The sequence below is a fragment of the Castanea sativa genome, chromosome 1 (assembly GCF_040712315.1).
Source record: "Castanea sativa cultivar Marrone di Chiusa Pesio chromosome 1, ASM4071231v1".
NCBI classification, from domain to species: Eukaryota; Viridiplantae; Streptophyta; class Magnoliopsida; order Fagales; family Fagaceae; genus Castanea; species Castanea sativa.
In genome coordinates this window covers 81,710,242-81,782,330 of record NC_134013.1, presented here as the reverse complement: position 1 = coordinate 81,782,330, position 72,089 = coordinate 81,710,242, and the positions used below count along the sequence as shown (strand labels likewise).

Sequence of the window (72,089 nt, the reverse complement as noted above, 5' to 3'; positions counted from 1 at the left end):
CCTGAGTGGATTGTTCATTTTTTAAACTGCTAAAATTTCCTGTGCAAATCTTCTTCGTATCATTGTAATTTTTTTTGGTCACCTTTAAATAGATACCATTAGCAATGCAAATCGTAATTAACTACATTGGTCCATTTTCAATAGGGATTAATTACACATTATCTGTTCACTATTGACCAGAGTCTACACTGCAGTCTGGATTTTCCAAAGGTTTTGCGAGTGTGTTAAGTACTAGATTATCATACTGTCTGTCATTAATGGAAAATGGCTACAATATTTTTTTTTTTTCTATTCAAACAGGATGCATAAATCATAATATCTCACTTTGTAAAACTTGGGGTATCGTCAATTCTTTGAACACTGGGGGTATCCTTGGAAGGAGGGAGATAGAAGATAAGAAGAGGAGATTAGAGAGAAAACTTGCTGAAATATACTAAAATTATTATACTAACATTTTGGTCACCTACTCACCTTCCTTTTCTCCTCCTCTCTCTCCCCATCTTCCTTCATTCAAACACTTACTATTAGGATAGGTATACGTGTAATCCTTCCTCTTCTACACATATCAAACAACTGGATAAAATCCTTGCAATGACGTACCAATATGGTAAGTGCATTCTATCGACTAAAGTATTTATCTTTTTGTTTGACTAATTTTTTAAAGGAGAAACGTTGGGACATTGACAAACCAACCTATCATTAGTATTTATTGTGCCTCACTCACTTTCAGTCACGTTTAATGAATAGAGATAATGCAAATTTCAGTTATGAGATGTTTAAAATCTATCAATCATATTCATTGTCACGTTAGTTTATAAACTTGATATACTAAAACTTGTAGTACATTTAACATTTTTCTTAATGAGATTGAACATGTACTTCGAGGAATGTCATTTGGCCAACCAAATGAGCCCATTTCCTGCAATCAAAAAGCCTGATCTAAAGGGTAGGATTTATGCCAAAAAGAATGATTAATATCCTTTTTAAAATCATTTTCATCCACTATAACATAGTAAGCACTTTCACAACTGATGGACTACATATTGCCTAGAAAACTAAAGAAATCCGATTTTATGACTTAACCTTTAAACTGTGTCTGGTCAAGTCCCCCCAAGTCTACCCAAGCTACTAACAAGGTGGTTATTTTCATGTCTTTTGGTACAATAACAAGTGGTTCATCTGTCGGGATCTTATCTAGTTTATGCTATAATCTTTTCCTCGTGTGGTTGGTTCCATATATCTTTCATTCAATCATCACCCATTGCACCTTACTCTTTGTTAAGGGCTTATCAAAATAATAAGGTAAGTACTAAACCATGACTTAATCCCTATGTGAGATTCATTGTACTTTGTTAGTTTATTTGGTAACACATCCTATTAAATCTTCGAAACAATTATAAAATAAAAGTCAAACGCTCAAGAAAAAATGGGGAAAAATGATAAATTATTAATTTAATCTTAAAATTATTGAGTAAAGTACGATTTAATCCCTCAATTATCAATGATTTAATCAAATATGCTCTATTTGTTTCAATAAGAATTTTTAGAGGAGACAAAAAAATGAAGTTGACTTAATTAAATAATTACAAAATTAGTGATAAGTGACTAGTGGGTTATTTATTTATTTATTATTATAAATAATTTAATAGTTGATGGAGGGGGGATTTAAACCCGCAAATCTTTGTTAGACACACCATGAGATACTAGTTGAATTACAAGTATGGTTTTAAAAATTGAATTGGACCGACCAGTTCAAATGAGAGCTAAACCCTTAACATGTTCGGTAAAAACCGTAGAAACTAGTAGTTCAACATTTACCATCGATTCAACCAGTAAAAATGAGAAACCGAACATTTTTTTTTGGTTCTTTGACCATTCTTGTTTTTTAGAATCATGATTGCAACTTATAAGACTCTTAGCTAATAAAATGAGTAGCTAAAATGCAAAAGGATTGGTCGTAACCTCCATGGCAGAAAAAATCCATCTCCCAAACTTGGTGGTAGTTGTGGAAGCTGTTGCAGTTGTCCAAGCCCTTCACTTTGCTCTCAACATTGGTGCTTCTTCCATATTTTTAGAGGGTGATTCAGAATGTATTATCAATGCTCTAAATTTTGAACTAGTTTCTTTTGTTGCTTATGGTTAGTTGGTTGAAGATGCTAAGGGCCTGTTTGGTAATGTTGTTCTAGTAACATTGTTTGTATTTTTTGAAAATACGTGTGGGTAAAAAAATATGTGAAAATACTGTGGCGTTTGGTACGGAGAATCCACATTACTCCTGGCATCTAGATTCCCAGGAATGTGATTCCTAAGAATCACATTCCTAGGAATGTAGCTATTCCTATGTTTGGTTTTATTGGGAGATTCCTAGGAATGTGAGATGATAATGTTTGGTGTATTCCTAGGAATCTTAAATGAATTATTTGTTTTTCCCATTTTGTCCTTAGATTTGAATGTGAAGTACCAAGCCCATTAAAAAAAAAAAAATCTTCCTTTAAATAAATAATGAAAAAATATATATAAACTATTAATTAGTCCTTTAAAAAAATATCTTACTCTAAATAGATAGATAAAAAATATTATATAAACTATCAATTAGCAACACATTCATTAAAACTGTGATCTAACATTTCAAAATAACAAGAATAATACAAAAATAACTATTAGCAGAATTATTTATCCTGTTTATATTGTTTTGGCGGGAAAAGATAAAGACAAGAGAGAAGATATTGATAATTTGTTTTATAGTTTATCTTAATTGCTTAAATGATAAGGAAATATGGTTAAAATTGTCAATTTATAAAAAATACAATTTCTTTTAAGTTTGGGAATCTGGATTCCCACCTGTTTTAAAGGGAATCCACATTCCTACTGAGAGGGATTTAAGGATTCCCCTGACATCTGATTCCCTAGCGTAATTTGCAACCAAACATGGGAATCTTTAAACATTTCTGAGAATCCTAAAACATTACACTGTACCAAATGCCACCTACGTGTAATATTGTTTAAACACTAAAAATTATTGTTTAAAATACACTAACAAACAACCCCTAAGTTTCTTGATAGGAATTTTTTGATGTTTTATGTCATATTCAGAGACAAGGCAACTCACTCGTTAATTGATAAAGTCTTTTTGTTATCTAATTAGAAAGATAACATTAATAATTAAACCTAAAGAAAAGAAAAGAAAATAAATTCCAAGTTCAAAACGTACCTGACATAGCCGGTAAAACACTGCTTTCAATACCAGCTCTCCCGGTGGCCCTCCAATAAACAAAGCCATCCCAATCCTTACACACACACACACTCTCTCTCTCTCTCTCTCTCTCTCTCTCTCTCTCTGTCTGACACTCGTTCGCTCTTTTAACTCTCTCTCTCTCTCTCTCTCTAAAAACTCACAGAAATTTTCCTATTTCCACTGTTATAGATCGAACCCACCAATTCTCTCAAGCAAGCAACTTGCTTCAAACCCCACTTTCCCGCATTTTCTCTCCGACTTTCCCTTCCATTTTCTCGGGAAAAAAAGAGAGAAGAAGATACAAAGTGGGACCTGCTCTGTGCACACCAAAATGTGTCAGCTTTTTCTTTTCCAGGTGAATGTGAGTAGCGCCTGAAAAAAACGACTCAGTTTCAGAACGAACGAGGCTCTCGTTTTCCCCACAATGCGCAATGGAATCTTAGCCTCTCGAGGCTCTTATACATTATAGAGCTTTTTTTAAAGCTCCATGTTTGTATAAAAACCCTAGCTTTGGTCCAAAAAGCTGAACCCATTTCCCTGATTTTGATGAAGTTCATGATTCTGTTTGTGAAATCCTAAGAGGGTCTTGTGTTTTCTAGGGTTTTGGGCTGATTTGAAATCTGGGTTTCAGAGGAAAAAAAAATGTGGGTTTTGGTGGTTTCAGGGTTGTGGGTTTGGGATGGGTTTGAGGTTTTAGTACTTTAGTTCAGTCATTTTGAGTTAAGCCTACTGTGAATTTGTGAAATTTGAGGGTGAAAAGTTGAGATCTGGGGTTAGAGCTTGAGGTGCAAAGTCAATGGATGTGTCTAGTGGAAGTGAAAATTTTTGTATGAGAACTTGTTCCTAGGGTTTCTGAAGTGATTTGAGCCTCAAAATGGGGGTGTCAGTGGATTTTGTTGGTGGGTTTTGGATGATTTTGAAGGATGGTTTGGTAATCTTGAGGATTTGAAGAAACCCACAAGGTTGTGCAATTGGGAAATTTGGGTGATCTTGAGGTCAAAAAGTTGGGATCTTTAGATTAAACCAAAGGGGTTTTGTCAATGTCAGGAGCTCCAAGAGTGAGGTCTATGAATGTGGCTGATTCAGAGGCTAGGCCGGTGCTTGGTCCGGCTGGGAACAAGGCGGGGTCATTGAGTGCACGAAAACCTGGTTCGAAGCCATTGAGAAAGGTTGAGAAATCAACCGAGGATGCTACATTGGCTGAAGATAAGAAAGCCCGGAAACTGTCTACAGTTACAACTTCCTCTCCTCAGTTGCATTCTGTCAATGTGCCTTCTGTGCTTCGACGACATGAACAGTTGTTGCAATCCAATTTGTCTTTAAATGCTTCGTGTTCATCTGATGCCTCTACGGATTCATTTCGTAGTCGGGCATCTACTGGCAGGTTGACTCGGTCGAATAGTATGGGTACTAGGCGGAAGCCGTATGCTTCAAAGCCAAGAAGTGTTGCTTCTGATAGTGGTTTGGAGTCTCCACCTGATGGTCTGCAAACCAAGAAGAGGTGTGCATGGGTGACACCAAATACTGGTATGTTCTTTCTTCTTGATTTTGGAGCAATTTATTGATTTCTACAAATAATTAAAGTTTTGTGGAATAAATATGTACCTTTTTGTTACATGTGTTTATTCAAAAAAAATATTTTCTTCACTGTTAATTTTATGAAGAATATTAGAGATTTGTTGAATAGAGCTATGATAGTTAATATTAGTAGTGTCATAGGCTCATAGCTTGTTTAGGAATTTTTACATTGAAATGATTATTTATGCAAGGAAGTATTTGTGTTAAAGTATGTTATCATTAGGAAAGACGGATTTGGATTGCTTTTGCTCAATGATTGAATTGAAGTGACTAGGTTTATAGCTGTCATTCTAAAGAACTACAAACTGAACCAAGCCATTTTTTCAGCCTAGGAGTTTGATCGATGGAGGACATAGCCCTTGATAAAATTCAGTGGGAAATAGATTTAGCTGACTGAAGTAGTCAGATGTAAGGCTTTCTTAAAATGACTTCGCTCTGTTCATGTTGAATTTGGTTCAGACAACATTTAGACATAGAATCGAGTTGTTCATTGACCAGTGTCTACTATGGTTTCATATCTAGGTTCTTACAAAAACCTAGCTAAATGAGTACTTATAACATAAAACCCCTACTTTCTACAGTTTTATGATGCAACTGATAACTCATCATGATTGTTTGATTTTAGTCTATGGAATATGTTCCCAGCCTAGTCTGTTAAGAATTTAAGCTTGTGATGTAATAATAGGTGATTCGGCCCCAAATCATCTAATTATTCTTACTTCCTGCTTGCATTTTAATTAAATTGGATCAATTTCCTTAAGGCTTTGTCTTTTGCATTTTGTAACAACTATGTAGGAGGTACTATATTATGAAAAGTTGGGAAATGAGCATAAATATGCTGTTTTTCTGATGTTGGAGGCAGTTCTATTGAAAGAACTACTTTAGAAACCAGCTGTTGGCTTTTCCTTGGATTTTGTGTTTTACGACTATGATTACTTTGAGTGAATTAAAACACCATGTTGCTTGTTTATGTAGTCAGTCTTTGTTTCTTCATTTAGTGTGTTGCTCTTATTTGGTGCAAAAACTGGAGATATATAGCTCTAAGTGCATCCACATCCACAATAAGTTGTCATTCTTTTCCCATTTAACTAGAAAAGATTATATTACCACCCAGAGAAATGGCCTAGTGGAGGTAGGTTTTGAGTTTGAACCTTTAGGGATGATGGTGGTGTGATGCTGGTTTAGACTGTTACTTTCTACAACTTAAAACTACTGGTGCTCTGGGTGGAGCTGAAGTCAGGTTATGATTCAACCTCACCTGAGGGAGTGCCAACAAAATGTTACTGTCTAGGACCCCAGGCATTGACTCCTTAGCACATAGAGAAGCTACATGGTTGGACGCTCCCTCTCACCCTTTTTATTCAGCAAAAAAATAGCATGCATCAGTATGTTGTATTTGAAGTGAGATACATGTGTTACCGAGTCACTAGCAGGCTATGGATTGATTTGGAAAGCCAGTGCTTCTATGTTGCCTAGGTCTATGTGTTTGTTTTGATAAGTATGTTGCCTATCAGTTTGATTATGTTTCTTTTAGATCTTACATTCTGACAGTTTTGTTTGTTGAAACCAGATCCATGTTATGCTGCTTTCCATGATGAAGAATGGGGAGTTCCAGTTCACAATGACAGGTATGGGATCTCAACATTGCTTGAATCCATATTGATTGAGACGGGAATCCTGTTTTGATATATAATTTATTTACCTGTGGTTTTTAAAACTCCCCTCACCTTGTACAGGAAATTGTTTGAGCTGCTTGTTCTTTCTAGTGCTTTGGCTGAACTTCCATGGCCTACCATTTTAAGCAAAAGGCATATCTTTAGGTATTCCTCCTATGAATTTCCAATCTTATTTTCATCTATCACCTTATCCACCTCCAAACTATTTGCTATAAGATAACTTGGTCCCTTGAAGTCATGGTTTCATCCCGCTTCTTGGGCGTGTCACTGTATCCTATTTTCTGACAATCTTCTTTCTGCAGGGAAGTATTTGCTGACTTCGATCCAGTCACTGTCTCAAAATTGAATGAAAAGAAAATGGTAGCACCAGGAAGCACTGCAAGCTCCCTTTTATCAGAACTAAAGCTACGTTCTATCATTGAGAATGCACGTCAAATATCTAAGGTAGATTCTCATTTTGTTTTTGCATTTTAAAGATGCATGCACATAGGAGTGTTTGTTTTGATTATCAAGATGCTTAGCACGCACCATAATAAAAAGTTCAAGTGACATGTATACACTCTAGTGTATTTACCAAAAGTAAATTGGACAATTACAATTTTTTTTTTTGACAATTGACAGCTGCAAAATATATGGCTATCAAGAAGATAGAAATAGAATTCAACCTAGTTGCTCAGTCTCTAGGAATTCCTAAGCATTATCGAAGAAAGAAGCCTACTTGGAGATGCCAAGAGGAGCAAGTGCCTAAAAGTTTGTTCAAATTGTGTCTCAGTTTAGTATTCCAAGGGGATTAGTTTATGCAGTCTTGTTTAGAATCGGAAAACCTGGTATTGGCTAGTATATGTGTTTAGGTCAAGGACCATTCATGATCTCTCATCTTCTTATGATCAACCAAATGACAAATAATGGGCGCTTAGTGAGCATTTGATCATGTTGGTTAGGTGAACAAAGTAGTTGAAATGTGGTCCTGATCAGTGTGCAATTTGTGTGACCCATATAAGACAAGCCTATATATTATGATTTAAACAGCCTGACATTATTATATTTTTTTATTTCAAGAGTTACTCATGCACCTAATTATTCCTTGTTTTCTACGTGCCAGCTTTCTTAGTTGGCAAGACCCAAGACATTTATTTGCTTTGATAATTCCAGCCATTAACTACTAACCACTAACCTTTTTTTTTACTGAAGTGCCATAATTGGTCATTCTTTGGTTGCTATAATTATCATTGCAACTAACTTTTTGCAGGTTTTGCTGATGCCAGGTCATAGATGAGTTTGGGTCATTTGACAAGTACATTTGGAGCTTTGTGAACCACAAACCTATAGTTAGCAGATTCCGATATCCTCGCCAAGTTCCGGCGAAAACTCCAAAGGCGGATGTGATAAGCAAAGACCTGGTGAGACGGGGATTCCGGTGTGTGAGCCCCACTGTCATCTACTCATTCATGCAGGTAGCAGGATTAACAAATGACCATCTCATTGGTTGCTTCAGATTCCAGGAGTGTATAGCTGCAGCAGAAGGGAAGGAAGAGAATGGCATCAAGGATAAGACCGAAGAGACAAACCCTGATAGTGTGATGGAATCAGAACTATCGATTGCTATTGAAGAAATGAATTTCTCTTCAGAATGATGAAAACCAAATGATCTCAGGTGGTGGCAGGTGGAGCTCCAGGCTCAATCATCTCCTTGTTGACATATTCACAGCCACTCTTACACTGGGTAGTAATGGAATTGATGTTGTGTATAAAAATTTCATAAATTTGTAGTCATCATGGATTCCTAGATTGTAGATTACTAAAAGTGAATTAATTCAACTGGTGATTGTGCTGTCAGTGGGAGGGGGGGAGGGTGGGGAAGCTTTGTGAAACTAGCCTTGAGAATTCAATGTACAATTTTTTGTACAGTTTAAATGGTTAGTAATTAGAATTTTCATTTTAAAACCAAATTACAGGAAATGAAGTTCCTGTTGAGTAAAAGTCACCTTCTGATCAATGACTATGAATAATGGATATTACGGGCAGAGAGAGGTGACACTGTTTATTGGTCCAGTGGGCTATCTTGAAAATGTGGTGGACAGCTAAAAACTTAAAATTGAGCAGTCAATTTTGCTTTTAATGTGTGACAATAATATGATAGTAGCACGATGTTTCCCTGTCCCCTAGGACGAGGGAGTACTTTCTTTAGATAAACATGTTTGTACTGATTTTGGTCCAAGATCACCCAAAAATGTGGGGTATTCCTGTTCCAGAATTGATTTGAGATGATGACTGTTGGATGCACCTGCTCCGTAACGATTTTCATTTTTCAGCCTCTAAATCACTGTTACATATTTACCCTATGGGCAAAACTTAGATACAATTACTCATAAACTTAGATACAATTACTCATATATAGTTCTTTAGGTCCTCCTCCTAAAAATCTGCCACTTGTCTAGATGAATAACTAAACAAATACCGTCTAAGTACCGTAACTTTCTCCTTTTGTATTATTTTTCCCTTGTCTGTGAGAAAAGAAAACTCATTGGCTTCAGATTTGATTTCTCACACACAATCACTTGGGTCTAACTAGGGGAGAACGATGACACAAAGGAGATTATAGAGGTGGTTGCAGCATGTAGAGGATTGGGTTTGGGTAGAGTTGTAGCAGAGTAGGTTTTGATGGGAACTGGGAAGGGTAGTTCCCCCCTCCTCTATTTTTCTCTAATTTGTGTTTATGGGGAATGAATGGATGGATCTGCTTTTACTGTATAAATGGCTATTTGTTCCAAACTTATGAGAATTAGATTTATCCAAGCAGTGCGTTGCTATGGCGGTCTTCATCTTCTTTTTTTTTCTTTCTTTTTTTTTTCATTATTTAAAAAGCCATCAGTCTAGCTTTGTACAAATAAAAAATCTTCTAATGAAAATAATGGGATTAATGGAGAATATCATTCCAGGCCAGTCCTTCTGAAGCCAGATTTTATTTTCTGATTGTTTGGGAGAAGTTTGAGAAATTTGCAGTCGGGTTCTCTCACACGCGCAAGTGATAAAAGAAAAGAAAAGAGAGAGAGAACGGCATTAAAACTGTGTTAGTTTAGTTATTCAATTAGACAGGTGGCAGATTTTTAAAAGGGGAACCTAAGGAACTGTATCTAAGTTTTGCCCTTATCCTATCAAACATGGATAAATTGAGATAATGACCGGCACCGCTGATGGATATTTCGAGACTCATAGTTGTCTGAATTGTATGATATATATATATATATATATATATATCATACAATTTAGCTGAAGAGACTTGTCTTTTGGTTCCATCTGGATTGGTTCTAACAGGGTTTTTGATGTTTCAAACATGTTTAACATTGACTTGTGGATGGTCAAAACTTTCAAGAGGAGGAAAATTTTGTGAATAGGAGGGTGAAGCATGGTCAAACATATAACAAGGTAAGGTCTTTTGTGTATAGGTTTGACTGGGAGGTTTGGGTTGACATTTTGGTATTTGGGGGAGGACTTTCTGGTAATATGGAATTAGTGGTGGTTTCTGGTTTTGTTGGTTTTGATCATGACTTTTTCTGCATGGGGAAAGGGATGGAGTTTTTTGTTTTCTAGTTCTAGGATAGAGAACATAGTAATCAAACTTTCCAGAGAGTTCTCCAAGGAGGTCAACTTCTGGATCTCCTGCTTCATATCTTTCTTTAAGAAGCTACTGGGAAGATTTTTTCTTTCGTCTTTTCTGCTTTTCTTCAAATACTTCTTCTTCTTGACAATTAGTACAGTCACAAACATCCCGCCATATATGGCCGAATGATGATTTTCCTTCATAGCAAGGTTTTCCATCTTCTCGAAATGCTTTGATTTGAAGACCTTCAAGACCTTCATATGAGATTGGTTGGATCATAGCCATTGGAGTAGGAAAGACTGTCACTTCTTCTTTTTCTGGTGTGGCTGCCATAAATCTAACTTCAACTTCACAATTTTGTTTTTTGATGAAGAAAGGAGTGTTGTTCTGGATGGGCTGGGCTGCCTGATGAAGATTCTCATATTTTGTGATCCATGATTCTGGAAAGAGTTTTATCATCTGCTCTTTATTCAACTGTCTTGGGACAAATGTGCACATAGGCGTCATGCTTGGGTCAACTTGGATTAAAAGAGCATCATTAGACTGGGCTATCTTTGGTATAGCTATGTCAAAAGCATGATTTTGGAGTTTGTAGGCAAGCTGATAATGGAGTGTGGCTGCAAAAGTATCATGCACTTGTGAGGCTCCTGTTATCTGAACTTGGACTTTAAGAGCATTACAAAGGTGAGGGTCTTTAAGAGACATGTTAAAATTGGGGAAAAGGGTGACAAAGACTGTTCCCACATTGAGGGTGGTTTGGACAGTTCTTATAACTGCATTATGGTATTCCAAAAATCTAGAATCAAGAAGAGAAATTCTATAAGCTATAGGGAGTCCTTTTCTGCCATGAAAGGTGAGTGCTAGTCTTACTGCACCAAAATGAAGGTGAGTGTAACCTTGTTTTTGCCATGGAATTACAAACTCTCGAGGAAGGGCAAGGGTGATAAAATTTTCTTTTTCACTAGCGGGAATGTTAAACTGGTCAAACTTAGAAGCTTGTACATATTCTTTTACACTAGAAGGATAAGAAGGACCTAAAAACTTTTTTATGGATTTTTTGAAGGTATTTTGAGGTTTATCAAAAACAGTGTAAGGATTTACAATAGGAAAATCAGTAATAGGAATTTTACTATCTTCAGGTACATGGGAGATTTCATACAAGTAGTCTAGTCTATTTGTAGTGGGTTTACGAAGGGAAAGATCACACGTAGTTGTAATGGTATCTGTAACTGCTGAGGATGAACTAGCCATGATAGTTTCTAAAAAGAAGAACTGTTTTCCTAAGGTCTGAAAGACTAAAATGCCACTTCTAGGCTCACGTCCACAAGATAACTCAGGAAAAATAGGTTCTTTGATACTTTGAGAATAACCCCTTAGTGTTCTACTTGATTATCAAATCCAGTGTTCTGATGTGATAAATATAGAGGATCCACTTATTGTGGCAACTGTAAATCACAGAGCATACTAATCAGGACAATAATCAAAGTATACTAATCAAAGGAGAGTGAAATTGATTACAAGGCACAAGCACAGGCTCTAATACCAATTATGTGTAAAAGACGGACAAACTTAAGGACGAACAAGGAAGCTACAAGTAAAGGACGAGGACACTAGTAAAATACAGGGACAGGATGACAATGGGAGTGTAAGAAGATCATGGAAGCTTATTAATGGCATATATTACTAGGATACTATAGAAAATAAACTGAAAGCATGGAATAGTGCATAGAACAAGATACAACAAACTGAGGGATATTATTAGATTCAACAAGCTTTTTACAGGACTGGAAGACATAAACTGAGAAATATTACACAAGCTACTAACTCTTTCTAACTCTCTTTTTTCTCTCTAATTCTCCGACTCTGCTCAACTAAGAAAACAAGACGCCTATTTATAGGCAATAATATACAAAAAGACAAAAATATTTTACATTCAGATGATAAACTTTGAGTTGTAAAAGCCGACTTGTTCTTGACATTTGTCCAAAAGAGTGGGGGTCCTGGAACTGGAGTGACAATTGTCTTCCGGATGTAAGGATGCTAGTGCAGAAAATATTCGATTCCAGATATATTGCTGACAATAGATAATTGCGTTGTGAAAAAAAGGAGAATCATCATGCAATAGGAGTAAGTGTAGTCTGACAGCAAGAGCTACGGCAATAGAGAAAGGAAAAAACCAAAATAGGAGTTTTGTTGAAAAGTCAACAAAAGTGGCTCTTGACAACTTTTTTTTTTTTTAAGTATATCTTTTATATATCTATTTTTGGTCATCCCACCCATCTCTACCTTGGAACCATTCTTCATCAACATCTGCATCGGGATCATGGTTATGGTAGTAAGGGTCATCATAGCCAAATAAAGGATTAGGCATTTCTCAATGGTCTTCATGTGGCCATTGTTGTTTGCAAACATCTGGGTTAGCTGGTGCTATGTTTGGAAAAATTTCCTAATTGAGAGATTCTGCCATTGTGAGGGAATAGTGACAAGATATCCAAGACACGTCCACATGTGTGTGAAGAGTACCATCAGCATTAGTTACCCAATGTATATCTGAAGAGTGGAAAATTCTTTCTGCGTGAACATTATTTTTGGAGTTTAGCTTGGCTACTATGCATGCAGAGGTAATTTTGCGACCAAAACAGGGGTGATCAATTCTAGGATACTTGAACCATTGGCCATCATGAGTATCATTTTTCAAAATTTCAAACTAGAATTTGTGAAAATATTTATTTTCTCAAGGGAAAATGTATGAATAGAATTCTGGTTCAAAATGGAGGCACAAATAGTACTCATTGAGTAAGTACCACATGTAAAAGTAGTGTACAACAGTCTAGTTTGTTAGCCAAAATGCAAATGGAGTTTTCCATGGTTGCTCAATGTCTGGGAAAAGGGCAAGGAAATGACGTTGGTGTTCTTTGAGGTAATCATGAAGGACTCTAATGATTCTTTTGGATCTGGCTTGAAGGGTCAAGGTTTTTATTTGGTCTTTTATTTATGGGGGAAGCGTTTCTATCATATTAAGGATATCATTAGGGGCTGAAGTAGAAGGGCCTGAGGATGAGGATGGATCTGTTATTGGATATACACATAAGGGTGGAGGAATTATTGTGGTATGAAGGACTGGAGGTTTTCTAGAAAGGTAATCAGTGATAAGGTTATTTGTACCTTTGATGTGTTTGACTTGAAAAGACCATTGTGAAAACCAATTTGACTATCTGAGTAACTGAGGATGTTGGAGCATTTTTCTTTTGAATTGGAGCATTTTGGAAAAGAGGACATGTCCATTTCTACAAGAAAGTTGTGGCCAAGGAGGTGAAACTGGAACTTTTCAATACCATGTTTGACTGCCAGGATTTCTTTGAAAGTAGAATGGTAATGAAGCTCTGAAAGCTTGAATGCACCACTTTTATATCCACAAATATTTCTTTTGCCATCAATTTCTTCAAAGAGAGCTACTGCCCAATACTTATCACTTGCATCTGTCTGTAGAACTCGTTTGCCTGTTCCCGGAATCTGCAAAAGGGGAAGTTTTTCTGCTAGTTTTTTCAAGTGTTGGATTGCTTCTGTATGAACTGGATTCCATTCTGGGGGAGATTTTTTCAACAATTTAGACAAACAATCCCTGTGTCTGGAGATCTTTGGGATGAAATCTGACATGTAGTTAACAATTCTAAGAAACCGCTGGATCTGTTTGGTGCTGGTGAGCATGTCTGGAAATTCACTAAGAGAAACTGCTATGTGAGGCTGCAAAGTGTACTTTCTATCTGAAATGTTTACGCCCAAAAAGTCAATAGAAGATACTCCTATGACCATTTTTTTTTTCTGAAAGCATTATCCCTTGAGCTTTTACCAAATTGTAGAATTCAGTAAGCAATTTTTCATGGGATGCTGTATCTTTTGAAAATAGGAGAATATCATCTACATAGATCAATGCATTTGACAAAAGTGGTTGGAACAACGTTACCATTGCTTTTTGGAATTGAGATGGAGCATTTTTTAGGCCAAAAGGCATTACAGTCCATTGATAATGGTGGTTTGGGATGCAAAATGCTGTCTTGTATCTTTCTTCTGGATGGATTCCTAATTGCTAGAATCTTGCTTTGAGATCAAACTTTGAAAACACTTTGGCATGAGAAAGATGTTGGAAAATGGCACTTTTGTTTGGCAAAGGGAGCTTGTCATCAGCAAGAAAATGATTAAGATCTTGGTAATTGATTACCCATCTAAGCTTTCCTCGAACTTGTTCTGCATGCTTGTTAATATAGAAAGATTCACACGCCCATGGAGAAGTTGTGGGTTCAATAAGGTTTTCTGAAAGAAGGATGGATAACTCCTGTTTAGCTAAGGACAAATGTTCTGGGTTCATTCCTCTATGACTAGCTTTTGTGGGGTTAACATCTTCATTCTTTTTGAAGGGAAGGGTTATTAAAAAAGACGGATTTTTCCACAAAGGATTTGGATTTTTAAGGAGGAATTCAAAGTGAGTGGTTGCACAACATTCATTGATAATTTGGAATCTCAAAGAGTCAAAGGAATTTATTGAGAACAAATGAGGTACCTAGGTCTAGGTGAGAAGGTGTTGTTTACGCAAAAGTCCTTTTGAGGACCATCTGAGACAGGGTATCTGGTGAAGGAGATCAAAGCCTATGAGAAGGTCTCTGCCTGTGAGTGGGGATCCAAGGACTTGGTGTCTAATGGTAAGGGTTGGAAAAATTCGAATGCTACTGGGCTTACTTTTCTGGGTAATCAGAAATGTTTCGCCATTGGCTGCTCTGAACATCTGATGATGGGGTAACCAAAAGTTTTCGGGTAATATCTTAGGATGAAGAATTGTTGCTGCTGCTCCCGTATCAAACAAAGCTATTACCGGGATGGGTCTGGAATAAGTATCAAGGAGGATGTGAACTTGAGCTATTGGTGTGGGGCTAGTTATTGGAGCTATAAAAGGCTGAGATGTGTATATGGTTTGGATTTCTGGGTCTGAATCATCAGTATTGTTTGAATCGGACTCATCTTCTGAGGTAGAATAAGCCATGATTGCCAAGGCTTGGGGAGAGTAATCATCATCCAGTGAGAAGAGTGATTCAACATCTGAAAATGGGGTGTCGTCTGCATGAATTTGGGCTTGCTCTAAAAGCTTTGCTGCTTTTTCTCTTTTTGGACAATTATTTTGCAAAATGACCGGGCCGTCTACATACAAAACAAACTTTTAAAATTTTTCCTTTGAACTACTTTCTTCTAAGGAACTTCCATTTCTTTTTCCTGAAAAACTTCTTCTTCTGTTGAGGATGTTTATTCTTCCAAGAGCACTTTTTGAAATGATCTCTTCTCTTGGTTGGACAAGCACAATTTTTGTCATAACACTTGATCTGCAAATTTTTCCTTTTACAATTGTCTTTAAGCTTGCTGTGGACCTTGTCAATTTCTGAAAGAAACTTTCTTTGATTGCAGAGTTTTTCAAGAGCAATGAGCACATGCTGATAGATTTCTCCTAAGAAGGCTTGCTGTAGGGTGATTTTTTGAAGGTTCATCATGCGGAAAGTTTCATCTCCTAATGGTTCTGGGAAAGAGTTAAGGAAAGTGTGCTTAGAATTGACATCATCCATTCCATTAAAGGAGTAGTACCTGTTTGACATTCGGTCAAAATGTTTTTCCAGATTTTTTCTTTCAAAAGAGCAACATTTCATCAATAAGAATTCTTCTCTTGCTACTTCAGTGTAATGAGCCAGTGAACCAAGGAATTCATTATGAATGATTGTGAAAAAATCTTCTAGGGTGTTACACTGGGCTGCTTGTTTTTGCCTGTATTCTCCAAGATTAATCCACCATTATCTCAATCTTCCTGTAAGTCTTGCGACAAACTTGGCAATGATCTGTGCAACAGTATTGTTTGGGGCTTGGAGTTCAGCTATACACCATGAATACATGTTAAAAATCTCATCATGCCATTTTGACGGAGGACTGTTATCAATGGTAAACAAGTGTTTTGAATCTGTGGTTGATGAGTAGGTTAATCTTGTGTGGTGATCAGGGATGAAAGGTGGTGTAGGGAATATTGGTGGTGGTGGTAGAGGTTGTTTAGGGCAAAAGATATCATCTTCTTCTTCTACCTTTGGATCTGTCATGAATACTTCGTCTAATTCAAGGCCAGACAAGTCTAAATCTGTGTCATCAATGACTGGGAGAACAAAATGTTCTGTTGGTTCTTGAAGAGTTAAAGTTTTAAGAAATGATGAAATCGGGTTTGGGGGATCAGAGTTTATGGCCAACATATTCATATCTGGGGGTCTGGAAGAAGCACCAATAGTTGGATCTGGTGGTTGGTATAATGGCTCTTTGTCTTTTTTGATGAGAGGAGGTTCATTTTGTGGTTTGGTTTGAGGTTCTAGTTGGAGTGGTGGTGTCGGGCTTATTATGCTGGGAAAAATTTCACTTGGTTTAGAAGGATTATGAGCAAGATGTGTCATGGTTAGTGGTTGAAGGTTCTGGTAGGGAGAGACTAGGGAGAATGGTGAGGTTAAAGGTCTGGACAAATCTTTATACAATGATTGACGCGGTTGGTAAGACATGTAAACTTGCATTGGAAGAGCTTGGGTAGCCACCTTTTGTGAATTCTCCATAGACTGGAGTTGCATCAACAACTGTTTTCTTTCTTTTTCTTTTTGCCCAATGAGGGGAAAGGAGACAGACAAATCTTTTACTGTGGAGGCAATCGTTGCCAATTTTTGTTCAACTGATTGTATTTTTTTCTTCAAGTCTTCAATGAGAGAATTTGAAGATGAGAATGTATGAGTTACTGCTTCAGTTATCTTCTGTTGATTATCAAGGATCTTTGAAAGGACCTGGTTTTGTGCAACAGCATTTTCTGCAAATGGTTTAAAATGGGTTTCTTACAAAAGGATTTAGGCTTTGACTTAAGCCCAAATGCTTTTCTACTTGATTTTAGGTAAAATTATTAGACTACTACTTTAGCCCAATACAAATCTTTCTCTCTCGTGGAAAATGGGTTTTACCTTAGGAGTTATCAGCCTGCCACCTACTTAGATCTCTCTCTTTTCTATATCCATTCTTTTATTTCAGTTAATATTGAAAATAATTTTTCTTTCTTATTTGGTGTGCTCTCACGAGTGATACATGCTAAATAATCAAACAGCTTCCGGCAGATGATATCATTCCTAATGGATAAGAGAATTCATACCATTTTTATGTCGCCATGGATTCAAATCATGTCATTTCTACCTATTACTCATCTTGTCAGCAATTCAATTCCTATGGATGCTTGAGAATTCATAAACCCTCCAACTAAGTCAATTAGGACTAAATAGATCCCAAGCTGAAACAGAAGAAATAAGAGGAAGAGGACCTAGGAAAATATCCTTTAAAAATCATTTATGTACAAGTTGAATGAAGCCAATGCCATCTAAACTTTATAGCATCAAAACCGGAACAAGAGAAGAGTGGCACCAATCCAGCATAAACTACCGAATGCACTTGTAATTTTCGATCCTTTATGCTATGTTTGGAAGTTTTGAAAGAGAGGAGAGTAGAGGGAAGGGAAGGAGTGTAGTGAAAAAGAAAGTAGAAGGGAATGGTTATCCCCTATTTTGTTTGGATGTTTTTAAAATTAAGTAAAGGGAAGGGAATAATTAGTTTTTTCATTTGTAATTTTGTTAATATAGTAAGGACAAATTTGGTAATTCATTGGGTTAAACATTTTTATGCTCCACTCTCCCTCCAAACCTCTCCAATTTGGGGGAATTAAAAATGAGGGGTTAGAAGTAGTTCAAACCCCTCCAAATCCCTCTAAATCTCTCTCCCTCATTCCTTAAAAAATATCTAAACAAAGTAATTTAATTACTCTCCCTCCCTTTACTCTACTCCCCCTCCTTCTCCCAACATCCAAACATAGCATTAGAATCCTTAGAATGACTTCAGCGTAAAGTTCTTATAACCTTATCATGCATCATTCATCTAAGTGGTTTAAATCTCTGTCACATTCTCAACAGCTTAACAGTGATAATAAATATTTATGAGGTAACAAAATCTAACTACTCATTAATAATTGTCAAAATTTAATAACTTTAAACATGGAGTTACCTTAAGAACTTGAGAGGATGTTGATCCATTTTACCCGTGAACTAACTTTGCTATTTTCATGTGAGAGCCATCAGAACCAGCTAACCTGGAATTGGCTTCAATGCTATCCCCTATCCAGCTAAATAAGCTGAGATCCACCCAAACCCAATAAGAATACATCCCAATCAACAAGACGCATTCTAATATCAAGTATCTCCATTATAATACTAAAATTCTCTTCAATTGTGTGGGGTATTAGCCCTGACAAGGTTTGGTGGAAGCCAATAAAGAGAAGTTTTGAAGTTAGAGGATTTTATCTTTCTTTTTACCCTTCTACACTCATTTCTTTCCCTTGGAGAATGGTGTGACAATTGAAGGTTCTTCCAAGGGTAGCTTTCTTTTCTTGGTTTGCTTTCTCAGGTAAGATCTTAACAACAAATAACCTTCGCAAAAGGAATATTCTTGTTCTTGATTGGTGTTATGTGTAAGAGTTGTGGAGAGTCGGTGAATCATCTTCTTCTTCATTGCCCCATAGCATATGATTTGTGGTCAATGTTCTGTTTTTTTGGAATTCATTGGATTATGCCACATAAGGTTATTGAGTTGTTTGAGTCTTGGTAGGATAAGTTTAGCATTAAAAGAATGTTAGAAATTTTGAAGGATGTGAACATTCTACTCTCCTTGATTGAAGTGTAGTTTTGTCTCATTCTTCTTGTTTTTCCCTTCTTGTTTTACTTGATCATTGTAATTTTGGTTTCTAATTTTTGCCCTCACAGTACATTCCCAATGTACTCGGGTTGGCTACTTTTTTAATAATATTTTACATTACCTAGCAAAAATACTAAATGCTCATATAGAATCTTCTCTTATACTGACTTGACTAGAAACTTGGAGTAGCTGCATTATTCTTGGATCAATTTTAACTGAGGGAGATGTAAAACTGAAAAGCAAATCTCAACATTAAATATCTCGCTAAAAAAGGGCCAATTACTTCTATATTGATACACTACTATTCAGCCTGTTCCAAACAAGAAGGTGCATAAATACCAGATATACACAACTGTTTACTGAAAGACTACAGCAAAAAGTGGGGGCCAAAAAAGAAAAAGAAAAAAGCAAACTACAATAAGGAACGAAGAAAAGAAAAATGAAACCAAACCTGCCAAATCAATCACTTATATAGTTACAGCTGCATGACCTTAAAAAGAGTTTGGTCAATCATCTTTTATTCCCTTGGGCCCTCCAGCAAAGGAGCATTCAGCAAGGCTTGATTTCAAATCCAATGCTAAGAAGTGTGCGAGCTGATTCAATTGCTTTCTCACCTCCAAGTTCCATGGCCTCACCAGTCAATTCTCCCTCTGTATCCACTGACCACTGGGTAGAAGACGCTTGGTTCTGTAAAGCGTCAGTTTTCTTAGATTGCAAATTGTTCATGGAAGCAGGAGCAGCAGCAGCTACAAGAGGAGCGCTTGGTGGGCCATGTCGCTTCTTTGGCACAGGCATGTCATGGTCATGTACCCCCTTATATGTTATAATCACGGCACTTGCATTATCTACGGCTGTCTCAATGTGCTTACGAACAGGACATCCGGCAGAGGTACATCTGTAGTAGTTTCTGTAAATATATTCAAGAAATTGATTAGAATAAAAGGAAGAGAAACACAGATTAATTCAATTGGAAGGTAACTAATCTGGTGAAAAATTGGACTTGGAGGATTTGGAATTGGTTACATGCATTGGCTGGTTTCCACTTTGATCAGTGCAGCAACTTAATGAGAAAATCCCACCAAAAGGTGGTACATCTCACTCCATGAGAGAACTTTTACTCCATGACAATCCAAACCATATTTCGCAAAGAACAAAACATAATTTATAGTTATAATTCTTAGCCACATGCTGATTTTCTAAGTAATACAACGGTACTTGCATGGTATGATTTCCAATGGTTATCCTGTACTTGGTACTTGAGATATACATATCACATTCCCAACAAAAGGCTGAAAAACAAAACATATCCCCTTAGTCCCTTCCCCTGTTTGCAATTTCAGTCACATCCTAGTTAATCTATTTTGGATCAAATGGCATATCCTCCCTCATAAACATAAGATTGGAGGCTACTTCCTGTATACTCAGGTGACACCCTTCTTCTTTTTAATATATTTTTATTACTTACAAAAAAAATACACATGGATTGGAGGATGAGTTTATGAGTATGGGGGCATTAGTTGTTTTACCTCGAAAAAAATGGGAATTTATAGTTGAATGATAAATTTCTCAGTGTCTCATTCTATTGGAAAATCCAAGAAACCTGATGACTATGTATTTATTAAACGCACAAGCCACAACTTACCAAGGACCTATGAAACTAGATTCAGTCCTACAAATTGTTTCCAACAGAGGTTATATGAGAATGGGTTTTTTTACACCATACTTACATTCATAACATGAGGCATACTGAAGACATACTTATTTCATTTAAGCAATGGGGCCTTATATCATTTGAGCAATTTCTAGCAAAGACAAAGGTATGAAATGATTTCGGTTATTTTAAATGGCATAGAAAAACAACAATCTTAAGGTTTAAGGAGAATGCAGTATGGGAGGGGATAACCAACTATTGGACATCTACATCTTTTTAGCTACATAGAACACCGAATAATTCTTCTAACTGCTGCAATTTAATTGTAAAGTTACACTACATAAATAAGCAGCAACAAAACATTAAAGGATAGCAGTATCATGAGCACAGCCACTTCTAAAAATAAAGATTAACATATTAAACAGTGGATTAGGCATGCACCTGGGGTGGGGATTTCCCTTCACCATTTTCTGTCCATACTTGCGCCATCTATATCCATCACCTGAAATCCCCACATCTCCTGCTGCATGCACAACAAATTTAGGTTTCTTGCCGGGTTTTATTGTAGAACCTGAATTTGCCAAGTTGCTTTTCTTCACTCTGGTTATCAAAAAGGAGGAAAGACATTAAAATCAGGTATTACAAATCCTTCCCACAAAAATACAAGATGATAGCATCATAAATGAACCAAAATCCAATGAAACCAAATTCAAGGAATCCTTGCCTTCTTTTTGGCTCTGGCCCATTGACGTGCTCCTCCTTGATCTTAGTTTCACAATTCCCATTGGAGTCACTAGAGTTCTGTCGTTTTCTCTCAGAAATCAAGGGCGTTTCTTGTATAGTTTCCTTTGAAGCTGTGGGTGGCTCTGATTTATTAAGCATTTGAATGGGATGTTCTGTAACACTATTTGCTACAACTATCTCAGCAGACGATGCAAGCTTATTTTCCTTCGTACAGTTAAACTTCCGAGGTGGATCATGACTATGTTGGCTTTTATAAACAATCTCTATTACCCTACCTGAGTGATCAGAGCATTCAATTTTCTTTGCACAACAGTCAGAAAAGGTGCATTTGTAATAGCTTCGAGAACCTTTAGGACTCTTCACTTGCTTCTGACCATATTTCCGCCAATTGTAACCATCAGAAGATGGTGTCTTCACAGCAGGAACACTTGAAATAGGTTTCAAGTCAGAAGACACTTGCAGGTCTGTTTTTGGTGTGCATTCATCATTGACCTTCACTGGTGAAAGTCTCTGTTCTAGTAGAGTTGGGCTTGGAAGAGATGAAATTGATTGTGTAACAGAAGTTGGTGATAGTTCAGATGGAGAAGTTGGACATATAGCCACCTGATACTGATTTTGTGTCTGAGCATCAACAAGCTGAGCTGTTGCACTTGCCAAAGCTTCCTGCTGGGACACCCCAACTTGATCCTGAGAAATATTTAGCAAAGAAAATTTAGTGAAAAATAGAAACAAATACATCTTAGACAAGATGCAATGAGAAGCACTTTCTTCATTTGTTGCAAATTTGCAATGCAAAGCTCAATCCTCAAAACTAAAGGTTTGAATAGGATCCAAAGACTGCCAATGGATGTCAACCCTTTGGTCAAGTAGGACTTCTTTGTTATCTTAATACAGAATACCAGCTTTTACAGTTGGCTTCCATTGCTACTCTTTTTCTATATGAAATCTCCATTTTTATACATGGAAATCACATATTAAAAATTCTCATGATTTTATTTTATTTTATTTCCTTTTATTTATTATGAATAAGAAATTATTCAATCAAAAGAAAGTTGGAAACAGAACACATTACAAACAGATTGTTGCAGACGTCATCCTTAGACAAGACAAGCTATTCTACAAGATTCAACTTGTGAAAACACAGTATGGAAGCTTCCAAATACAACACAAAGCTTTATTCTGAATTGTGTTTTTAACTTTGGTCCTAGTAGCCAATCTGTAAACTGAATGCTTTAAATTCTTTCATTTTAGTTGTTTATTATCCAATTCAGCTCATTATCCAACAAAATTGCCTATTAAATAGGCAGCTTCTCAATAGTTCCTTCCATATCCCCTTGGTCACTGAGCTATCAAAGTATAGATGGTCTCTGGTTTCTAATTGAATTTTGTAAAAGACACGTATCATATAACCCCATGTAGCCATCCTTCCTTTGAAACTAATCTATCTTTGATATCCAGCCAATGGATGGAGGCATGTTTAGGAATGTGACAAGGAAACAAGATTCTTCAACCAACCAACAGTATTAGACTTCTCTCTAACAGTTTACCAAGTATTAAATTTACCATATGCAGCAAGTAACCAGACAGCTTCATCTGCCACATTATCAATTTTTAACTGCTTTGAATCTGAACCAAAGCATCTGATATTGCTTTTGGCCAAAACCAGCTTCCATTTTGTATTGCACCTGATAGCTTGGCATTCATATTGCTGCCAGCATAACATATAATTTGGTTTCCACATTTCAGGTATAATGGCACATCTGGGTGTCATTGATCATCCCACAAATAAATCATACCCCCTTGCCCACTTTAAACTTCAAAAATAGATCTTGCAGCATCTCTTAATTGGAAAAGTTTACTCCATCCCTATATACACTCCCTTGGAATAGGTATTACCTAAAAACTTCTCCCGTTAAGTGGCTAAGCATTGACCCAAGATACCCAGATGGAACCGCTTGGGCAAACACGTTGGATGCCCTATTCCAAGCTATCATCTTCCTCAACCCTCCTTGTTTAGGGACAGTTACCACTTCCCAAGCCATTCAAGCACCCATTGCCTTTTCAGTCCATAAGTGTGCATTCAAACTTTGTCAACCAGTTAAAAATATTTCTTCTTGGCAAAATGGATAAACCTGAATGCTATACAAAACTTACTTGATTAGCTGCAATCTACCAGTCTACCTGCAAAAGGACAGTATCCTTGCACTCTGAATAATTCTAGCAGTAATCTTGTCCACCAATGGTTCACAATCATACATATTAAGCTTATTTGAATTAAGAGGGAATCCCAAGTATTTAAAAGGGAGCTTTCCTTTTTTGAAATCTAACATAGTTAATATACACTCCCTTAACTCTTCAGAAACCCCCGGCAAAAAATACTTTCAATTTGTTGCTATATGTTGATTAAAAAAAAAAAAAAGTCTATTTAAACTCCTCCAGTACCTACTTGATCGCTCTGGCAGGCTCCAGCTGAGTGCCCCCAAATATGGTTAAATCATCAGCAGAACAGAGAAGCTGAACCCAAGGACATTTTGGATGGAAGCCAAAACCCATGTTACTCCTCACAAAAAGCTGTATCATCCTTGTGAATACTCCATTGCTGTTACAAACAGATAAATATCCAACCAGACTCCACATTAATTGCTACTTAAGCATTAGGAGTTATAATAGATGTTTCAGCCCAATTTATGAACTTTCTTGAGACTCAGATTGCTGCTGAAATACCAATGCTAAATCCCAATCTACCAAATCATAGGCCTTCATCAAACCTAATCTGGTTTCTGCACCACCTTCTCTATGATAGTTCTTCACTAATTCTAGTGCAAGTAGAACATTATCTGCTATTCTTCTAGACTTGTACTATGCAAAAACGTTGTTTGTGTAAAGGAAAATGAAATCCCTTCACAACCCGTAATCCTCTCATCCAAAACCTTGGGCATACAATTATAAATGGCCTTAAGACATGCTATAGATCTTAATTTATAGACCTGTCTGAATAGTTACCTAAACAGAAAGAATTGATGGCTGATGCAGAAACCAGATTGATGCTGACTGATTTCATTGGTCTAGATTGTTGTTGAAATGATGAAAATTTTATTTTATTTTGAGTATTTTATGGGATTTGATTGCGAATTATGAGTTAACTTTCCTTTCTTGTTTGATGTAATTTGGAACCCTATTTACATTTTATAGGCCCTAGAGAAAACATTATTGGTACATTGATATACAACAACTAAGCCTTGGTCCCAAAAATTTTAGGGTAGGCTACAAATCCCTAATCAACGTTGGCTACATTTATTCTTTCTACTATTCTATTCTATCAAAAGTCATGTTCTCTATTACTTCCTTAATTGATGTCATTTTTTACTACTATTAATGATGTTTTTGGTCTTCCTCTCTTTTTTAATTCCCTCAACTTGAATCAACTCACTCTTTCTCATTGAGACCTTAATTGCTTTTTGCCAAACATGACTAAACCATCTCAAGTGACTCTCCCTCATCTTTTTATCAACATGGGTCACTCCTATCTTTAAGCGAATTTCCTCGTTTTAAATCCTATCTATATATTCCACTTATCTATCTTAACATTCTCATTGTAACTAAGTTACGTTGTGTCCGTGATAAGTGTCATATATTTTGTTCATAACCAACTTGTGGAGCACACCTTTGGTACTTTATGAGGGCAGGCTCTTTGATAGTGACCTTCTTTTGTTTAGTAAGGCTATGAAAGGCAGCTAGTCCCTAGCCCAGAAAAATAAAAAGGGTTGCAGTACATTGCTGGCTGCATAAAATTATTGATATGCGGATTTGATGAATACAATTCTATTGAAAATTTTTATATCTTGGTGGTGATGCCAAGAAAATCTTGGTGCAGAAGCTGAGGGTTCAAGCAGCTCTAGGTATGAAGCCTAGAGTTTTTTTGTTTTTCTTTATTATGCATGTGGTCTTTTTGCTGCATCAGTTTTAGCATCAAAGCAAAGTTTGACTGTGAACTGAAACCCACCCCAAATTTTCAGAAGCCACCAGTTGTAAAATACTTTTTAACCCAACCCCCACCATAGCCTTCAATCGTTACCATCGACCGTGAAAACCAATAAAAAAACCACTGTCATCAACTCAACAACCCTCTCCAGCAGCCCTAATTGTCCATCGCAAGCCACAACCACATAACCAACTTCCAACTTGAATCGACCAATACTTATTCTTCCACCTAAGAATCAACAACCAAGACTTATTTTTCCATCAAAGCGTCAACCAAGACTTACTCTTCCACCTTCGAATCAACAACCACCATCAACCCCAATCCCGCTGATCAAAATATTGTACTGCCATCAAGTCAACCTCACTATTGCTGGCCAAGGATCACAGTACTGTCGACTTGAATGTAAACAATGCCACCATATTTCCACCACAAAGTCAACCACAAGAGATTAATAGAGTCAATACCTAAGCCCATTGACTTACTTGCTCCTTGATTGATTATGTGTGCAATGTAAACAAAAATCCTCTAGAATTAACAACCCATCTGTTTGAACTTGTGATCCAACCCAAATCAGATTAGCATGACCCAACCCATAAAAAAAAGGGAAAAGAAGAAGAAGAAGAAGAGGTTGTATCCAGTGCACCAAGCTACCAAGGCTTAACCTCTTAGCATAAGCCAACCCATCTGAGGTTAAAATTTTCTCCCTCTCTTGTGGATTCAATTTACCATCAGAATATAAAACAGTTATCATACACCATTGACTTATAGCCTGATTTCATTAGTCGATATTTCAAGCTGATAACTTTGATTAGTCAGTTATGGAACAAACCCTAGAAACCATATCAAAAGCCATCCAAGAAATATTTATAGAGGCAGCTTGAATCAATATTTGATTAGACAAAGTAGTGATTTCCTTCAAAAGGATATTTTGTGAGAAACCACGTCTCGCTTCCACATGAGGAAGTGATAACATTAACATTGAGGGCTTGCTATCTTCCAAGCAAAACTGTCAGGCCCACTTTAATAGTTACCCAGGTCTGGGGCACACTGGCACAGTTTAGATTATCCAAATCATGTCAACCCTTGGAAACCTAAAGACTGAGGAATGGATAATAGTGAACATTGAGATACCTAAGGTGAGTGAAATTAAGTGTGCATTATCACAACCTAAAGAAGCAACAAAAGAAAAGGAGTAAAAAACATTATGTCTGAAAAGGGTGTCAATCAAGGTTCCATTCTACCTGCAGCCCAATGTGCACCCAATAGTTTTGTCAATAGATTTATCGACTTGCATGCGTCCATGTGAAGTGCTTGGTTACAAACCTATTTGTTGCACATTTCTTTATATGAATTTTTTTTGGTCAATGTTAAAACAAGTTTCTGTGCACATAATCATTCACATTGATGCCTCCCCAATTACTGACCTTCAATATGAGCAATTCATTTTTCTTCCTTTGGGGGGCCAATCTTTGAGCCATTTTTTATGTGCTCCTAAAAGTCTCATATGGCAGTGTATCTTTGCAGGTTCACACTAATTCACACTCCAAGTTGGAACAAGAAAAGGTCTAAAATAATGCATTGATGCTCTGCCTCAAGTTTACCCCAAATCCTTTTAATCATGTGTGTGTGCGTGTGCGTGTGCGTGTGCGTGTGCGTGTGCGTGTGTGTGCTTCTTTCAAAAGATGAGTTCAATATTTTTAAGTTCTTGAAGAAACCCAAAACAAACAAACCTGAGCCCATGCATCCTACAGGATAGCATATATCTTTCGGGCAACACTCAGTTTATCCCAAGTTCACTCCACACATGCAATAAGGCCAGGAAAGTGGGCTTAGACAAGTATCAATTCTGTCAAGTTGTTGAAGAATGCTTTGGAGGTTTTTAAGAGTTTATCCGGTTTAAAGGCCAATCCCTCCAAGAGTGAGATCTATTGTGCTTCTATTCAAGATGAAGTGAAGGATCAAGGACCAGATTTTGGACTCTTTAAGGTTTAAGGAGGGTAAACTCCCAAACCTCCGATTTTTGGTAAACGTAATGCAAAGGATTGCAAGCCTCTTATTGAAAAAGTGGGGTTTAGGATCAATTCTTGGATCACAAAGAGGATTAAGATCCTTTGGAGTTCTTAGGGTAACTCTACCTTTTTTTTTTTTAATAAGTAATAAAAGTTTTATTGAGATCCCAAGAAAAAGAGACTCCCAAAGTATACAGGAAGTATATGAATAGGGACATAGGGTAACTCCATTATAGAATCCCTAAAATCCTATGCATCCATTTTGAAATGCGTGGATTGAATTTTGCCATGTCATCAACAATTTAAATAGGTATTGACATATTATTTGATAATCATAACCCTTTTTTATTAATTTTTTACTTATCAAAAACAATTAAATAGATACCAAATTGTGGTAGTTAACCTTTAACTTAAATGTCGAGGATATGGTAAAATCCAATCCACTCATTTTAAAATGGATGTATAGGATTTTATGAATTCTATGGTAGAATTACCCTAAGAAAACTAGAAGATTCTGATCCCCACAAAGAAGCTATCCTTTGCAGGATGACAAAAGTTGATACCATCTGTTCTGTTTAGGATTCAAGTTTTTTGGACTAGTGCCTTTGTCCTCCCAAAGAAAGTAGTTAAGGAGATAGTACAAAAGCTTTGCTGTTTCCTTAGAAAGGTGTAGATTGGGTAGTTTCTAGCTAGGATGCACGGACACTTCATTTTGGGTGCCGTACCCATGTCGTATTTGTGTCATAATAGTATTCTATCTGCCGTATCATATTATAATTTCTCAAAAATTAATTGTGTTGCTGTATCGTACCCGTACCTGTACTTGTGTTTGTGCATCCTAGGTTTCTAGGGCCAAAGTGGCTTGGATTGCTTTGTTGCCCTAAGAAAGGGAGGGGTTGGGGCTTTGTTTGAAACGTGTGGAGAATTGGAATAAGGGTAATATTATGAAACATATTTGGAAGTTGCTTGCACAAGCTGGTTCCATCTAGGCTGCTTGGGTGAAATTGCATTTATTGAAGGATCAAAGCTTTTGGAGTATCAAAATCCCTGAGAATTGCTCTTGGGGCTGGAAGCAATTAGATCATTTCTAAAGTTTTAAGTTGGAAATGGTGTAAACATTTCAGCATGGCATGATAATTGGCATCTAGAGGGTACTTCATTCCTCAAGTACAGTTACAGGTTGATACATGATGGTGTGAGTTTTTTCAATGCCAAGTTTTCAAGTGTTCTAAATGATTGAAATTGGATGTGGAAGCCTGCCCTATCAAAAGCTCTAGTTTCAATCCAAAGCAAACTTCCTCTGGTTTTAGTTGGGAAACTGATAAAATTGTATGGGTAACTTGCAGAGTAAAGGCTCTTTTTATTTTATTTTATTTTAGTGTTGCAGACTTGTAAGTCTGCTTGTTTCTTAGTTGTTTGTTTTGGTGAGCAACTAAACCCCAGTCACAACCACTTTCAGGACCCCAAATTCTAAATGTTTACTAAAACTTTAACCTTGAAAAAGAAACAGTCCAAAAACAAGAAAAACCATTCCCTCCAACACACTTTCAGATGTAAACACTGAATTTGACATGCTCAAACAACGGTTTCACAATTCAACTTGCAACTAAGCAAATATCGCAGAGTTCACAAAATTCATGTTAAAAAGTTCAAAAACACAGATAGCAAAGAACAAATGCACAGTCACTGTTCAGAAAACAATGCATCAAACCACAAAAACCAGTAATAAGCACTCAAAATATCAAAAAAACAAACGCGAATTACTGAGCTCCTAACCTGGACTTCAGCTCCACCAAGCGACTGCGAAGTAGACTTCACCGCCAAACCTGTCAGATCAACACCGCAATTGATTCAGCACCACCACAATTCCATCAAAACCAAAAAATCAACCAAAAAATTAGAAAAAGGCCTACCAGCACAGTGATCGTTCTGTGAGGACTGAAGCGACGAAGAAGACGGCGCTAGGGTTTCGAATTGAGAATCTCCCAACTTAGGTTCACCGAGCGGTGCTGAGCTCCGTAACTCACTGAGTTCCAACTCACCGAGTGACTCTTCCTCTCGTTCATCCTCCTCCTCCTCCTCCTCCTCTGATTCCTCAACTTCTTCCTCCTCTGGATCTTCTTCGTACTCTTCTTCTTCTTCCTCTTCTACTACTACTTCACGTGACTTCGAATTCTCTACTCGAAGAGCTTCGAAGCTCTCGTTCCCAGCCATAACCGACTCAGGAGAAAGAAGTAAAGTTCCGTACAATCCAAGCACTTTTTTATCTATTTCACACTGTCCGAAACCGCCGAAACCGAAACCGTCACCGAATTTCCGAAACGTGCTTCGGATTCTGTGTCTCTAAAAGCGGCATAGAGTAGGAGAGAGAGTTTTTCTAGAGAGAGAGAGAGAGTGTGTGTGTGAGATTTTTATTTTCGTTTTTGTTTTTTTGTGTTTTTGGAAGTAATTAATGCTTTAAAGCAAAGAGAGCTGTTGTGTGTGGGTGTGTGGGTGTGTGTGAGAGAGGGTATATATGTCCTTGACTGAATTTGACTCTCTCTTTCTCTCAGGTGTGTTTTCTGTGGGGGGGTCTAACGGCCGCCGTTTATTTCTCCGTTACGTAAGGTGCGGGGATCGCCGTTGGTTCTGTTGACTTTGACGGTTTCCTTTAACGGGGGAAAATAATAATACTGGTTCTTTTGACTGGGACATAGTGAGTGAGCGAGTGAGTGAGCATTCGTTTAATTTGTTATTATGGCATATGTGGAATTGTGTAGTTTAGTGGGATTGAGTTTTTGGGGGTGACTGAAGAGAAGAGTGTAATTAAAGCTTACAAAAGGTAGTGCTTGTACTATCTCGTGACTGTAATGTTTGGGATCATGGCACATGGAGAAACTCAGAAAGTGACACCAATTTGGGGACCAGCTATTGATGCTTTGGACATTTTGGTGATGATTTTCAATTTGATAAAAAAGAAAAAGAAAAAAAGAATTGGTACTTTTTTTGTTTCATGGAAGTACAAGCGGTAAAACAGGCGGGTGAACTCAGTTCAAATAAAGAAAAGTCATTTTAAGCGAGTTGGAAATGGGTTGGGTGAATTAGGTTGCAAGTTAGGGTAGGTAGACTTGTATTTTTTTCACATAATTTAAAAGAAAAACAAGTATTTGCTATTTGGTAAGTTATGTAACAAATTACTTGGTATGAAATGCATTGCTTTGAATTTACTATCATATTAAGAAAGAGTTCAATTCAACAAATTGGTATTTGTTCAATAATTATAAAATTATACAAATCCTAAACTAAGACTACTAATAGTCATTAAGACTACTATGGAAGAAAAGTAAAGAAGTCCTTTTCTTGACTTGGCCTGAGTGCATTATACCTACCCTCTTATAAAATTGTATTAGGAAAGTACACATCACAAAATAGGCAAGTTGGGTCGAGTTTGGTTAAAAACGAGTTTTTTTAAGTAGGTTAGAAATGAGTTGGGTCAATCAGGTTGTGAGTAGAGTTAAGTTGACCTGTATTTTTTCACATGATTTTTATATAAAAAAAATGTATTTGCTAATTGGTAAGTTATGCAACAAATTACTTGGTGTATATTACATTATTTTAAATTCACCATCTATATTAAGAAAAAGCTTAACTCAACAAATTGGTATCTTTTAAATAATTTAAATTTGTACAATATCAACATACCAAAATAGAGAACAAAACTACTAACTAAAACATTATTGACCAAAACAAAATAGCACAAACACAAAAAAGTATAGTCCACAAGTTGAAAATCTAATTAAAACAAACACACAAGTCTTACTTCTACACAATATCAACATACCAAAATAGAGAACAAAATTACAAATGCTTTATTTGATAGCAATACACAAGTTTTATCTTTTATTTTGAAAAGTTATTTATTTTGGACATCAACCGATAAAAAAAAGAAGCTTAAATATCCATAATTTATGTCAATTTCATTCATAAATGCTATCGTGTTTATTGCTGTTGCAATGGCCATCACTGCGCTGGATTCAAGTTCAGACACAAGGAAATATATCACATTATCACCACTAGCAAATACATCTTGGGCTTTAAATGGGACATTTTGGGATCTGCTCTCCATGGACTCGTTTTTGCTCTTTCAGAGCTAGTTTTGTGAAATTATTAGGCAGAAGGCCCTCCCATGTGTTAGAGCAACAACTCATGGTTTCTATGTTTGCCTCCGTCTTTACCCTTTACCTCCATTGGGGTTATTATGAGTTGAGATTTTCAAGGGATGAAATCTGAGGCTAAAAGTTTCAAGGGTAGTTTTTGTTGGGCTTTGTGGAGCCTAGTTTATGTTTGATCCGGTTGACGACCCGACCCGATGCGAATAATGTTGTATGGTTTTTAATGGGAGATTTTCTGAGGCTTAGTCCATGGAGCGGAGGCTTGGAATTTTGGCCTTTTTTTTTTTTTTTTTTTTGTAGCCCATTCGTAGGATGTAGAATAGGGTTTTTTGGTTGGTTGTTGTTATTGTCATTCTTGAGAGAGAAAATAGTCGGTAGCCGCACTATGTATTTTTTCCTTGATAATAGTGAAATCTCTGCAACTCCGTGGACGTAGGCAAATTGCCAAACCACGTAAATACTATCTTGTGCGTGTGATTATTTTTCTGTGGCGTGTGTTTTTTCTCTATTTTTTTGTTTCTCACAGGTTTAGGAATTCCTGAAATTCCCTACAGTCTTATCTCCTTCTTCTCATCTAAAGTGCAATCACTTTTTAGCTGGGGGCACTGGGAGCTACTGCTATGTTGTTAAGGGCGCCTTGTTGTATTTAGGGTCTAAGGCGAAAAATGAAATAAAAGTTTTTATATATTTAGATATGACTTTTTAAATAAATAAAAATAAAAATATTACCTAAACTCTATTTTCTTGTTTTATATGCAAAATTATTAATTAATATGAACTATGTAGAATCTTTTTTTTGAGAAAGTTTATAGACACAAAAAATTTGACAAAACTTTTCAAACTTGTTGATGTGATAGATTAATAATGATAAGTAAAAAATTATGTTAGTAGTGGATCTAGATGAGAATTAGTAAAAATTTGCCAACTCAACTATTGTGAAATTTTTTGTGTATTGTTTTTTTTTTTTTTTTGAAGTGCTACATTTACAACTTTTTCATAACAAATCCTAGGTGTTAAATTTTTATTGATTCTAATTTGAACCTACTACTTAAATTATTTTTTTTTGTTCACCAATAGCAGCTAATAACAACCCACCACTTAAAATTTGTTGCAAAAAATGTTGTGAACGTAGCATTTCTTACTCTCTTTTTTCTATATTTCTGTGCGTACCCAAAAAGATGATTGTTGGGCTCAACTCCTATTTGGGCTCACAATCTATTTGTATTGTGGGCTTTGGGTTTCCTACTATGGGGGTTCCGTGCTCGGCCACTCAAGTACATTCGTCTCTTCCACTCTTCCCTAAACCTCTCAGAATTACTTCCTCTCTCTCTCCCTTTATCTCTTTAAATAATCTCCCTATTTTTCCAAGTGTTCACCCCAAAAATGCCCAACCCCTATTTCCTCATTCTTATCTCATATTTATAGCTCAAGACTAGTAGAAGAGTTATGATTATTTTCGTGGTGAGTGGAGAGGGGGTCTAATGTTATTACCTTTAAGTGGGTGTTTAGTTGGGAGTGGGAGGCAGTAAGAGTGACATTGGAAATGGTTCCCACGTTAGAAGATTTGCCCAGCAGCGATACTCCCCAGGCGATACCGAGTATCTTGGGACTTACCCTCCCTGGAAATTGAACTCCGCGACTAGGTAGGGTCTCACATTCGCCGTACACGTTGTAATGGCTTCGTTGTGGTTTCTGGACCTCTGGATGGGTGACGAAGCTTGCCTGGACCAAGTTTGTAGGCCCAACAGAGCGTGTATTCGCGCATGGTGTTCCCCAATCTTGAGGCCTAATGAGTTTAGGGCCTTATACACGTGGCATTATTGCGATGGGTTTTATGGACAATGGGCTCAAGGAGAAGTAACGTCCCGTACAATTTCATTTGATAAAAATAATATTATTTTATTTATTAGCTAATATTTGGGTTTAATTAATACTATTACAATTGTCAAAGGCCTTGTAGCTGAATTAGCACCTCTCCATGCACAAAGTGCTTGAGGGTCTAAAGGGGAAATGGTTCGAACTGCAGGGTTAGTAGCATGTTGTAATTATCTCTAAAAAAATACTATTACAATTAAAGAAATAAACCTATTGATTAAAATTTGGGAACCTTTTTCTACTTGGGGCCTTAAGAGATTGGGGGCTTCAAGAGATCGCCTCTGTTGCCTATACTGTGGAACCGGCACCAAAATCTTCTCTCTGGTGGTAACCTTTTGGTGTTTTGGCTCAAATATTGTAAGTAAGGAATCCTCCTAACAGTAGGTTCTCAAGTTTCCAGTGGAAACATTTTTCTTCTCATATATAATATCACCATTATGTATGTAACTATATATGTATTATATATATTTATTGAGAAACCATATCATATCATATACTATTTAATAAAAGTTGAGCTTAGAAGACATGGTTGCGCCAAGTGGTTTCACCAAATTGCATAAATTTTTGTAGATTTTTAGATTTTTTTTATATAAAAAAAAAATCTACTATAATTTCTAAGTTGATAAAAATATTAATTTGATTACAATCCAAATTCTTCATCTAATCCTTATTTTTCAAGGGTAGTGTATTATAAAAAAAATAGCAACTTTCCTATTTTTTTTAATTACTACACTACACGTTTATATATTGATGGGGTATGATAAAATATAACTCCAACATCGTCCATGGAGGTCGTCCAGGACAAGACCAAGAAAGCAAAGGTTGTAAGAACCTCGTCTATAAAAAGCTCGTCCATGCAGGAAGATGCTTGGACGAGCTTCGCATGGTCAAGTAACAAAACCGCACCGTCTCGTCCAAGGGAGCCATCAACCTCGTCCTGAATGAGGTCATCCATAGGGGAACGACCTTCCTTGGAAGCGAGGTACGCTTGACAGGAGGACCCTTGGATGAGCCCTTGACACTTAGGAAAATTCCTGAGTGTGTACTACAACTCATTATTACACGCATAACTTCCAGTGACGGTTATGTGAGAAAAATGTAACTCCTAAGCAGTTGTGGAAGTTATCTCTGAACCCTCACACCTCCTCAAATCTAGAGGAGGTTACAAGTTTGATAACTGTCTTTAGAATACTATATAAACGTTCATTCAGACCAAACAAAGGTACGTTTTTGATATATCCTAAAAAGTTGGAACTCCAAAATTTGAGAGAGAAAAACTAACTTTGTCATCGGAGGGTTTTTGGCCTGCGACCCTGGTCACCTTTGATCGTTTTTCTTTCTTTTTCAGGCCATCAAGACAGCCAGTAGTTCTTTCTAATCTGAAGCATCCAGTCTATTGATTTTCTTCGCATCATCATATATAAATAAATAAATAAACTAAGGTAATGTGGTGATTCTCAAATACCACTTCATCTAATTTTTCTAATCTCATTTTTTAATACATTACACGTTTATATATATATAACGCAATGTGGTGATTCTCATATACCACTTTCAAAAACCAATCGATAATCCTAAGACAAAAAAGAAGAAGAAGAATTTAATCACAATTGGAATACAGAATATTAATCCGCATCAAATGCCACTTTTTAACTATTATGTATTCTTCAAACGATATCTCTCTCATTCTATTTATCAAAAAAATAGTCTCTCAAAAAGTCTCTTTTTATCTCTCGCAAAAGAAACAGACGATTCAGACTTGATTCTGAATCGCAGTAGAAGATTACTCAATACTGAAAGCGTATTTGCAAGACTTGCTTAGCGATCAGGTTTTATTATTATACTCTACTTTTGCAAGCTTTTTTCCATGTTATATTAATTTGGTTGAGGGGATTGTTGCCATACCACATATTTAGGAGAGGATGTTCACCATTTTTAATATAGATAACTTAGGTTCAGAATAATCTACCATACGTCCCCACTCTCCACTGTCATTAAATATCAACATTAAGTATATAAGTCATTGTTTACTATATCTTGATATTATTTCAGTATTTTTTTTTCTTTTTAATTACTTCTTTATCATCTCGAAATTATATTTGTTTTCATTTTAGAATGATTTGAGTTTGGAAAAATTTATTTAGTTTTAAGCTATTGTAATACGCTAATTCAGTTTAAAGTTTAAAGTTTTATTTGGAATAGGTTGACTTAGTTTATTGTACACGTTTTGGGTGTTGCTTTCTTTTTATGACAAATGTGTTAATATGCTATTTTTTTACATGGGTATTTCCATTCATGTGCAGAGAAATGCTAAAATAACATTGAACTAGATGGAAACAAAATAATGAAATTACATTCCATGTTGGATCCTCATTTACATTATAAAAAAGAAAAAGAAAAAAAAGATGTACTTTTAAATTTGCTATTTGCACAAAAGTGCAAAATAATGTAACCTCAATTACATTCCATGTTGAATCCTCATTTACACTATCGAAAAAAATTGTACTTTCAAATTTGCTATTTGCTCAAATTAAAAGTGCATATATCAGTATCGACATTGAGAATATGTCTAAGAATCAAATGAAACACATAAGAAAAAGAGAGATAGAGAAATCGTAAATAGTATTGTATTTATCAAAATATTTTCATTAAATCATAAAAGGAAATAACATAGGTTTTCATTTTTAAACCGTGCACGCACGAGCCTTTAACTAGTATTCATATATAGATGAGTGTGTTTGTGTAGATATTGATGTATGTGTCCATGTATACATACGTCATACGTGTGTGTTTATATATGGATTTGTGTACACACACACACACACACACACACACACATATATATATATATATGAGGATATCTTAGCCATTTTACATAAATCTTTGTAAAATACTTTTTTTTAAAGAGTTTTAATTTATAACGTTCACTCTTGGTGATAACTTTTTTTTATCAGACAAAAACTCCTTTCTTGTAGCATGTAAAATAGGTTTGATCCTAAAGTTATGATTTTCTAAAGAATTATGATTTAGAAGAAAAAATAGAGGATCTTTCAAAAAAATAAAAAGAGAAATTTTTGTTAGTATGATTTTTTTTTTTGGTTGAGAAAAAGGTTAGACATATACTATTAATAAAATAAGTTACATGGTTACATGAGAAACTACAGAGTACAGACTGTATGTTGGAGTATTTTTATAAAATGTATTATAATTTATTTTAAATATCAATTAAATACCTATTTAAGTGAAGATATGAAATCAGTTTCACAACTTTTACCATCAGTGATGGCATATCCGATTCAAATCTTATCTAAGTGATAATAGTTTTAATATGCATCAGCTGTCTTTCTTTAACTTCAAAACCTTCACTCACTTTTTAATAGTTAATTCTTAGGCCAAAACACTATTTTGATTCCTATATTTTGGGGTTATGGTGAATTTGGTCCTTATGTTTGGTAACAGTCAATTTGGTCCTTGTTATTTTCAACTTGCAATCAATTTGGTCTCTACCGTTAACTTACTAACAGAAAATGCATATGTGGCAAACAGTGTGTATTGTTGGCACACTTGAGGCTGACATGGCTTATAAAATATTATTAAATAATATTAAATAACGTAAAAACGAGAAAAAACGAATATTTTGACTGAAATGGAGATTATTTTAGGTTTGTCTATATGCGCCTGTTGCTTGTGCATATTCTATTTTCCTTTACTGTTTATTGTTAGTGGTTTTTGCATTTGACTTTTGAATTGGAATTTGAAATTCCTTTTCTCTGTTTTGTTTAGCTTTTTAATCAATCAAAGACCGGTGGAGATTTGGATTTGATGAAAGATGCACTTATTAAGAGGAAATAGGAAATATAATTTGATGACAGGAGGTAAAGGAAGAACTAAGAAGAGACAAAGAAGGTGGTGGAGTTTGCAAGAATCATTTGGAATTTGGGGAAATGGGGGACGAGAACAATCATTGGAGAGAGAAAACTATGTTTTTTTTTGTGTGTGATTTATTTTATATTTTTTTAGCTGGCGTGCACACTGTTTGCCACATATGCATTTTCCATTAGTAAGTTAATGCTTGAGACCAAATTGGCTGCAAGTTAAAAATAGCAGGGACCAAATTGACTGCAACCAAAATGTAGGGACCAAGTTGATCGTGACCCTAAATGTAGGGACCAAAATTGTGTTTTCGCCTAATTCTTAATAGCCTCCTCCCATATAACGTATAGTTTAATTGTTTTTGACCAAAAACTTAAATGGTTTAGTGCAAAAACTTTTCAAAACATAAAACTGGTAGCTAAATGTTTTTTTTTTTTGGAGGGAAACAGTCTAAACTTTATTAAGATAAATCGGCTAAATCAACCTGAAGTACATGGAAAAATTGTGGTGGAACATTCTCCATCCATACTACAAAATCTAAAATATCAAGCATATCTCGCCAAACTATGAGCACAACGTTACCTTCTCTCTTAGTGTTAGAGTGCTTTAGCCGTTGCCAGTGCTTCTACTTCCTCAATGCCGTATGCCTGAGCCCTAAGGTAGGTACAAATGGTAGTCAAAGTTTAAATTCAATTGATATATGAGAATGCTCCTCAGACTAATTAATATATATATATATATATATATGTACGTATGTATGTATGTATGTATGTATGTCTGTGTGTGTGTGTGTGTGTTGGGGGGGGGGGGGGGTGAGGGCTCAACTGAGCAGCAAGATTGAGATATAATATTTTTCTCTATCTCTCTCACTTTGATAGCAAATTTTTACTCTCTTCTCAACCATCCGGTTATATATTATTTTAATTTTACGTATCAAATAAGATAGCACTAAACTATTACGGGTTTAAAAAAGTACTACACCAAAAAAACTAAATAAATGACGTATATCGTTTTAAGAGAGCAACTTGGTTCGCACCTAAACTCCACTACTTTAAACTCATGAAATTAACCGGTAGTTTCTTTATATTATTATGAGATGATTTTGAAGCAAGGTAACATCTCAACTTAATCTCTAATTTTATGGTAAATACAATTTTAGTGAAATATGATTATAGAAATTATTATTCTTGTAAAATATGAATTGTAATTTAATTATTAATTTATGTTTATAGGAACAACGGTTCCTTCAACCAAACACATTCATTCTTGTAAGTTATAAGACTCAGCTTGAGTCTAGTGTTCTTGTACCTCAGACCTATCAAAGTCATAACATGTGGCCAAAAGTGCAGGTTAAAACTATATGGATAATATCATGATGCATGCAACATAGGCAACAAAGAGACCACAGGTTGAACCAGATGACTATATTCATTAAAATATGACTCAGCAGACTGCAGAACTCACACAGCCCAAACATCATTTTAGAAAATTGCATCAAACACATCAATTTTTTTGGTATAATCTAACTTGTAATAAGTTTCCCAAATTAAGAAAAAAAAAATCCTAAACAACCACTGAAGTAGGTTCCAAAAGATACAAACTACAACTCAACATTTATTATATTTTGATTAATAACAAATCAATTTTTTTACAAAGTGCTTAGAAGTCTAAGAAGAAAAGAGTTTGAGCTGCGAAATTAGCAACATGTTATAATTATCTCTAAAAAAAATTCCCAATCGTCACACCTCCACAATCTATGACAGTTTAAATGGGCTTTATGCTGTAAATGACAGAATGTATAAGGTGGACGCATTAGCTAACCTTTTTTGGGGTAAAGCTGCGTGCATTACCTACCCACTTGCCTTCGGTTACAATATTTGTCCAACACGTATGGTACTTCATATGTTGTGTTCTTGCTCTCTCATCATGATTTAGATTAGGTGTCGAGACTGTTTTTATCAATTTAAATTCCATCTTAATGAAATTGTTTCAATTTCTAGCTTCTTTCCATCCTATTCTTTTTATTTCTATTATTTCGGGCAATAATGGAATATGGAAAACTGAAAACCATTAATTAAAGTATACTTTTCATTTATGTCGGCATCCATTGAACAAGGCGATAGAGAGAGTTTTCGCTTAGAATGAAAAAAGTAACCGACAGAAAATTGAATTAGATTACCTAAGTGAAAATTACCTAAGTGAAACACACAGTTTTACCTATATATATATATATATATATATATATATATATATATATATATATATATATATATATATATATTTATCCTAGCATGTTACCATTTTGAATAAGGATGATGGACAAAGGTTTCAAATTGAAACTTTAAATGGCAAGATTAGAAACGAAAATCCTAATTTCAAAATATAACTCTAAAACCTCTTATATAAAATTTCCGTAATCATGGATTTTAGTTAATTAAATTGGTAAAATATCGTGTTCTCAAATAGGAGATTTATGGTTCGAACCCTGTTTCCATTAAAAATTAATTAGTTTCTTAGCCTTATAATTATGAGCAATCATTATGGAGCCTATGCCATAAGTTAAAAATTATATCCTACCTAAAAAAAATGTTTTTTTTTTTTGTTTTAAAAATATGTATTATATCTCATAATTAAGTAATTATTAATTTTTGCACGCTCATTAACTAAGGAAATGATTTTTTTTTCAGGAAAGAGAAAATGAATAATTTTTATAGAAAGTTCTACTTACGAATAGTTGAATAATTGAGAGAAAGTGAACTTATATGGAAAATTATTGTCCCTCTCTCTCCCTCCACATTAATGCGGCCAAGGGGTTAGCTGCAGAGTATTCAGTGCGGTGGCAACAGCTTTCCTATAAGATATTTCCCAAATCTCTTTTGTCTTGTCTCCTCCTAATATTTATCTTTGCCAAAATAATCGCTTGTTGCCCTGTTCTTGATGAAAGGTCGGATGTATGACCTCTACCCTGCTCAGCAGAGGAGGTACTTCTCCTCAGACAACATTTCCAACTCCTCATGACCAGACTTCTTCCACAAACCATTATTCTGTAGGCCCACGTCATTATTACATGTCCTCGGACTACTTGAGGTCCTCGAACATAGCCCACGGCTCAATGCCCATATGTAGGCCCTTTTTCCCTACAATATATATTGAGAAACCTTATCATATACTATATAATAAAAGTTGGACTTAGAAACCGTGGTTGCGCCAAGTAGCTTTACCAAATTGCAGAAATTTTTGTAGATTTTTAGATTTTTTTTATTAAATCTACTATAATTTCTAAGTTGATAAAAATCTTAATTTGATTACAATCCAATTTCTTCATCTAATCCTTATTTTTCAAGTATAGTGTATTAAAAAAAAAATAGCAACTTTCTTATTTTTTTTAATTACTATGCTACACGTTTATATATATATAAAACAAAGGTAATGCGGTGATTCTCAAATACCACTTCATCTAATTTATCTAATCTCATTTTTTGATACACTACACATTTATATATATATATATATATATATATATATATATATAACGTAATGTGGTGATTCTCAAATGCCACTTTCAAAAACTAAATAGATAATCCTAAGACAAATAAAAAAAAAAAAATTGATCACAATTGGAATACAGAATATTAATCTGCATCAAATACCACTTTTTAACTATTATGTATTCTTCAAATGAGATCTCTCTCATTCTGTTTATCCAAAAAAAAAAATAGTCTCTCAAAAAGTCTCTCTTTCTCTGTCGCAAAAGAAAAGATGATTCAGACTTGACTCTGAATTACAGCAAAAGATTACTCAATACTGAAAGCATATTTTCAAGACTCGCTTAGCGATCAGCTTTTATTATTATACTATACTTTTGCATGCTTTTCTCCATGTTATATTTGGTTGAGGGGATTGTTGCCATACCACATATTTAGGAGAGGCTGTTCATCATTTTTAATATAGTTAACTTAGGTTCAGATTGAAATAATCTACCACATCTCCCCACTCTCCACTGTCATTAAATATCAACATCAAGTATATACGTCATTGTTTACTATATTTTGATAATATGTCAGTATTTTTTTTTTCTTTTTAATGACTTCTTTACAATCTCGAAATTATATTTGTTTTCATTTTAGAATGATTTGAGTTTGGAAAAAATTATTTAGTTTTAAGCTATTGTCATATGCCAATTCACTTTAAAGTTTAAAGTTTTATTTGGGACAGGTTGACTTAGTTCATTGAACACGTTTTGGGTGTTGCGTTCTTTTTATGGCAAATGTGTTAATATGCTAATTTTTTTTCATGGATATTTCCATTCATGTGCAGAGAAATGCTAAAATAACATTGATCTGGATGAAAACAAAATAATGAAATTACATTCCATGTTGGATCCTCATTTACATTATATATAATAAAAAAAAGATGTACTTTCAAATTTGCTATTTGCTCAAATTGAAAGTGCATATATCACTATTGACATTGAGAATATGTCTAAGAATCAAATGAAACACATTAGAAAAAGAGAGATAGAGAAAACGTAAATAGTATTGTATTTATCAAAATATTTTCATTAAATCATAAAAGGAAATAACATAGGTTTTCATTTTTAAATCGTGCAACGCATGGGCCTTTAATTAATATTCATATATAGATGAGTGTGTTTGGGTAGATATTGATGTATGTGTCCATGTATACATACGTCATATGTGTGTGTTTATATATGGATTTGTGTACACATGTATATATGAGGATATCTTAGCCATTTTACATAAACCTCTGTAAAACTTTTTTTTTTTTTAAGAGTTTCAACCTATAGCGTTCGCTCTTGATAATAGTTTTTTATCATCAGACCAAAACTCCTTTCCTTTAACATATAAAATAGATTTGATCCTAAACTTATTGAAGATTTCTAAAGAATTATGATCTAGAAAAAAAAAATAGAGGATCTTTCAACAAAAAAAAAAGAGAAATTTTTTTAGTATGATTTTTTATTTTGGTTGTGAAAAAGGTTAGAGTACATATACTATTAATAAAATAAGTTACATGGTTACATGAGAAACTACAGAGTACTGACTGTATGTTGGAGTATTTTTATAAAATGTATTATAATTTATTTTAAATATCAATTAAATACCTATTTAAGTGAAGATATGAAATCAGTTTAACAACTTTTACCATCAGTGATGGCATATCCGATTCAAATCTTATCTAAGTAATAATAGTTTTAATATGCATCAGCTATCTTTCTTTAATTTCATAACCTTCATTCACTTTTTAAATAATAGTTAATTCTTAGGTGAAAACACTATTTTGATTCCTATATTTTGGTGTTATGGTGAATTTGGTCCCTACGTTTTGGTAGCAGTCAATTTGGTCCTTGTTATTTTCAACTTTCAATTAATTTAATCTCTACCGTTAACTTACTAAAGGAAAATGAATATGTGGCAAACAATATAGTGGTTTTTGCATCTGACTTTTGAATTGGAATTTGAAATTCATTTTCTCTATTTTGTTAAGTTTTTTAATCCATCAAAGACAGTTGGAGATTTGGATTTGATGAAAGATGCACTTATTAAGAGGAAATAGGAAATTCAATTTGATGACAGAAGGTAAAGGAAGAAGAGACAATGAAGGTGGTGGAGTTTGCGAGAATCATTTGGAATTTGGGGAAATGGTGGACGAGAACAATCAGTGGAGAGAGAAAATTATGTTTTTTTTTGTGTGTGATTTATTTTATATATTTTTTAGTTGACGTGCACACCGTTTGTCACATATGCATTTTTTGTTAGTAAGTTAATGGTAAGGACTAAATTGGCTACAAGTTGAAAATAACAGGGACCAAATTGATTGCTACCAAAATGTAGGGACTAAGTTGACCATGACCCTAAAATGTAGGGATCAAAATGGTGTTTTCGCCTAATTCTTAATTGCCCCTCTCATATAACACATAGTTTAATTGTTTTTGACCAAAAACTTTAATGGTTTAGTGCAGAAACTTTTCAAAACATAAAACTGATAGCTATATATATATATATATTTTTTTTTTTTTTTTTTGAGGGGAACTGTGGGGGGTAAGATTTATAAAATAAACAAACGGGTCGTGGGCTTGATCAATTGGTACCAGTTTGTTTTCGTCATTGGGCCCCTAAGCCCATAAGTCAGCCTACACTACAGACATTCGAGGAACCGTCCGAGGATGAATGTCTCCTCGGATGGGCCTGGCGAACACCCTGGGACTTGCCAAGAAGATTAAAGGCAGAGTTCTGGAAAAACTATTGGGTAAGAGGGGGATCCAAGTACCCTCTAGAGGCAACGGTGTGATAGAAATATTTAAAGAAAAGGCTGCTATCACCACATTAAAGACCCTGCACCTACCTCCCTAGCCGCATTAATGGAGAAATGACTCCTGAACAGTAGAATTCAACTTTCCTGCTTTTATTTAAAGACTTCAAGAAGGTGGTAAAGAGAGGGGGGGCACCTAAGGATAAGATTTGTGTGACACGTGGATGTAAGAGGGAAGAAGAAGAATATTTAAGAAGAGAAGGGGGAAAAGAAAAAGGGGGATCTGTCAGTTAGCTAAAAAAAAGGAACTAAGAACTGTAATTTTTGGCATAAAAGAGAAGCAATATACGAATTGTCCTCGGCTTACGTCCGAGGAGGTTTCCTTGCCATATTTGTTTATCATTTGCTAAGATTGTGGCATTCTAGCCTGCTTATCAAGTTTTCAATACCCCTAAACTAGATTTCAAATCCACACTCTACAAATCTTATTGTTTAAGGCTCATTGGGCCTGAGCCCACTTCTATCTTTGGGTCCAGGTGCAATTGTGCGCTTACAGGAACAGTCTAAACTTTATTAAGATAAACCGGCTAAATCAACGTGAAGTACATGGAAAAATTGTGATGGAACATCCTCTATCCACACTACAAAATCTAAAATATTAAGCATATCTCGTCAGACTATGAGCACAACGTTACTTTCTCTCTTAGTGTGAGAGTAAAGTAATTGATTAAAACCTTGAGAAAGTTCCTTCACATCATCAACCAGCAACCCGAAAGATGCCAAAGAATTATTCTCATCAGCCAATGCCTTTATTAATACCAAAGAGTCGCCATCAAGAATGGCCCTTGAAACTCCAATCCCTTGCAAATGAGAGTGCTTAAGCCGCTACCACTGCTTCTACTTCCTCAACGCCGTATGCCTGAGCCCTAAGGTAGGTACAAATGGTAGTCAAAGTTTAAATTCAATTGATATATGAGAATGCTCCTCAGACTAATTAATTTATATATATATATATATATATATATATATGTATGTATGTATGTATGTCTGTGTGTGTGTGTGTGTGTGTGTGTGTGTTGGGGGGGGGGGGGTGAGGGGTCAACCGAGCAGCAAGATTGAGATATAATATTTTTCTCTATCTCTCTCACTTTGATAGCAAATTTTTACTCTCTTCTCAACCATCTGGTTATATATTATTTTAATTTTATATATAAAAAAAGATACTATTATTTTATGCACTAAACTATTACAGGTTTAAAAAAGTACTACACCAAAAAACTAAATAAATGTCGTATATTGTTTCAAGAGATCAACTTGGTTCGCACCTAAACTTCACTACTTTAAACTCATGAAATTAACGGTAGTTTCTTTATATTATTATGAGATGATTTTGAAGCAAGGTAACATCTCAACTTGTTCTCTAATTTTATGGTAAATACAATTTTAGTGAAATATGATTATATAAATTATTATTCTTGTAAAATATGAATTGTAATTTAATTATTAATTTATGTTTATAGGAACAATAGTTCCTTCAATTAAACACATTCATTCTTGTAAGTCAAAGGACTCGGCTTGAGTCTAGTGTTCTTGTACCTCAGACCTATCACAGTCATAACATGTGGCCAAAAGTGCAGGTTAAACTAAATGGAAAATATCATGATGCATGCGACATAGGCAACAAAGAGACCACAGGTTGAACCAGATGACTATATTCATTAAAATGTGACTTAGCAGACGGCAGAACTCACAGCCCAAACATCATTTTAGAAAATTGCATCAAACTCATCAATTTTTTTGATATAATCTAACTTGTTGTAATGAGTTTACTAAATTAAGAAGAAAAAAAGAGTCCTAAACAACCATTGAAGTAGGTTCCAAAAGATACAAACTACAACTCAACATTTATTATATTTTGATTAATAACAAATCAATTTCTTTAAGCAAACCAAATTCCCAATCGTCACACCTCTACAATTTATGACATTTTAAATGGGCTTTATGCTGTAAATGGCAGAATGGATAAGGTGGACGCATTAGCTAACCTTTTTTGGGGTAAAGCTGCGTGCATTACCTACCCACTTGCCTTCGGTTACAATATTTGTCCAACACGTATGGTACTTCATATGTTGCATTCTTGCTCTCTCATCATGATTTAGATTAGGTGTCGAGACTTTTTTTGTCAATTTAAATTCCATTTTTATGAAATTGTTTCAATTTCTAGCTTCTTTCCATCTTATTCTTTTTATTTCTATTATTTTGGGCAATAATGGAATATGGAAAACTGAAAACCATTAATTAAAGTACACTTTTCATTCAGAATTTGTTCATAAATCGATTTGTCGGCATCCATTGAACAGGGGGATACAGATGGAAAGTTTTCGCTTAGAATGAAAAAAGTAACCGTCAGAAAATTAAATTAGATTACCAAAGTGAAACACACAGTTTTACCTCTATATATCTTCGGTATATATTAGGAGTAGGGGTGTTCACAGGTCGGTCTGGGTCGAGTTTGTGCCCAACCCGCGCCCGACCCAACCAAGTTGGGTTCCAGATTTTCAGACCCGCCGCCGACCAGTTAGAAAATCGGATCAGATCGGACGGTTCTTGCCGGAAAGTGGTCGGGTCTCGGTCGGGGTTGATTATTTGCAAACGGCGAGAATCCGGCCAAGAAAATATGAAAAACGCAGAATCTGGCGAATTTTTTTTTTGAAAAACGTTAGAAATCCGGCCAGATCTCGCCAGATCCAGCGAGATCTTGGCCATTTTCGGCAAGATCTAGCGAAATCTCGCCGGATCTAGCTTAAATCTTCCCAAAAAATCTCAAAACTCGCAAGATCTACCCAAAAAAATTTTAAAACTCGCCGGGAAAATGATGGGTCGGTCGGATTGGGTTTCACGGATTTGAGAGGAGGAGATCCGATCTCCGACCTGTTGATCTCGGATTTTGGAGAATCAAAACCGTCGCCGACCGCCGGAGCAGTCAGTTCGGTCGGCAGCATCGGGTGGGTCGGTTCCTGCAGGTCTTTGGACAGCCCTAATTAGGAGGATTCAAAAAGTTAATTATTTTTTTGGGTCAAAAATACCCCTAAATTAATTAATCAATAACTTAAGAATGAAATTAAAATAGTAAATTGGCAAAATAAAGTTAATTATTGCTTTTTTTACTGCCAAAAATACCCCTACCTAAAACTTAAAAATGAGGTTAAAATGATAAATTGACAAAAATAATAAATTTATATATCTACGTTGAAATGCCTTCTTCCTTCTAATAAACTCATACTTTTACGTTGATTTAAATTCCTACATTTACTTATTAACTCCCTACAAAATAGGATCAGTATTTTGTTAGTTTTAAAACTTCTTCAATCTACAAAACTCACCCCACGTATTCATCACACCTTAGAATTTTTTTTTTTTGGTGATTGGAAAAGGTAAAAATCTCAAATTATAATAAATGCAAATTATTAATCTTTACCCAAAAAATAAAATAGCCTCTGAGCACGCACGTAAGTATATATATATATATATATATATATATATATATATATATAAATAAATATAGAACATGTAATTCAACGGTGAGATAATCAACTAGTAAATAACATGAAAATTGGTATGATTGTTAAAAACATATAGAACATGTAATTCAATGGTGAGATTTTCAAAATATAAATTTTATAACAAGTTATTTGTCAAGTGTAACTTGAACCCAACCCTATATATATATATATATATATATATATATATATATATATATATATATATATATATATATATTTCTCCTAGCATGTTACCAATTTTGAATATCGATGATGAACAAAGGTTTCAAATTGAAACTTTAAATGGCAAGATTAGAAACAAAAATCCTAATTTCAAAATATAAACTCTAAAACCTCTTATATAAAATTTTCGTACTCATGTATTTTAGTTAATTAAATTGGTAAAATTTCTTGTTCTCGAATAAGAGATTTGTGGTTCGAACCCTGTTTACATTAAAAATTAATTAGTATCTTAGCCTGATAATTATGAGCAATCATTATGGAGCCTATGCCATAAGTTAACAATTATGTCCTACCTAAAAAAATGTTTTTTTTTTGTTTTAAAAATATGTATTATATCTCATAATTAAGTAATTATTAATTTTTGCACACTCATTTCTAAGGAAGAGAAAATGAATAAATTTTTTTTCGAGAGTTTCAACTTACAAATAATTGAATAATTGAGAGAAAGTGGACATATATGGAGAATTATTGTCTCTCTCTCCCTCCACATTGGTTTTCTTTTTTCAACGTTTTAGGTTTTTTTTTTCTTTTCTTTTCAATTTAGTTTTTTTGGTTATAAATATTTAAAAAAATTTATATAATAAAAACATAACATGATAATAAATTTATATGAACACAATTTTTATCCTCTTATATTTTCATTCCTGCTTTTCCATTCAAACAAAACGAAGCCGTCGTGTAATAAAAACCTACCACAACTGACAACACTGAATTTGGATCTGCCCGACGGCACGAGTGATCTAAACCACACAAATTAAAAAACAAAAAAAACTAATATTAAAAAACAAAAAATAATACTTTTTTATATAGAAGTCAAGAATTGTAAGAAACGTGAAAATTGTAACAAAATTCTCAGTCTGGTCTTCATCTCTCTCTTCTGTCTCTTTATATATATATATATGAAACATTTGTAGTCGGTCATAATGCAACCTCTGCTCGGACAAGGTAACTTTATTTCCTACACTTTTAAACTAAATCTTTTTTCTTTTCTTTTTTTCCTTTTGCCAATTGTTGTTAAAACAATCTTACTCTTGTCTTCTTCCTTGTTGGGTTCAGGGTAGTTCATGATTTTGATTAGGAATTATATGTATTTTTTAGTAAATTATAGGTGGGGTTTGACTGTTTGGTTGCTGGGAAATTGTAGGAAAGGAAGTGAGAATGAAAGTTCTGAAATTTACTTATCAGTATCTAGTGCTTGAGAAAAAAAGAAGCTTTACTGAAGTGGGCCTATAGTTTGAGAAAACAGAAGCTCCACTAAAGTGGGACTATAAAGACCATTTTATTGAATTTTTACGTTTCCTTTTCTTTTCCATAGTTTTCTCAGTGACCAATCAAAAGGGTATAGTTTTCTTGGAGCTTTATGCATCTATGGTAGTGAAATTATTGGATCTGGTAATTCTAGATAATGTTGAACCCAATGCACAAAACTCCAACTTCTACAGGTCTGGGAGAGGTGACTGGTAAGTAGCCTTTCCCCCCAAATTTATTTGTTAGTAATTCTAGAAAAACTAAAACACCATGATTATTTGGGGGGTTTTTGGAAGTGCTGTGAATCATTTTCTTTTTGGGTTATATGTGGATAATTTCATAAGTATGTGAATGATTGAGTTGAGTTCTGGTTATATTCAATGGAAGCATTTTATTTTGGTACTTATGGGGAGACATATTAGGAGGAAAATATCTATTTTTGCTTCGTGGACTCTGAAACTCTCTTTCTTGTACAGAAAAATATATGCAGATGGTGATATTCCCTAATTTTGCTATCAAATTTTTCACTTGGTCATTGAAGTCTTTTAATGGAACATATGAAACCAGATTGGCAAAAAGGATTTTTATTTGGCATTAAGGGTTTGCTGAGATGAATTGTCTCTGGATCTCTAGTTTGACCCAGAGAAGGGCTAAAGAAAATTTGTGGTCATCAAATTGTATACTATGTACTATCCTTGTGACTGCCACTCACTAACAATTAGGGTAGGAATTCACTTACCTTCGAGTAGGGAGCCCTGCATACCGCTTCTGATGTATCATTCAGAGTCCGAGAGTGGCACATAGTGCTTCTGATGTATCAATCAGAGTCTGAGACTAGCTAGATCCTTCTACTTGATCAAGTTTCTTAGGTGAAATTTATGCAGCACATTAGAGTCAGTGCGAAAAATTAGACGTGCCAAAACTTCAATTGCTTTCTGGGATAAGCTCAATCTTTTTTAACAAAGAAAAAGAAAAGAAACAACAGTCCTCTCCCCTCTCCCCAGAAATAAAAGAGAGGGAAAAAAACCCAAAATCATCATTTCATTATAGATATATTATGGTTCTTTTGTTCAAAAACAACAATGATGTTTCAGTTTGATATTACTCAATGTCATAGTTACTGATATGCATCAGGTGATAGAATGGAGGAGGCATCACCAGAGCCTTCTGTTTCATTCTGGAGCCAAATTTCCACCTTTAAGACCAGGGTTTGGGAAGCATATAAAAGGAAGTCTACCTCACATTGGGTTCTTCTATTTCTAAGTAGTGCAGCAATGCTTGTGGCATTCCCTGCTTCTAGTATTCTTTCTCGGCTATATTATTCCAATGGTGGTACAAGCGAGTGGATCGTTTCATGGGTGGCAGTTGCAGGGTGGCCTCTAACTGCTTTGATGTTATTTCCTACATACTTCTTTTCTAAAACCCTTCCTACCCCTCTGAACTTGAAACTCATTCTTTCCTATATTGTGCTGGGTTTCTTAAGTGCTGCTGACAATCTCATGTATGCATATGCATATGCTTACCTGCCAGCATCTACTGCTGCTCTTATAGCATCAACGTCACTTGTGTTTTCTGCACTATTTGGATATCTTCTTGTGAAGAACAAACTGAATGCTTCAATAATAAATGCTATTGTGTTCATTACTGCTGCAATGACCATCATCGCGTTGGATTCAAGTTCAGACACATATGGAAATATCACTACTAGCCAATATATCATGGGCTATATATGGGACATTTTGGGATCTGCTCTCCATGGACTCATTTTTGCTCTTTCAGAGCTAGTTTTTGTGAAGTTATTAGGCAGAAGGTCCTTCCATGTTGTGTTGGAACAACAACTCATGGTTTCTCTATTTGCCTTTGTCTTTACCACTATTGGGGTTATTGTGAGTGGAGATTTTCAAGGGATGAAATCCGAGGCTAAAAGTTTCAAGGGTGGCTCAACTTCTTATATCCTTGTTCTCATCTGGAGTGCAATCACTTTTCAGCTGGGGGTACTGGGAGCTACTGCTGTGCTATTTTTGGCATCCACTGTGCTTGCTGGTGTTCTCAATGCAATAAGGGTACCCCTCACAAGCATTGCAGCTGTTATACTGTTACATGACTCCATGAGCAGTTTCAAAATCCTCTCTCTGGTGGTAACCTTTTGGGGTTTTGGCTCATATATTTATGGCAGTTCTTCTGTAAGCAAAGAATCCTCCTAACAGTAGGCTCTCAATTTTCTGGTGGAAACATTTTCTCTTCTCAGTTGAACATATGTTTTGGCATTACCTTTTCTCCTTTGTGAGGAAAATCAGGGTTCAAATCCTTCCTCTCCACTTATGGTAATGATTGAATTATTTAAATATTTATACGTGTGTGTATGTGTGTTGCAGTTCATTTATTATGGTATTGTCAAACTGCTATAGTGCTTATTAAAAAAAAAAAAAACACTGCTGCAGTGCTCAATTTGTACAAAGTTACAAACATAGAATTAAGTGTAATTCATTTTTCAGAAATGTGCAAGTACTTTTAGTTAGTTTCTTTGCGAAATTGTATTATTTAAACTATATGAAGAGGAGGGATTTGTGGATTGTAATATCGATTCAAATAATTGTCTCAAAAAACTTCTAAGCAATGGTATCATGGTTGTCATGGAAGAATGTTGTTTACGTAAGAAACCAAGTATCAGATTGAATGATGTCAAGAATGCCAGTGAGGAAATTACTATTTACATGAGAATTACAGAAATAATAAGAGTTTAATATAGAAACAACACATTAATATCAAAGCCTACAATAAGATTAGCTTGAGAATGTGCACATATCTACTAATGGAATTAGAAGTCTAAAACATTTAAGAATTGTTTAAAGAATACCGTGGAGAATGTTCAGCAGATTTAAGCTTGTGCTATTGGGGATTGAAGTCAGAGGCTGTTGAGGATGGAAGTCAGGGGAACCCAATGTAATTTTTTTTTTTTGATGAAATCCAATGTAATATTGTTTTTGGAACTTCAGATGAAAATCATAACATTTCAAGAACAAAAAAGACAGAAGAATAAGAAATGAGTAAATATTAGAAGCTCCTTGAGCACCGTGATGTAGAGCTCTCTTCTTTCACATTTATGGTAGATGTCACTAATTAAATTGATAGTAGGATCCATCATAAATGTGAGAAAAAGAGCACAATGTCACTGTGCCCCCTAATAATTTTTCCTAAGGCTTTGTTTGGTTGGAGGATGGAAAAGTAGGGGATAGAAAATGGTAGGGGATGGAAAAGTGGAGAGATAAAACAAATTTAGTTTTCTTTTGTGTGTGTATGGTTGGTGGGTGGAAAATTCGAAGCATGGAAAACTTATTTGGTTAAGAAGAAAAATGAGAGGATTGAAAATGATATTTGTATAGAACTCCTATTACATTAAAAAAAAATTAGGCGGAAATCACATGGGTAATTCGGTAATTTCTACCGAATTACCCATGTAATTTCTACCGAAATTGCATGGGTTCTCTTAGGCCTTTTAACTGATCCATGCATTTATTAACTATAGGTAGCTAATTGCGAAGAAGCATGAGTTTTTCTTGTTTTAAGTAGAAGTTATTAGTTATGGGAGGTTCTACATTTGTTTTCATTGAATCTAAAACCTTTGAGTTTGCTATTGAGGAAGGGGGTTCGTTTTTCTCTTTACGTATTTTTGAAAGAGGTAGGAACACCTCTCGTTCTGTCTGTATGGGTAAGGAGAGTGCGAAGAGTATTTTGTTTCACGTTGAGGAGCTGACATCTAAGCAAAAGCCGAGTCAGTTTGCGAGAACTGTTCGGGAGGGAGATAGAATCCTTATCCTTCAGTTGGGGTCCAATGCCCATGGCACCTTTTTGTTGTTCTCTGAATTAGACAAAGGCCGCCGGAGGGGATCCATTGTCATACCGGAAGGGAACTTGGGCAGTGGATGGAAGGGGTTTGGAGTCCATTTGAGGAAGACAATCCTTCCGATTGATCAGAATTTTGGTGTTAAGCATAGGAGGGCCAACACGAAACCGGTAGGGGTGGTGGAGAAGTTCCGGCAGAACTATGAAGGTTTTGAAAACAGAGGGAAAGAGATGTTGTCAGGTTCCCATTTTTCGAAACCGTATTTTTCTTAGGAAGGTATTTCTGGGATTGAAAAAGATTGTGATGGAATGGTTGTCACGTCGGTCACTAATGGCGATGCGTGTAGCAGTGGTAATGTATCGCTGACCTTGGAGATTTCCTTGCGAGTGGAACATGGGAATGAAGGGAAGTGGCACGTGCTTTCTTCTATTATCAATGAGCTGGGCTCGGTTGCTGTGAAGCCCAGTGGTGACAATAAGCTACACAGTGTTGAAACTTTGTCAACAAACGATTGTGGGCCAGGTTTTAAAAATGTGGTTGCCATGAAGCCCAGTGGTGATAATAATTTACACTGTTTTAACAAACGGTAACGGGCCAAGTTTTAAAAAAGTGGTAACAACCGGTAGTGGGCCAAGGCCCCGCGCTTCTTGGCAGCCCAAAGCCCAAGCTGGGCATCTTAATGATTTGCCTCACAAGCCTAAGCCTAAGCTACAGCGTTCCAGAACTAAACCCACCCTCTTTATATCGGATGAAACTCAGCCAAGTGTGGTTTCGATCAAGAGCTCCTCTCTTGCTTGCAACTCCGATGTTCAGTCGAGTTAGTCTTCACCTCAGCCAAACGACTCGGGTTTTCACGATCCGAGGATCGGGTCTTCACTTTCTGCTACTGTGATCCCTCCTTTTGCTGGCACTTCTCTCTCGGTGCCTCTGAATGTGTTTCCTGGGTCTGGGTCTTTGGCGCTTTCCACCTTCTCTGCATGTGACGCTGACTTTGGGCTTCCGCCGATGCTTTCAAGCATGCTGCCTAATCAGTCACCCCTCTACACACATACAGTGAGTATTAGTTCTCCGATGAGTGTAGCGGCTGGTATGGGGTCGGAAGAGGTGATTTTCGAGGCTGATTCGGTAAAGTCTTCTCAGCAAGCAGTGGGATCGGAGAAGACAGAACAGTTTTCCACCGTAGCACCACTTGATTTTGGTCCTAGAATTAGTGATTATGTTGGAAATTTGAGTAGAACATGGGGTAATTCCAAAGATTGGATGCTTAAACTTCGGGATGGGAGGAAAATAGTTATTCCACTCTCAGCTTATCGTTCTCCTAATTCCGTGTCTGATCAGCATGCTTCGGAGGGTGTAATTAATTCAGGTATGGCTTCTCTTGTTAACGAGGGACAAATTGTCAGTTGGGATTCGGAGTGTGATGGTGTTGTGGGCTATGTTGACTCTGAGGTTGGGTCAGAGGGCAAAGATTGGGACTCTGAGGAGGGTTTGTTGAATTGGGAATTTTTAGGTGAACCGCTTGAAGTGGCACCTCTGGCAATGGATAATCTAGGGGTTATGGAAATCCCTACAGTTGAGGCGGTTGAGGAGAGAGGGGCTACGGTAAATGTAGATAATACCAAGTTGTCACAATGGGTAACTAATAGAATTAAAGCTTTCCAAAGGTCTGTTGGGACCTCGCTGGAGGGTTTTGAAGAACAAGTAACAGGTTTGCTCTTAGCTTTAGAAGCTCGAAGAAAAAAGAGGATGGTTGATGTAGTCTCACAGAGGAAGATGGTTAAGGCTGGGCATAAAGGACATCGTGAATTAAAGAATTTATTGTGTTCTTGGGGTGAGGAGAATGAGTCAGAAAGGAGCAGGAGTGCTACTAGGGAGCGGGCTGTGGTAGTGCATAAATGAATCTAAGAATTGTTTCATGGAATGTGAGAGGGTTGAATGAGCAGGATAAGCGGCTTCGGGTTAGAAATTTGATCCGTAAGTGGAAAGCAGATATTGTTTGTTTGCAAGAAACTAAGATAGAGCTGATTAATAGGGGCGTCATTTGTAGTTTGTGGGGAGGTCAACATGTGGATTGGCTCTACTTAGGCTCTGTGGGTGCTTCAGGTGGGGTGTTATTGATGTGGGACAATAGGGTTGTGGAGAAGTTGGAGGAAGCGGTGGGCCGCTTCTTAGTCTCTTGTAAATTCAAAAATGTGGTGGATCATTTTGTTTGGGCTTTCACTGGTGTTTATGGACCCAATTGTAATAGAGATAGATGTTTCTTATGGGAGGAGTTATCTGGCGTTTGTAGTTGGTGGGATGTGCCTTGGTGTGTGGGAGGTGATTTTAATGTGGTGCGGTTTCCTTCTGAACGTTCAGGGTCGGTAAATTTCACTACTGCTATGCATCGGTTTTCAGCCTTTATCTCAGAGCAAAGCCTTATTGATCTACCGTTGGTTGGGGGGAATTTCACTTGGTCTAGTTCTAGAGAGGTTGCTTCAAGATCTAGATTGGACAGATTCCTTTTGTCAGCGGACTGGGAGGAGAAATTTCCATCTGTTTGTCAATGTCGTCTATCTAGGTTGCTCTCTGATCATTTTCCAATCCTACTGGAGGGAGGGAATTTTCTTGGAGGCAAAAAACCCTTTAGGTTTGTGAACATGTGGTTAAAGGATGAGGTCTTTTTGGAAAGGGTGCGGTCTTGGTGGGAGTCCTATCATTTCCAAGGCTCTCCTAGCTATTCTTTGGCAAACAAACTGAAGATGTTGAAATTAGATTTGAAGAGATGGAATGTGGAGGAGTTCGGTAATATAGGCCTTAGGGTGCAGAATTTGTGGAAGGATCTCAAGGTGTTGGAAGTTATTGAGGATGATCGTGTTCTTTCAGCGGAGGAAAGTATGGAAAAGGATCGAATTCGTGAAAAGCTAAAAAAATCATCTTTGTTGGAAGAAATCTGCTGGAGGCAGAAATCTAGGGCTCTTTTTCTTAAGGAGGGTGATAGGAACACCAAATGTTTTCATCGCATTGCAAATTCTCATAGAAGACACAATACCATCGATAGGCTTATGGTGGATGGAGAGTTATCCACAGATCAGGGGATCATTGAGGGGAGCATTTCTCTTTTCTATAGGCAATTATACTCGGAGAATGAGGTCCACGGACCTCTCTTGGATGAGGTTGTCTTTTCCAGCATTTCTAAGGAAGAGGCCAACTGGCTAGACAGACCCTTTATTGAGGATGAAGTTTTTAGATTGGTCCAAGATTTCAATGGTGATAAAGCGCCTGGTCCGGATGGTTTTACAATGGCATTTTTTCAGTCTTGTTGGTGTTTAATGAAAACAGATATTATGAATGTGTTTCATAAATTTCATGCCCATGCGGTGTTTGAAAAGAGTATCAATGCTACTTTCCTTGCTCTCATTCCCAATAAAATTGATGCTGTTGATGTTAAAGACTTTAGGCCTATTAGTTTGGTGGGAGGGTTGTACAAGATCATTGCTAAGGTGTTAGCCAATCGTATGCGAAGGGTGGTTCACAGTATTATTTCAGAATCTCAGAACGCCTTCTTGAAAGGTCGTCAGATTTTGGATTCTGTCCTTATTGCTTCTGAGTGTTTAGACAATAGATTGAAAGCAGGGGTTCCGGGGGTATTGTGCAAGTTGGATATCGAGAAAGCTTACAATCATGTGAATTGGGAGTTTCTCTTGTTTTTGTTGCAGCAGTGCGGTTTTTTCGACAATTGGAGAAGGTGGATCAGGTGTTGTATATCAACTGTTAAATTCTCCATTTTGATCAATGGTAGCCCTTCCGACTTTTTTGGGAGTTCTAGAGGTCTGAGGCAAGGTGATTCGCTTTCCCCTTTTCTCTTTAATCTTGTCATGGAGGCGTTGGGCCGTATGTTGGGTGCTGCTATGGCGACAGGACAGTTTTCTGGCTTCTCAGTGGGGAATGCAAATGGTTGATTGATTACGGTGTCTCATTTGTTGTTTGCGGATGATACTCTTATTTTCTGTGATGCTGATAGCAGTCATATAACAGCTTTGTGTGGGATTCTTTCTAGATTTGAGGAGGCGTCAGGGCTAAAAATTAATCTAGGGAAGTCTGAGTTGGTTCCAGTTGGAGATGTGCCTAATCTGCATGAGCTAGTGGAGATTTTGGGTTGTAGAGAGTTCGCTCTTCCGCTAAAATATTTAGGTCTTCCGTTGGGTGCTACCTTTAGAGATAAGAGTACTCTCTCTAGCTTGCCTACTTATTTTCTTTCTCTCCTTCCTATCCCAGTTAAGGTGGCCAAGCGGATGGAGGAATTACAAAGAAATTTTCTTTGGAATGGTATTGGTGACGATCGTAAACTTCATTTAGTGAATTGGTCGAAGGTCTGTAGGCCAGTGAAGAATGGAGGGCTAGGCATTCGGTGCTTGAGAAGGTTTAATTCTGCCCTTCTAGCCAAATGGTTGTGGCGTTATGGTGAGGAGAATGATGCCCTTTGGAGAAGGGTCATTGGGGCGAAGTATGGGAATGACTGGGGTGGTTGGTCTACAAAATCTGTGTCTAGGGCTTATGGTGTTTGTTTGTGGAAGTCCATTAGAAGTGGTTGGCTGAATTTTTCCAAGTTCCTTCGGTATGATGTGGGTGATGGTACTCGTGTGAAGTTTTGGGTTGATGTGTGGTGTGGGGATAGTCCTCTTAAGGAGGCGTTTCCAGGTTTATACAATATTAGTAGGACAAGGGATGCTTCGGTCTCTGAGGTTATGTGCTATGCAAATGGGAGAATTTTTTGGAACCTACAAGTTCATCGTTTTGTGAATGATCAAGAGTCACACTCGTTGGATTTGTGTATGGCTTTGATCTATTCCACAAAGGTGCGGGGTGTAGGTTCTGACAAGCTTTGTTGGAAGCTAGCGAGCAGACGTGGTGAGTGGTGAGTGGGTATTATCACTCCCTTCCCCCCCCCCCCCCCACTGCCACTCCCTTCCCTTGAAAAATGATATGGCAATCGAAGGATCCCCCCCGGGTTGCTTTTTTCTCTTGGACTGCTGCTCTAGGCAAGATTCTTACTATTGATAATCTTCGGAAAAGGCACTTTGTTGTTCTTGAGTGGTGTTATATGTGTAAAAGGTGTGGGAAATCTGTTGATCATCTCCTCCTTCACTGTCCTATAGCTTATGAGATGTGGAGTATGGTCTTTTGTTTGTTTGGTATTTGTTGGGTGATGTCGCAAAGGGTAGTGGATCTATTGGATTGTTGGGCTTGCAATTTCAGGCGTCATCACAATATAGTGATTTGGAGGATGGTGCCGCACTGTTTGATGTGGTGTATCTGGCGGGAACGGAATTCTAGAAGCTTTGAGGGTCAAAATCGGTCCATTCTTGAGTTTAAGTCTTGTTTCTTTTTTACTCTTCTAGAATGGTGTTTAGTTTTACCATCTTTTTTTTGTCTTTCCCTTCCTGTTTTGCTTGATCATTGTAATTTGGTTTCTTGATGTTTTTGCCTCTTTAGTACATTTCTTATGTACGGGGCTGTGTTCTTCTCTAATATATTTTTTCGTTACTTATCAAAAAAAAAAAAATTATTTTACTGCTTTTAGTTCCTATCTTGAACAACGCTTCCCGTTTTGGTCTCTGTCGTTACATTAGAGACGAAAAATGCCCACGTGACAAACAATAGAATTAAAAAATATTAAAATAATGTCCACGTGTCACTGCAAGCTCTACATGGCTTTCCCGCCCTAAGTTAGTCATAATTCACTGATCTAAGCAAAAACAATGTCACTGAAACAAACATATAAAACCAAACCACAACAACAGCTTCAATTTTCAAAGCAATCACTAAGGGTCCGTTTGGTTTGAGGATAGAAAAAATTTGGTTTTCCCTTATGTGTGTTTGGTTAGAGGGGTGAAAAAGTAGGAGGGTGGAAAACTTTTTTGTTTGGTTGGAGAGAAAAAGGGGAGGATGGAAAATGTATTTTATATAAATTGACTATTATGTCCTTGTTGTATAAAGTGAGGGGTAGGTGAGTGCAATAAAGTGAGAATATTTGTATAAATTACATCATTCAGCAACTTTTCCTCCTCATTTTCCTCCCAAATTGGGAGGATAAAAAAAGGTGTGCTCGGAGGAAAAATTTTCTTCCCTATTTTGTGTCTCTCCTATTTCTCTTCTCAACCCAACGGTGAAAAATGTCATTTTCCACTCTATTTTCCATCATCCTGTTTTCACCCCAACCAAACATACTCTAATAGTCAAACTCAAAAAATTTAGCAATTGAATTGATTTTAGACTCATTTGCAAACCTAAGTTGTGTCTCTGTTTGTTTTTGACTGATAGTAAGTTAGTAACTCAAAGTCCCAGGTAAAGGTGTGCAGAAAATTCGCCAACCCGCCAAACCCGACCTGACCTGACCTAACCTGCCGGATTAGGTCGGTTTTTAGAGCTTGGTGGGTTACAAATTTTTTTTTATAGCGGCTCGGGTTGGGTTGGGTTACAAATTTTTTTTTATAGCGCTCGGGTTGGGTGTGGGTCATAAAATTACAAACCCGCAAAACCCGACTCGACCCACACATATTTTAATATATGTTTAAAATATATTATATTTAATAAATTTTTTTTAAAAAAAAACCAGTTGTAAAGCACTTCCTCAGTTCCTACTATCATATATAATATAAAATCCTATTAGTTATTTTAATATATATTTAAATATATTATATAATTAATAAAAACTTTTAAAAAATTTTAGATATATTTTATTTATAACTCAACTCATGTATATTTTGTTTATAAGTGAATTAGGATACTAGTTTATTTATATTTTGTTTATCAACTCAATTGGATACTTAAACATATTTTGTTTACAACTAAGTTGGAATATTAGTTTATATATTAATGTATATTTTGTTTGTCAACTCAGGTGGTAAGTGTGATATATATATTTTTGCTCAATTTAATAATAATAGTAATAAAAAAAAATTTTGTCCAACCCGTGGGTTCAACTCGACTCAACCCAACCCATGTGAGTTGGGTTGGGTTGAGTTGGACTTATATGATGGGTTGGGTTGGGTTGAATTTTTTTTGACCCATCATGATGGGTTGGGTCAAAAAATTCCCTCAATCGACCCATGCACATCCCTAGTCCTAGGTGGCAACTTTACTTATAACAACAATAGTAAGATTTTCTCGTACTTTCCTCCAAAATTTTCTCAGCAACCAAACAGACACAATCCAATCCAAAAAAAAAAAAAAAAGACTCACAGAAATGCATGCACCAGGTAGATCTTGCTCCCTTCACAACCGAATCTGAGAAATTCCTTAGCTGATTCAAGCGCTTCCCTCAACGATTTCAGAGCCTCCACAGTCTCTTCAGGTACAACCAACTCTTTAGTATCCCTAATCTCCTCAAACAGAGGGATCAACAGCTTCAACCTCCTCGCCAAATTGCAGTAGTGTTTCTTGACCATACACACCTGTACTCCAAGATCGACGATATCTCTCGTTCACCATCTCGATCAAGCTCCTCACCACACCAACTCCACTCTCTTTCTCCTTCTCTTCCTCCATACTCTAAAACGCACCGTTTCGCCAAACATTATTTTAATAATGTTTGGCGAGAACCTGGTCCTTAAATGAGCAAATGATTATTAGTGATTGCTTTGAAAATGGAAGCTGTTACTGTGGTTTGGTTATATATGTTTGTTTCAGTGACATTGTTTTTGCTTAGATCAGTTAATTATGACTAACTAAGGGCGGGAAAGCCACGTGCAGCTTGCAGTGACCCATCAACATTATTTTAATATTTCTTAATTCTGCTGTTTGTCAAGTGTATTTTTCGTCTTTGATGTACCATTAGCGAGAAGTGTTTTTTAGGATAGAGACTAAAAGAGGTAGAAATAAAATTTAGGGACTAAAATTAGAATTGCCTAAAAATGTAGAAACAAAAATGTAATTTTTACCAAAAAATTAATAATTTATAAGGGGAAAAACTGAACATTAATATTAAAAAAAATTTAATGTGGAGGGAGGAAAGGAGCAAATGAGTAATTCCGTTCTACCTCTTCTTTCTCTCTCCTTTTCTCTCCATTTTGGAGAGAAAATAAAACACCACAAAATGATGTGCCCTGGAGAAAACACAAGTCACAACACACAAGCAAAATCCCCTGCCAATCAAACAACTCCACAATTCAAAATATCCCCCCCTTTTTTTCCCCATTTCCATCCCCTAAATCACTCCAATCAAACCGGGCCAACTTTGAGTTGGCATGACCTTAAGATATAGTACACTTGATTAGAATCTCCTCCCACTCAATGCCTATAGCACTAATAAAAAGTTGGCATGACCTTAAGATATAGTACACTTGATTAGAATGCCCTCCCACTCGATGCCTATAGTACTAATAAAATTCAATGAAAAAAAGGGCACCGCTCGTTAAAAAAAAATAAAAATTGACTTGATCTTGACAACAAGTGCCATAAGGTACAAGTTAAGAAGTACTAATAAGTTCCAATTATGGGCTTTACTTCACTCCTTTCACAAAAAAAAAACACTAATTAATATAATTTTTTGGTTTGTACATACAAATTTATTTGGAAAAGGGTTTTCTTTAAATTAGTTTGGAGAGAAACTTTTCAAACTTCTTCTATATTTTTTTATTAGATGTGAATTTAAAATTTTAACTGTTAGATTGAATGTTCTTATTATATTCTCTATACTTGCAAAATTTCAAGAAGATTAAAGATTAATAGCTATGCCATCAATTAAATGTTTAAATTTCAAGTTTTTATAGTTTAAAATTATGTTTAAATGATGCATTTATTGATCGAATAGTAAAGAGAGATGTTATATCCATAATATTTTTACAACAAATCATAAGTGGTTAGTTGGTACTGGTTCAAATTTAAATCTAACACTAAGATTTCAAGAAGACTTTTCAAACTTCTTCTATATTTTTTTATTAGATGTGAATTTAAAATTTTAACTGTTAGATTGAATGTTCCTATTATATTCTCTATACTTGCAAAATTTCAAGAAGATTAAAGATTAATAGTTATGTCATCAATCAAATGTTTAAATTTCAAGTTTTTATAGTTTAGAATTATGTTTAAATGATGCATTTATTGATCGAATAGTAAAGAGAGATGTTACATCCATAATATTTTTACAACAAATCATAAGTGGTTAGTTGGTACTGGTTCAAATTTAAATCTAACACTAAGATTACTTTTTTGCTACAACAATAACAACCAGTAACAACCTGTCATTTATGATTTGTTGTAAAAATATTATGGACATATCATTTCTCAATAATAAAAATATTCAATTTAAACGAAATTTAATATGTGTATTAATGATATAAAGAAAATGCAATCTAATGGTTAAATTTTCAAAATTTACATCAATAAAAAAAAATATATATATATATATATATACACACACACACACAAGAGGAGTTTAAAGGACTCCTCTCCAAGTTAGTTTGGAGAAAAACCTTTATTATTATGGTTGTGTGTGTTTTTCTTGATATTTGTGTACAATTTTCTTGTTGAAAAATATCATTCAATGGAGTACTAAATGCACAAAAACTTGTGCCTTTGGGCATTCATTAATAAAAAAGCTAATGCAATGGGAACAACATTAAGTCTAACACGGGCCAAAGGTAAATATTTTTTAGGGTCGTAAATGAACCAAGCTGTCCATAACAGTGATGGCACTACATTGTATCCCTGACTTGGAAAACGAAAATTACATATGATATTTTTTTAAAAAAAAATTGTTTTAACCACCCTAAAATATAATTTTGAACACTCTAAAAGAAGCCAATAACAAACCAATTCAATATCAACCTTTATCTTGGCCTTTTTAATCAAAAGAAATAACCCAACAACAAATAAATTTGATCTAAAATTTGGAAAAAAAAAAAAGCCAGTCCATCGACAAAAATTATTAATTAGTTGATCTTAACTCTTAGAGAGAAAAAAAAAACAAAAAGAAAAAAAAAACACACACACACACACAATTAAGCGGGCAATAAAGTGCAAACGCTAAAAAACAATTAACTGTGAGATGGTGGCATGGAAGTGAGGCATGGGTCGGTGGGAAGTGAAGAATATATATAAAATATTTTTTTGTTGTATTGTTGTGTTGAATTCTTAATAGAGTAACACAAAAGACACAATGAAAACTCTTCTTAATGAATTATAAAGACCAATAAGTTGTCAAAGTTGAGTTAAATTGCTAAATAAAAGAATTGAAAAGAGTAAAGGCAAAAACTAATAAGTAATAAATTAAAGTATTCAAAGCAATAATAATTAAAGTTCACTTAAAGACAATAAACAATCTTAGCAACAATAATTAATAACTTTATTATGGTAAGAGACAATAGATGATCTCTAAGATTTAATCTTAATAGTGGGTTCCAGTTAGCTCAATTGGTAAAGTCTCTGATAGTTGTATAAGAGATCTGGGATTCAATCCCCGCCTACACCAAAAACTGATTGGTGTCTTGGTCTAATGATAAAGAACTATCATCAGGAGCGGACGTTATAAGTTGAAACTCTCTCAAAAAAAAAAATAGTCTTAATAATAATAATTAATATTTTCATTATACTAAGAAACAATATGACCAATATACTTATAGTTTATCCTTTGTTCTCTTGATGATAAGGAAATCGTGTGTACCGTAAAATTCATCTCCTACTTAAGATTCATCTTCCAAGATAACTCGTGTTGAGTTGAAAAATCTTTCTTCATATCATGGGTTACTTGAAAAGATCTCATCTTATCATCATACAAATCAAGGTGAAATAAGAAAATATTATTAAAAAAAAGGTGCTTATCAACCTCTTCAAATTCATGTTGAATTCAAATTTGAAAAAACAATTCATGGAGCCACCACTAGTTTATGAGCAACTGAGCTTGACTTGTGAAAAAACTTGTTCATGTTCTTGTAGCAAACAAATCAAGCTAAAGTCTAAGTTTAGACTCGACTATTAAATAAGACAAGGTTAAACATAATAATGTGTTTGTCAACAAATTCATGAATATAAGACTTAATTTAACTATATATAGTATCTGTTTGGATACACGTTGCGTTTTCAAACGTGCGTTTTCTCCTTTTTTTTTTTTTTTTTTTTGCACGACAACCTTTTCAGTTACGGCTATAGTTCATGAACAGTAGCCGCACTTGTTGACTTTTCCTTTCGTGAACAGTGCATTTATGCACTGTTCACGGACCCACAAACTTCACTTTTCAATCACTTTTTTTATAAATATGGGTCCCACGATACTATTCACACATTTAAAAATTATTTTGCTACAGTGTTTTCAGTTTTCAGTTTTCAGCAATAAGTTCTATTTAAACGAACCCATAATATTATATTTTTATATATTTACTTGTCTAAAAATATATATGTATAGACTTGAATTTTTTTTAAGAAACTATATAGACTTGAAATTGGATTGTATGAGTTTGTACATATGTTCATATTATATTAAATTATTATTGGTAGTTTATTGACAATAACAATAATCCATTGGTAGTAAAAAAAAAATCATAGATTTGTGCAGGCCTGCAGGGGTAAAAAATTAGCCATGGCTTTACAATATATGAGAAAAGAATAAGTTAATCAACTCCAGCTTATTCATCAAGAAAATCAATCTCCTAAAATTTATTTTAAAAAAAGAACAAACTTAAACATATAATTTTGTTTGGTGATAAACTCAAACTCTACTCGTGTTTGAAATAAAATTGAATGGAGCTTGAATTATTAATACTCCATTTGACTCAACTAGTCACAGGCTTACAGCCCTAGTCCATCGTTTGCTTCAAAGAGACTTCCTCTGGTCTGTACTCTGTAGTGCTATTGCTTATTCTTGAAAAATGAACAGCTGGCTATAAGGTTTAAACTTTTAGTCTTTAACCCATAATTAAATTTGTAATTGACTAGGTTTTATGATAAATCTGTGGCTTGCTAGGTATTTTATAATTTTTGCAACAACTTCCTATAACCTTACACGACTATTTGTTTGGATTGACTTATTTGTAGATTCTCACCCAAAAAAAAAAAAAAACAAAACAAAAACAAAAAGGAAAGAACAAGAAGACTGACTTATTTGTTGATTTGCCCTTAAAATAGTGTAGATCAATAATAGTTAGGTGTGCCAACAAAAAAAGACGTTGGCTTATTTGTTGGATGAAAAATGACACAAGCAAGCTTAAAAAAACAAACAGCTACTTCTTCTTTTATTTATTTATTTATAAATATGATTGAATTTCAACATATGGTGTCCATTCCATGATGATTATTTTTTATCATCAAGCCAAGACAACAATCGGTTTTTGATGTAAGTGGAGTTTGAACTCTAAATTTTTTATTAGATGACAAGAGACTTTGCTAGTTAAACTAACCAAAACCTACAACCAACAACAATTTAAAACTTGAAAGAATTATCTAATTTTTAGCTCAGCCCCAACCAAATGCACGGAGATGTTAGCCTGACGGTAAGACCTAATGAATGAATCATAATAGAATAGACGTAGCTTGTTCAAACCTATTGTTTGCAACAAAAGAAACAAAAATAAAACTAAAGGTTGTCTGAACTAGAATGTAGCAGTATTGCCCAGTGGGATGGGGACTACTAGCACATCTTTATTTTCATTTGGAGCATTTAGAATGTCCCATGGAAGTAAACCATTTGATTTTGCATTACCAGACAGCATATGAAGTGAATTCCTCGAAAACTAGAAAGTGATATGGTTAATACTTATCATTTCAGTTGCCATTGGAATGTGCCAAAGTTTTACAAAGGCAAAATATTATCAGACCACATTTTCCTGTAAGGTTCAAGCGGTCTTCATTAGGAAACGAGTGAAGTTATTGGAAGAAACAAACTCAAATTGACATCAAAGCCAGCTTAATAAAAAAGCATGCAACCATTCACAGCAAAGTTACACCTAGACAAGGTGGTGGACTGCACTGTGTCTCTATTAAGGTAGAGAAACTCTTCATTCTGAACACACAGCTATAGAACAGAACAAAACAAAGATCAATCAGTTGTTCCCCATCTCAACTACTAGAGAACTAGCAAAACTAGTAGGCTTAGCATGACTAACGACTTTTTATGAAGTCAGTGTATTGGACAGACCGAAGTAGAAGGTTTGACACTACTAATAAGTCTCTGCCTTCTCTGCTAAATGTTAAGCTGAGGAATAGGATGGTCGATTCACACAACTAGGCCCTTTATTGCTTAATCAGAAGACTGAGAACTCCATATTCTAATGTGTGTATTATCACTATGTCCCAAACTCCCAATACAATTATATTTGGCAATTCACTGCATATGCTTGCCACCAATTTCAGAAAGACTGGGAGTCTAATTTCTTTGTCCTGATGAATTTGGAAATCAGAAATTCTAATTGGCATGTCAAAATATAGCACCTACAAGGACCATGATAAGCTCTAACTCTACCAATAAAAACGGATTGAATCAACCAGTTGTCCAGAGAGATATTGCAAGAATTTTAATTACTTTGTCCACCTTGTTAAGCTTGAGCAAATTTTAAGAGACACCTATTCACCTTAATTATATGCTTGGATGGTTTCAAAATTTTGCTTTAGTATAAGCCTGCCTGAACATACACCCTTAAGCCTAATCAATCTTCAAAAGACTGGTATATGAAAAAGGCTTAAATAACAAAGAAATTGACATAGATAAACCTTTATGCAGATCATAGCAATCTTCAGTGACGCATTCTTGGCTTTTCCAGGCTTTGGTATACAATTCTTTGGTTCTACTGAAGAATTTTTAATTATCATCCTCACTTATTGTAACCGTATGAATTCGCATACCAAACTTTCTCACTTATTGTACGAATTCACATACCAAACTTTGAAAGGATTTTGGAAAAAGTTAATGGACGGGGGTTTATGAACCATTTTTAAAAGCTTTTTATAAGAAAAAAAAAAACTAATTTTTTAAAATGGCATTAAAACTTTCCTAAACTAATTTAACAAATACCCCAAAAGCACCGTTAACTGAAATTGTCAATTTGTTGTCATCGACAAGGACATGCAAGCCAAAAAATTAAAATTTCCAACTCCAGCTTTAGCAAAATTCATTGGATTACTTGTATTAATCCATGAAAACATCAACTGTCACTCCCCAAAAACTAAAATTTGCATGCGTGATGATGTCACTGAAGCCAAGCACAGCAGACGGAACTGGTCATAGCTGCCACTAAAGGTGGGAGTATGGCAAAGCTAAGCAAAACAAAAACATGCATTTCCACGTAAAAAGACATATTACAGGCCTTAACTTGACAAACTTAAACAGAAATAAGATTTTGACACCATAATTATTACTCATATTTATATGGATTCCATCCTGCTGTAAACTTAAGCACCATTGATTGAGGGATCAGCAGCCTCAGATTTTCTTTCTATTTCAACAATCATGAGGCTGACAAGATTTTAAAGCACAGGCCTAAATTCTAACTTATAATATGCTAAATGCGATCTTATAAAATTTATTTCACACATACAGCAGATAAAATCCCCATATGTTTCATTAAAAAAAAAGTTTTCATTTTCCATCAGCTATAGCTATAGCTACTGCTACAGCATCATGTTCAATTTTTGGGGCCGATGTCCTTGAGGGCACAGATCTGCTCCTCTCCCATTGCAGACATGACAGTCACCACAAGGTCCTTTCCATCAGCAAAACCATCTTTAATCTACACAGAGGAAAGCAAAGACAAAAAATTTAGTCTATACAGACAAATGAATAAAGAATATATCAGAGACAGAGTGGTCTCCAAAGATTTTGATGCATAAGCAAATTTGCACGGACCACATGGTTAATGAAAAAACATTCTCAATGACATACCTGGCTAAGCAGACTGTCATCAGTGGGAAGCCTCAGATCATCCTTGGTGTTTCCATTCTCAGTTAGAAGACTCACCTACATGACACCCAACTTAAATTGGTTGATATCACAAAATACAATCAGCAAGAGCACTACATCTTTCATTGCAAACTAAGATAATATTTAATCAGTTCAAGAACAACAAAAAACAAGTAGCCATTGGTCTCTCTCATCTTCCATTGCAAACTAAAAGAACATTAGCTGAGAACACCATAAATCAAGTAGCCATGCAAACAGAGAAACAAAGCTAAAACTAAGTTTTTCTTAAGTACATACATTGAAACTCTCCATATAAAACACAGAATTCTCTTCTTAATGGCCTTTTTTTTTTAGTTGAGTGCCTTATGGAAAGGGAAATGGAAATGAAGCACTGTTTAGTTTGTATTATCAACCAAGCCAAAACTTGTTTTTTGATAATTTGATAGTTGGGGGAGGTGGGATTTGAATCCTAGACATCTCATTGGGAAGCACTAGGATGTTGTAATTGAGCTAGACGGCTCTTAGCATCACCCAAGCCAAAATTGAAAACTCAGGTGGAAGAATCTCAATTTAAAAAGCATAGTCTTGTCTGCATACACACGATCCATTCCCTCTATAATCATTATTATCAATCGATGGTCTATTAATAAACACAGGACAGCATTGCCTGAAACCAAAAATTGGTAATAACTAATAAAAGAAAACTTACAAAACCATCTTCAGAGATATCAATCAACTGGTAGTCAGTACGATTAACATGAGGAACCTGCAAAAACAAATAATGAATCAAAAGGACCAACAACCCAATGTGCTTCAGCACAAAAGAACGCCAACATATCAAGCAAAATTAGAAATAGGCTTTACATCACAGTTGTGGGATGAAGGAACAATATCTTCAAGCTTCTTCCCATTAAATATGTCGATTCCAACAAAGTGACACTTTGCATGTCCATGCTTTCCTGTTTTTGAAGTGGAAACTTCAACAACCTGAAAAACCCCAGAGGCTTATAATTGGTGATATACTTTAAACGTCTATATCCTAAAAGTAGACATGAACCATCACACATGTGCACATGCAAACCTTTCATCTTCAAGATTTATTCACAATTACCCAATCTCTGACATGGAGTAGAGCTTAGCCATCTCCACTAAGCTTTAAAAATGATCACTTAAACAGAAACCCATATGCAATCCCTACTTAATATGCTATTATATTACCAACTTTTCTACTCATAATTTTCAATAGGGCAAAAAAAAATCAAGTTTTTAATAGGTAGCCCACATGATGACAACTTCAATCAACCAAAAATCACAGCTTCTATTAACAAAACAAATAATCACATGAACCCAGATAAAAAAAATTCACAAAATTAAAGCCAAAACAAAAGAAAAAACCTGAAAAAACAAAAACCCAACAACTGGTAAAGCACCAATAACAATAAGAACTAAAATTAACCCATCAAAGATTTGGAAAAATAACATAAACCCAGATAAGAATTCATAAAATTAAATCCAAAAACAAGAAAAAAAAGATAGACAAACCTTGCAAGGCCTGCTCTTGATGACAATATAGCCATTCTTGCGAATGGTACCAGCCTGCTGAGGGTAAGTCTTTGAGGCTCCAGCGTCAGCCTTGGACTCAAAGTGGTGCTCCTCACTGTCCGACATTTTCTAACAACCAAGCTTGCTTCTCTCCTGTCTCTGTCTCTCTCTTTCTCTTTCTTTTGTCTCGAGCTTTGTTTGCTTCTGAGAAATGAGAAATGAGATGTGATGAGAATTGAGAAGAGGCAGACATTTGGAGGGGTCCGGGTCTGGCTCTTTTATTCCAAAACTCTCAGAGCATTTCCAATAGATTCTCCGTCTCCAATATCTTTTTTTTTTTTTTTTAAGCAAAAGCAAAACTGTTCACCCCTTGACAGATTCTCCATCTCCATTTTTTAGATTAGATATGCTATAGTGTTTTTCTATAAATAAAGAACACGTAACTTTTACTATTCATATTTCAAATATTTTTTTTATTATAATAATCAGGTAATGAGTAAAAAATTATTGAAAGACGTGTAATTATTAAACAAAATAAATATTAAATAAAAAATGAATGAAGAAATAATATTTAAATGAGTTAAAGTAAATGGTAAAAGATCTGTTGAAAAGTATATTTGAAAAAATAGTTAAGTAAAAGTTAAATATCACTGTTTATTGTCTAATCAGTATAAAAATTTAGATAAGCTGTTGCTCTTAAGTATTGTATTCTCATATTCTTAAATCTGGTTAATTTAAGCTAAAGATATTGGCCGTTGGATCAATGTGTCACAGTTTAGCTCATCCACGGAATCATATACCATATCCTCTCTCACTACACAAGTAGTGCACAATTTGCATTTGCAATTTTTCCCTTCCACTTTGGATTTTTATTTTTATTTTTAAATTATAAATAATATTTTTTTATTAAAAAAATTAAAGTTGTATTGTTTTAAAATTGATTTGGAAAATATTCTGTTTTTTCTTTTTTTAAATTTTTAGTGCTTACAATGAAATAGTTTGCTAGAGCATTCACATTCAATGCTTTAAAAGTACCAAAAATGTAAAATAAATGTCCAAACACACAAGATTCACACCAAAACCACCCACAAGGGGTAAATATTTTTTGCATGCCGACAGGGTGACATGTAATTATACATGTCCACTTTAGCTCATATTAATCTTTTTTTCTTTCCTTTTTTTTATTCACTCTCTGTTCTCCTTTTCTCTCTCTTCTTCTTTTAGATTATTTTAATATGGTGTATTTGTAAAATAGAGTATGAGATGTTGAGTGCATTGTTAAGTAATAATGTAAAATAATAGTAATAAATTTTTTGGTTTTTTTTTTTTTGCTACTTTGGTTAAGATAGCATTAATGACCTGGACATTTTTGGAAAATTATAAAATTTTCAGCCTCTCCGCATGAAGTTTTTATTTCTCATAATTTGAAATTAATAAAACACTTTCTTCAGTTATCAGTTCTCAGGGCTTTGTTTCGAGCAACCATTTACTGAATGCCTTCCTCGCTAGCACACCTCCGGTTCACTGGTGACTTAGTTTCAGGTTCGTTCAAGGCACTTGCCTTCATCCATTGTTTAGGCTAATCACAAGGTAAATTCTTAATTTTTGTTGCTCTCTTTATTGCAGGTGTTTGTGGCTTTGTGCATTTTGTCCTCCACTCATGTTGATACCTCGTGTAAGGTTGGCGTAATGTAATACCCTCCTATTATGGGATGTTGTATAAGACCACAGCAACCCTCCATTGCTATCTGCTATAATTCTTCAACACCACATTCACTAAAGAGACTCTACATTTATGTAAAATTCAACTCCTTTTACCTGAGGTGTCGATTGTAACATATCAAACATGAGGACAACAGTATGTAATTGTCATGTGATTGACTGTCCAATTGCAGAATAGGTTATTAACGATTTAGAGCCATTTACAAACCTATCTAAAACAATGAAAATTTACAAGTTGTTATTAGTGACATACAAAAAAAAAAAGAAAAAAAAAAGGACAATTTTATGAATGTTGGAAATTGAGATAATGCTAGCTGGATTTTATTGCCATACATTTAATGTGCTAGCTAGACTTTACTGTAAAACACTTCCCAATTTTAGCCTTCTATTATGCAGACTTCATCGGTAAACTTCAACCCTAGGGTCCATTTGGGAGTTCATAAGAGAAGAGAATGAAATAGAATGGAATGATCATAAGGGAATGGAATGGAATGGAATGTATTTAAGTAAGAGAAAGGAATGGAAAAGAATGGAATGGAATGGAATTAAGTAACCTTGATTGGATGTTTTAAAATAAAGGAATGAAAATGAATGGAATGTAAGTAATCTTGTTTGGGAGTAACATGGAGAGAATGGAATGGAATCATTTTATGACAATATTACTATTAGACCCCTATTTTAAAATAAAGGGTTGAATATATAGGGGTATTTTGGGAGTTTTAGTAAAAAATTCATTAAATCTAATTTCATTCCCTCTCATTTCTCCCAATTTCGGGGGAAATGAAAATTTGAGGTTTTAAGGGAATAGAGAGAAATGAGTGTTCCTTCCTACCCATTCCATTCCCTCCCACTTAACCTCCCAAACAAGGGAATGGACTTTCCATTCCCTTCATTAAAACTCCCAAACAAGGGAATGGAAGAATATTCTAAAATTATTCTTTTCATTTCTTTCCATTTCATTCCCTCCTCCCAAACGAGGCCTTAGAGTATTCCCATCAAGTGTAGCATTTGACACGCCAAATTCTAAAAAACTACTTTTATTAAGTGTTTTAAATGCCATAATATTTTACATTGATGAACAGTGCAATCTGAAATTTGAGACCGCACTATTCACAAATTGTAAAACTTATATTATTTTTATTATTCAGGTGGGGCCCGCTTCAGGTGAAAAATAATTTAAAAATGAATAAAAATATTAAAGAAAGAATATTTAAATGAAGTTGTAAAAAATTAGAATGTTTAATGTTTGGTATATTGTAAAATAATGTGTTAAAATTGTAAAAATAGTGTTTTAAAATTGTAAATACGAAAATTTTTATGATGGTTGACGAGAATGCTCGTGCCACATAAATTATCCAATAGCATTCCACTTGCTTCAACACATATGTTAAAACCAATCAACATGCTGAAGACTACATATATGACAGCCTTGTTGTAAAGAAGTGACAGATAACTTTTCAATAGCAAAACTGCTTATTGTATCTTTCGGCAATGATAAAAGAAAGTGGACGACCACTTAAATACAAAAGTTCTATTACCCTTTAGTTTTATTTCTTGTGACTACTACCTCCATTTTATATTATAACAATAAAGATTTTATCAATTGAGCAAATTTAACACACGGATACATTCACTAATAAAACACAA

General features: G+C 35.3%; 4 protein-coding genes across 5 annotated transcripts; 2 read left to right on the top strand and 2 right to left on the bottom strand.

The window, feature by feature from the left end:
- Positions 1-3,298: 3,298 nt before the first annotated feature.
- LOC142622275 (uncharacterized) lies at positions 3,299-8,307 on the top strand. The gene is made up of 5 exons (XM_075795720.1): positions 3,299-4,762; positions 6,384-6,441; positions 6,550-6,633; positions 6,792-6,933; positions 7,755-8,307. Exons 1-5 carry the CDS (start codon positions 4,276-4,278, stop codon positions 8,121-8,123), a joined length of 1,140 nt encoding a protein of 379 aa, XP_075651835.1. The 5' UTR covers positions 3,299-4,275; the 3' UTR covers positions 8,124-8,307.
- A 10,824-nt stretch (positions 8,308-19,131) lies between these two features.
- On the bottom strand, positions 19,132-29,691 carry LOC142621919 (putative WRKY transcription factor 32). Its single transcript, XM_075795295.1, has 5 exons — positions 29,174-29,691; positions 29,037-29,086; positions 21,250-21,956; positions 20,967-21,125; positions 19,132-19,781 (listed from the first exon to the last, which is right to left on the bottom strand). Exons 1-5 carry the CDS (start codon positions 29,472-29,474, stop codon positions 19,424-19,426), a joined length of 1,575 nt encoding a protein of 524 aa, XP_075651410.1. The 5' UTR covers positions 29,475-29,691; the 3' UTR covers positions 19,132-19,423.
- An 18,334-nt stretch (positions 29,692-48,025) lies between these two features.
- On the top strand, positions 48,026-50,956 carry LOC142622950 (putative purine permease 5). 2 transcript variants are annotated; one of them, XM_075796519.1, is made up of 2 exons: positions 48,026-48,162; positions 49,600-50,956. In XM_075796519.1, the coding sequence occupies exons 1-2, from the start codon at positions 48,141-48,143 to the stop codon at positions 50,667-50,669; spliced, it is 1,092 nt and encodes a 363-aa protein (XP_075652634.1). In that variant the 5' UTR covers positions 48,026-48,140; the 3' UTR covers positions 50,670-50,956. The 2 variants fall into 2 exon arrangements, with proteins under 2 accessions (XP_075652634.1, XP_075652633.1); XM_075796518.1 differs by lacking the exon at positions 48,026-48,162 and adding an exon at positions 48,176-48,677.
- A 15,644-nt stretch (positions 50,957-66,600) lies between these two features.
- Positions 66,601-69,095, bottom strand: LOC142622405 (eukaryotic translation initiation factor 5A-2-like). Its single transcript, XM_075795867.1, has 5 exons — positions 68,721-69,095; positions 68,043-68,165; positions 67,888-67,944; positions 67,161-67,235; positions 66,601-67,008 (listed from the first exon to the last, which is right to left on the bottom strand). The coding sequence occupies exons 1-5, from the start codon at positions 68,844-68,846 to the stop codon at positions 66,904-66,906; spliced, it is 486 nt and encodes a 161-aa protein (XP_075651982.1). The 5' UTR covers positions 68,847-69,095; the 3' UTR covers positions 66,601-66,903.
- Positions 69,096-72,089: the final 2,994 nt, after the last annotated feature.

Excerpts from the sequence above, each read along its gene's own strand:
- LOC142622275 (XM_075795720.1), top strand. The coding sequence starts at position 4,276 with ATGTCAGGAGCTCCAAGAGTGAGGTCTATGAATGTGGCTGATTCAGAG. Across the intron at positions 4,763-6,383 it reads ATGGGTGACACCAAATACTG|ATCCATGTTATGCTGCTTTC; the intron begins GTATGTTCTTTC and ends TGTTGAAACCAG. Across the intron at positions 6,934-7,754 it reads ATGCACGTCAAATATCTAAG|GTCATAGATGAGTTTGGGTC; the intron begins GTAGATTCTCAT and ends TGCTGATGCCAG.
- LOC142621919 (XM_075795295.1), bottom strand. The coding sequence starts at position 29,474 with ATGGCTGGGAACGAGAGCTTCGAAGCTCTTCGAGTAGAGAATTCGAAG. Across the intron at positions 29,087-29,173 it reads ACAGAACGATCACTGTGCTG|GTTTGGCGGTGAAGTCTACT; the intron begins GTAGGCCTTTTT and ends TTGATCTGACAG. Across the intron at positions 21,957-29,036 it reads TTGGTGGAGCTGAAGTCCAG|GATCAAGTTGGGGTGTCCCA; the intron begins GTTAGGAGCTCA and ends AATATTTCTCAG.
- LOC142622950 (XM_075796518.1), top strand. The coding sequence starts at position 48,623 with ATGTTGAACCCAATGCACAAAACTCCAACTTCTACAGGTCTGGGAGAG. Across the intron at positions 48,678-49,599 it reads AGGTCTGGGAGAGGTGACTG|GTGATAGAATGGAGGAGGCA; the intron begins GTAAGTAGCCTT and ends GATATGCATCAG.
- LOC142622405 (XM_075795867.1), bottom strand. The coding sequence starts at position 68,846 with ATGTCGGACAGTGAGGAGCACCACTTTGAGTCCAAGGCTGACGCTGGA. Across the intron at positions 67,945-68,042 it reads CTTCATCCCACAACTGTGAT|GTTCCTCATGTTAATCGTAC; the intron begins GTAAAGCCTATT and ends TTGTTTTTGCAG. Across the intron at positions 67,236-67,887 it reads ATATCTCTGAAGATGGTTTT|GTGAGTCTTCTAACTGAGAA; the intron begins GTAAGTTTTCTT and ends GGTGTCATGTAG.